The 71,054-nt window shown below is 45.5% G+C and overlaps 4 protein-coding genes across 7 annotated transcripts; 1 reads left to right on the top strand and 3 right to left on the bottom strand.

The window, feature by feature from the left end:
* Positions 1–1,204: 1,204 nt before the first annotated feature.
* LOC106612665 (smoothelin-like protein 2) lies at positions 1,205–24,244 on the bottom strand. Of its 3 annotated transcripts, none has more exons than XM_014214060.2 (10): positions 23,970–24,244; positions 22,505–23,231; positions 5,764–5,845; positions 5,411–5,653; positions 5,234–5,296; positions 5,056–5,122; positions 4,769–4,912; positions 4,291–4,414; positions 3,109–3,260; positions 1,205–2,190 (listed from the first exon to the last, which is right to left on the bottom strand). In XM_014214060.2, the coding sequence occupies exons 2-10, from the start codon at positions 23,195–23,197 to the stop codon at positions 2,064–2,066; spliced, it is 1,695 nt and encodes a 564-aa protein (XP_014069535.1). In that variant the 5' UTR covers positions 23,198–23,231; positions 23,970–24,244; the 3' UTR covers positions 1,205–2,063. The 3 variants fall into 3 exon arrangements, with proteins under 3 accessions (XP_014069535.1, XP_014069537.1, XP_014069536.1); XM_014214062.2 differs by having other exon boundaries at positions 4,291–4,411; XM_014214061.2 differs by having other exon boundaries at positions 22,505–23,226; positions 23,970–24,217.
* A 25,242-nt stretch (positions 24,245–49,486) lies between these two features.
* LOC106612666 (tapasin-related protein) lies at positions 49,487–58,295 on the bottom strand. 2 transcript variants are annotated; one of them, XM_014214065.2, is made up of 8 exons: positions 58,009–58,295; positions 57,652–57,837; positions 57,272–57,547; positions 53,672–54,001; positions 53,071–53,400; positions 52,228–52,329; positions 52,063–52,079; positions 49,487–49,856 (listed from the first exon to the last, which is right to left on the bottom strand). In XM_014214065.2, the coding sequence occupies exons 1-8, from the start codon at positions 58,052–58,054 to the stop codon at positions 49,842–49,844; spliced, it is 1,302 nt and encodes a 433-aa protein (XP_014069540.1). In that variant the 5' UTR covers positions 58,055–58,295; the 3' UTR covers positions 49,487–49,841. The 2 variants fall into 2 exon arrangements, with proteins under 2 accessions (XP_014069540.1, XP_045580369.1); XM_045724413.1 differs by having other exon boundaries at positions 53,672–53,953.
* On the top strand, positions 58,241–66,758 carry LOC106612668 (gem-associated protein 4). Its single transcript, XM_014214068.2, has 3 exons — positions 58,241–58,484; positions 58,579–58,666; positions 63,420–66,758. The coding sequence occupies exons 2-3, from the start codon at positions 58,657–58,659 to the stop codon at positions 66,650–66,652; spliced, it is 3,243 nt and encodes a 1,080-aa protein (XP_014069543.2). The 5' UTR covers positions 58,241–58,484; positions 58,579–58,656; the 3' UTR covers positions 66,653–66,758.
* On the bottom strand, positions 66,755–70,219 carry LOC106612669 (TLC domain-containing protein 3A). Its single transcript, XM_014214069.2, has 5 exons — positions 69,952–70,219; positions 69,275–69,358; positions 67,920–68,136; positions 67,644–67,742; positions 66,755–67,524 (listed from the first exon to the last, which is right to left on the bottom strand). Exons 1-5 carry the CDS (start codon positions 70,068–70,070, stop codon positions 67,225–67,227), a joined length of 819 nt encoding a protein of 272 aa, XP_014069544.1. The 5' UTR covers positions 70,071–70,219; the 3' UTR covers positions 66,755–67,224.
* Between the last annotated feature and the right edge of the window lie 835 nt (positions 70,220–71,054).

Here is a 71,054-nt window from a genome sequence, read left to right as displayed (position 1 = left end):
AGGGTTTAGAGGAATACACATGGTACAAAAACCAACTCCATATCTTCTTTTTTAATGAGCCAATTAGTAATGATTTCAATTGACTTGCCCACCCCATTCCTTTTTTTCCTTTTATGTGAAGGGATCATGCAAAATAATCAAATCATATGTTGGTCCTCAAATGTGTACATTTATTGCTAAAGTATTACTAAAGACCTTTAAATATATATATATTAAATAGGGCTGTCAAACAACAAAAACGTTTAATCAAGTTAATTGCAGGATTTGTCGATTAATCAGATGAATCACAAATGCCTAATTTGCTTAATTGGAGCTCTAATTTAAGATTTTCTTTCATACAAAAAGCATTACAACCTACTGGGCAAAAAGTGGTTGAACCAACATTGTTACCAAGTAATTTCAAACCAAAAAATCTGTGATGATGTTGTGCAAAACTGACTGGATTTGCAAAAAGTCATCAATGTAAGGGCATTTCTGTCACGTCCTGGCCAGTATAAGGGTTAATTAGTATTGTAGTTTGGTCAGGACGTGGCAGAGGGTATTCGTTTTATCTGGTTCGGGGTGGTGTGTTTGTTAAAAGGGTGTTTGATTTAGTATTTCCGGGTTTTGGTTTATGTTTAGGTATTTCTATGTTTAGTCTAGTGTGTCTGGTTCTATGTTGAGTTAATTGGGGTTGGACTTCCAATTGAAGGCAGCTGTTTGGTGTTGCCTTTGATTGGAAGTCCTATATTAGTTGGGTGTGTTTGTCTTGTATTTTGTGGGTGGTTGTTCTGTGTTGAGCCTATGCTTTGCCAGACTGTTGGTTGTTCGTTTATTCTCGTGAGTTCGTTTTGATGTTCATTTAGTCTGTAAATAAATACACACAATGAGCATACACATACCTGCTGCGTTTTGGTCCTCATTCACCGACGACAACCGTGACAATTTCATATATTTTGTTCACCTAACTTTGAACCTAAATCCAACGAATGGTGAAATATTTTGAGTTCACGTTGAATTCACATTAGTTGATGTAATGGTATTCAAAATCTGGTAAACTGATAAAGCACACTTTCTTTAACCTGTATAGATGAGGTATTTTGGATGTTTTCAGACGATTAATCACGATACATTTTTTTTTTGTGCACTAAAATTACAAAACCTTAACTCAAGTTAATTAACTGACAGCCCTACTATAAAATTATGACATAAAAAAACAAAGGTGTGTGTGAAACAAGTAACAGTTTATTTAGGATTTCTTAGTCTTTTTTTTTGTCTATGAAAATAAAATCACAACCATAGAAATAACACTATGAACATAGGCCGTTTTACATTTGCATCTAGTGGGTACATATGTGCAGTTAATCTTTTCCGTTCTAGCTCGTTAAACAGCATACCCTTCAACTTTATAGTGAGAGTACTTTTGTTCCTCTGATGTAAAGGCACACTTTGGTATAGCTTTTCTATTGTGCTGCAATGCAAGGCCTTTTGTAGACACCTTCGGGTCTGAGAAACCACAGTAGGACAATAAAGTAATTGATGCCTGAACAAATACAACTCTAGAAGGAACCAAATGATGAGAACGTCGTATGTAGACTGATCCACAGTGTCAATCCTCTGGATCCTCAGTCCTTTGTCCTTGGTCCAGTGTTATAGGCCTACTGTTCAAGTCCTCTTGCAGCTTCTTCAAAGGGACTAGGTTTTCTCCCCAGCAAAGAGTAGATTCCGCAACCTGTCCCTTTCTCTCAAACAGCAACTGTGCCAATATAAGCCTTAAACGTGGTCGGTCACCAAAAAAAAGGGAGAAAGATCCTTCCCCATCTCTCTGAAACATAACACAGAACTTTCAGGGAATAATCCCCCAGCCACTCATACATGAACAGGGATAACATAGCCTTTTATACTCAACATGGCAGAGTGAAAAAATCCCTCAAAACTGGAGAAATACATGTAATACTCTGTCTATTACAGCAGGGGGAAGTGTCGTCTCTCAGTGTTCATTGCCGCTGTCCCTGAAGGCAAGAGAGTGGTGGTAGTGGTGGTGGGGCGGTGATGTCGTCGAGTAGCTGCCAGGTCATCGTTCATCACTCAAACTTGCGCAGGTGGTTGTACATGGACTGGACGTAGGTAAAGACACACATGGGGTCCGGCTTGCGCCCCATCACCATCATATCGTCCACCTCGATGAGCCGGTCACAGCCCGCCTTCTCCCTGAATCAGACAGAGGGCACAGTACAAGTCAGGAGGAGGCTAGGACTATCAATGTCATTCCTGATCGTTCATTAGCCTGATCCCAGATCTGTTTGAACTGTTTTCCCCAACTCATATCTATGATAATTCGGTGTTGTTGGCAAGACAAGACAAACAGACCCGGGACCAGGCAAAAAGATCACATGGAAGAATGTTGACTAATTTGTGGTATTGTACAGAAGCTCATGTGTTAGAACTCTCTCTGTATGTGGCTAGAGGCACACATGGTTCTGATCTATGTTTTGTCTGTGTTCTGCATGTGTCCATGTGTCAGCAGGACTCCGAGACGCTGTGCTGCAGCAGCGGTGTTCTCAGTAGTGAGGTCAGGCTGGAGGAATGTGAGAGGAGCGGATGGAAGCAGAGCAAAGGGAAGAGGAGGTTACTGCGGGGACCGGGGAGAGGAGAGGGTATTCTCTGGCAGCGGCTGCCTCGCTGGCTTAACGTGTGGGCTGGAGACACTCTTTACCAAGATGCAACAGAAACATTGTGAGGTCATCTCAGTGCCACAATGTTCTATGTGTAAACGCTATTAATGGAATCTGAAGGTGATTCCATTAAATGTTATTTCTACTTGTATGGTGGCCAGGGACACTGTGACTCTAAATGTATCTACACAGGTAACTTGTGATCGCCTTCATATCAAGCACAGCATTGTAGTGTCCATAGCTTCACCAAACCAAGAGGAGAGCGACATTGGAAATGCACATGAATAACATAAAACGTTGTCCCACTGAGATGATCTTACAATGTTCCTACATAATGAATGGATGAATCGTTCCAACATGATTCAAGACAGAAGTGCACGGGTGTGTGTATAATGCTCAGAAATACTATACGGGACGTACACATAGCGCGTATTACAATGTAAAAGTCACTTACTCCGCTGTCCCGAAGGCCAGCTCAAAGTTGTGTTTGCGGTCGGCTGGCGTCAGCACGTTGTAGTCAAACTCAGTGGGGAAGAAGGAATGGACCAGGGCACAGAAGGCCATGCCGTCACTCCAACTGGACGAGAAGTTCTGGATGTCTATGTTCTGGGGACGGCGAGACAGAGTTAGAAGTGTGTGGTGTATTTGCACATGTGTTTAGTGGGGAAATACGGAGACACTGTAAAAGAGATGTAAGAATAAACCAGACATACAAAAAAAACTCTAAAAATGATTGGCTTCCTATTCTAACTTTATGACATGACCTCTCCCAGGTTTCTCTGTCGGTCCCGCTGTCATAACGTGGAAAACAGAAGAGGAATCCTGAATGGTTCTTTATCCTCAATTCCTCTACCTGCGTCTCTCTCTCTTTCTCTCCAATTGGACATGATTTCAGAACTGTGTAATTTCACGGGTTTTTGTGTCCTTAGCCTAGCCTATAAAACCCTCAGCGTGTCAGTGGGAAAATTCAACTTGTCATGTTTGTTGAGCGCCAGTCAGGTCTCTAATTTGAGTGTGAGTAGGCGCTGCCTGCGGGAATCGTCCGGTGCTGTTTGCTCTGCGGGGCCGGGCCTTGGCCCGTGACAGCTCTCTGTTTAACCAGAGCCACATGGACAGACTGGCACAGCTGCTGCTGCAGAGTGCATGGCAGAGTGAAGCCAACAGCCCTAGCAATGAGCCGTAACTCAAACACTCACACATGCAGACACGGATATGCATGTTCACACACACACACACACACACACACACACACACACAATACACACACACACACACGATATACTACAATAATACGCTTAGTTCAGTATGCAGCATAACCATGGCAAGTTACTTGTCATTAACACATCACCGCTCCGCTATGTGCTAATGGTTTAACCCATGGAGAAACCAGGAGAGTTATTTTAATGCCCTCTTCAGGAGCTAGCAAAAATGACAAAAGACTGCTCCTGTGTAGTGGATCCATTTCAGGTGACCAGATGACAGTTCCATATTCATCATCTTTGTTACTGGCTGCTATAGGGCTGTATTCATAAGGGCTGGACCTGATCCTAGATCAGCCTCTACTCTGAGGTGCTTTGTGAATACGGGCCAGGTCTCTGTTCCGGTGTGTAGCTGTGTTCTGTCATCACAGTCTCACCTGGTATCCTATGGTTTTGGAGCGGCACCACTCCAGGAGAATCTGCTTGATGCTGCTGGCACTGGACACACCAAAGCTCTGAGAACGCTTCAGCTTGGGCTTGGAGTCCATGGGCTTGGACCTACTGAGAGGAGAGGGGACATGGGTCAACAAGATGAGCCAGAAAACATGACAGAGGTCGTGTACCTATTCTCTCCCGAAGTGTACACTTGCACACTCCCCGTGGTTGAGTGGTGTTTTTCCACCATTGTTAAATTCGAGAGAGAGAGAGAGAGAGAGAGAGAGAGAGAGAGAGAGAGAGAGAGAGAGAGAGAGAGAGAGAGAGAGAGCGAGCAAGTGTAGAGAATTGGGACGCAACCGATGAGTTCAGAATTACACAGAAGAAAGGAGGGATAATATAAGGGAAAATGAGAGTACATTAGTTTAGGGACGGATGGCATAGAAAGAGAGATGATGGTGGGAGGAGAGGCGGTGGTACCTGCTGGCTTCAGAATCCAGCTTTTCAAAGATGGACCGGCGGGCCTGAGCGCCAAGGTTGCGCGGCAACGTCTGTGACCTCACCAGCTCCCGCCTCCGCTCAACTCCCCTCCCAAAGGGCATGTCCCCGCTCACATCTTCCACCCTGCGGGTCGGAGAACAGAGAAGTGTCACACATCAACTTGGGCCACAATGAGGCCATTCGAAATGGCAAGTGGGTTATGGCATGTTGGTTAAAGCAGGGACTATCTCAATTCTCTAGGACTGAGTAAAGAATAGTTCACTCACCGGTCTGTGTTGTGTTGGATGAGGCCAGAGTAAGTCACTGACTTCGGGGGAGCGGAGAAGGACTTTTCTGCAAATGACAAATCAAAGAACAGATAAGGAAACGGTGGGAATAAAACATTGTGTGAGCCTGGTTAGTTCCAGTTCTAGAAACAAGCCTGACTTGATAGATCCCTCTTACCTGACAGTCGAGGAGAGCCCAGACCTCGGCTGAGACTGGGGGTCCATGTCTTCATAGAAGACACTAAACAGCAAAAAGACAAAGAGTGTTTCAAAGGATATTATGGCTTACGGAGCAGAAGAACCAGAGAAAGACATGGAAGTCAAGAGCTTTTAGCTAATGCCCGGTGCCTCTTACCTGGTTGAATGGGGGATTCTGGGATGGCTTGAGGCTGGTTGTTGTCAGTAGGCTCTGATACAGGCGAGGGCTGAGAGCGTACGGGACTGGTGGGAGATTCGCTCTTCATAACTGAGGGGTCAGCCGTTTTGGTTGTGGCGGTGATGGGTAGGTGGGGCATCCGCATGGCAACAGGGGCCGTGCTTTCATACGGGATGTTGTTATTGGCTGGCAAGCTTTTTCCATGTGACACTGTCGAGTTTTCTGAATGGACAAGCATTGAGAAAATACATCTCCTCATACAGTACATGGGATGGTAAGTATGGCTGTATTTCTACTGTAGCTGAGATGGTAGAGAAAAGACTAGTCATTACCTGGGTCAGTAGAGTGTCCATTCTCCAGTCCAGGGGATACAGGGTCTGAATCCACCTCTATTGGCTCCTCACGTTCAATACTCTACAGGAGACAGAGAGAGAATCACATGAACACCCCACCCCAGAGTACTCAGGTGTCACAGTACCTTCTATTTTGATGACAGGCCCTTTAAAACATGTGAACAACTTTTGGATGACAGAATATGCATGTTATCCGAGACATGATCAGATCAAGTCATTTCAGAGTGCTGACATGTTTCAAGTTCCCATTCATGGCCTCCATGGCCAAGGAACATTCTCGTTCCATTTTTATCTTGATAAATCCCCCCACAACGTTACTACCGCACCACATCTACTACTTTCATTAGTATGTGACTGGCGCTCAGTACACGGTGTGCCTGACTAACCAGCCAATCCACAGAGGAGCCTTTCAGGAAGACAACCAGGAAGTGACTGAGGGCTGTGTGATTTGTCTGTGGAGGATGTGTAATGTTTCTGACTTGCTCTTTCTTGCCCTTTCTCGCTCTCACACATACTCGCACATGCATGTATGCACGTAAGCACGCACGCACACACACACTAACACATGCACACACACACATACAATACAAGTTATTATATACAGTTATTATCAAAGAAAGGGTACATTCCTCCCAGTGAAAATAAAGTCAGTAATTGAGCTGTAGGGGAGAGAGGAGCCAGGTGACCTCAGCACAGAGGAATGCTGTTGCTGCTGGGTTGTGTGTGTGTGTGTGTGTGTGTGTGTGTGTGTGTGTGTGTGTGTGTGTGTGTGTGTGTGTGTGTGTGTGTGTGTGTGTGTGTGTGTGTGTGTGTGTGTGTGTGTGTGTGTGTGTGTGTGTGTGTGTGTGTGTGTGTGTGTGTGTGTGTGTGTGTGTGTGTGTGACTGCATTAGGAGGGCCGAAGGGAGCTGGGAACAGCTGGCTGTCCCACTGGGAGAAGGTGATGGGGGCGACAAATTTCCCCAACTCAACCATGGAAGCCCCTGAGCCCTGATCAACCCTGATACTCTGGCTGAAACCCAAGCTCCTCCTGGCTTGGTGTGTCCCAGCCATGGAAACTTTCTGTACTAAGCCACGCTTCTCCTCCTGTCTGAATGGGCCGCCAGACATGTGTGTGAGACTGTGGTGCTCTGGGCCTGAAGATAAAAGTAGGCAAATCTTTTAGGATAACAACGATCGAACGTAGAGGGTACCCTCGGTTTAACCTGATCTCGGCCCAAAGTTAATGTCAAATAGTTCTGCAGCTGAGTTTTATGAGCAACAAAAGGAAGGTACTTTACAAATGTATATTTAAGAGTATGACCAGGAATCAAGGCACACCCCACAGAGCAACACCCACGCGCGCGTACACACACCAATTCTCCACACAACACAGGCAGGAGCACACAACAGCCCCTCTCTCCGCCTCACTGGAACAACAAATCCCCCGGTCCCTGAGAATGCGTCATTAAATTATCAGTGGGGAGCTATAAAATATTTGGAGGAAATCGTGAAATTATGTAGGAAATGTGGAAAAGCCCTCAGTCTGCTACACACGAGAGAAATGGGCGGGGGGGGGGGGCTCAGTCTTAGCCTGCAGGGCTGGATCAAAGATGAAACCCCCTGTCGTGTGTGTTCAGTTTCTCAGTCTCTATGTCTTTATTGTCTTAGAAGCAGTGCTAGTGGGCACACTGGATCAACAATGTAACCATTCTAGGAGCCTTCACTCTCTCTTCTTCCTAGGGAGGCACAGCTACATTAGAATCTCTCCATTCAGCAGGACTGTAACCCCACTCCTTCTCCCTCCCTCCCTCCCTCCCTCTCCCTCTCTCTGACCTGGTTCAGCAAAGTACGGACAAAAAGCATCAGGGCCAACACAGCATTCAAGGGTATGAGACTGAATACAGATGGTAACTGGTGGTGGTAGTAGAGTGGGACAGTGGGTTCTCCCAGGCACATGGCACTTTCATGTGGGTGTAAATATCACAGCTGTCCCATGTCCCTCCTGGCAACATGCCATAGAAATGTTGATGTGCAAACACAAGATAATCTAAGTGGATTGTTATATTGCGAGTCTTGCAGTTTCGATGACATTTCAATGAAGGGGTGCGGCATATTGAGTGGTTGCGGAATGGAACATGAAGACAATGGGGGCATGTTGTGAGAGAACTGGGTTGGGGGGTTGAGTGGGGTGGGGGTATGACAGTATGTGTCACTCAGGATGTTGGCCACAGTGTTGGACACAGTGTTGGACACAGTAACATAGATAGCCAGCTCTTATGGACGACATCACCCTGCCATACAATAAGCCTCACTAATAGGAATATTGACATTTTCCATTGATCACATACCAATCCTTTCCAATACAGGACGTTGCTCTATGAACGCTTCACAACATAGCTGTGTCAGTTTCCAAACCCAATAGGAGGAAATATCTATGTATAAACAATTCTAGGGTCGACTACGGTAAACAGCATGCAAACACATGCTTTCAATGTACCATCATGATCATTTAATAAGACAGTTAGAGGGATAGAAATATATTGGGACTAAAAGGTACATTACTCATCCAGGCGGGTACAGTACATTATCACATATTAACTAACTCTGCACCCTCTTCTAAAGTCAAATTAACACCACACACGCACGGGCGTGCAAACACACACACAGGCCCTTGTATTAAACTAACTGGGCACACACACACGCGCGAACCATCAGAGCTGTGCAGACAGTACAGTTATAGTGGGCCTCTCATCGCAGGTCTATAAAAGGGGTCTTTGCTCTGTAATTTCCTTGTAGAACAGGGAAGTCCTCATGGAGGGAGAGACACAAAACCACCTGTTCTTCAAAGACCCACAAAGCCTGCAAATTAGCAGGGAGAATCAGGCCGGCGCCTAGGTCCTACAGAAACGAGGGGGGCCCCTTTGAACACTTTCTTTACATCACCTGACTACAGGGGCCCCTGCCTTATCTGATGGGTGTTTGTGGGAGCGAGGCTGTTTGGCCGAGCACACACACACACACACACACACACACACACACACACACACACACACACACACACACACACACACACACACACACACACACACACACACACACACACACACACACACACACACACACACACAGGCCCTTGTATTAAACTAACTGGGCACGCATACCCTTCTCAATGGCTTCAGTGAGCCTCCCTCCTCTAATCCCCCTTTAAACCTGCTTCTGGATCTCTCCTCTGTTCCTGGGATTTTCCAGGGTTTCAGTAACAAGGCAGGGTCCATAAAACACTGTCAAAGGTTAAGAATAGATATACCCCAATGTCACTGGCGTCGAGATAAGATTACCTTGTGTTCCAGTCAGGGGCTGGATGTCACAGAAGACCATGTACCATTGAGAGTGTGACGCATACGGCAATGTTAGATTGTGCAGAAAGACATGTAGGATGTGTGTGTGTGTGATGCAGAAGACCATGTAAGATAGAGAGAGCGTAAGGGGAGGGAAGGGAGATACGACCGACTCCCCAGGACAGCACAGCAGTTGGCACCCAATAACTTCAAGATCCAAGAGGTTTAGTAGTCCGCTCTCGGGTTACAAGGCACCAGCTGTGCAAGACATCGGTGTCCCAGCCTCCCGACACCAAAACAAATCAATAAAACCTGGTGATATGACATGACTGTCTGATGATTCAATCAGCTAAGTTAGGAGGTGCTAGGACACGTGCTCCGATCTGACGCTCACCAAAAACAGCACACCCTCTCTAGTCCATACATTATGGCTGCATGAAAAACGTTGAGTCAAACCAATGCAAACAAGTCTAATACAAACACTAATTCATACTATACGTTTGCTGTTGTTGTCTGTCTGGTTGAAAATGTATAAATATAATATATATAATAAATAATAATAATAAAACAAACACTATTTCCCTCTCCTTCCCTCTCTCTCCCTCCCTCCCCCTCTCCGAGTCCTCCATCTCTCTCCCTCTCCCTCCCCCTCTCCCTCCCTCTCTCCCTCCCTCTCTCCGAGTCCTCCCTCTCTCTCCCTCCCTCCCTCTCTGAGTCCTCCCTCTCTCTCCCTCCCTCCCTCTCTGAGTCCTCCCTCTCTCTCCCTCCCTCCCTCTCTCCGAGTCCTCCATCTCTCTCCCTCTCCCTCCCCCTCTCCCTCCCTCTCTCCCTCCCTCTCTCCGAGTCCTCCCTCTCTCTCCCTCCCTCCCTCTCCAAGTCTTCCCTCTCTCTCCCTCCCTCCCTCCCTCCGAGTCCTCCCTCTCTCTCCCTCCCTCCCTCTCTCCGAGTCCTCCCTCTCTCTCCCTCCCTCCCTCTCCAAGTCTTCCCTCTCTCTCCCTCCCTCCCTCCCTCCGAGTCCTCCCTCTCTCTCCCTCCCTCCCTCTCTCCGAGTCCTCCCTCTCTCTCCCTCCCTCCCTCTCCAAGTCTTCCCTCTCTCTCCCTCCCTCCCTCCCTCCGAGTCCTCCCTCTCTCTCCCTCCCTCCCTCTCTCCGAGTCCTCCCCCTCTCTCCCTCCCTCCCTCTCTGAGTCCTCCATCTCTCTCCCTCTCCCTCCCTCTCTCCCTCCCTCCCTCCCCCTCTCCCTCCCTCTCTCCCTCCCTCTCTCCCTCCCTCCCTCTCTGAGTCCTCCCTCTCTCTCCCTCCCTCCCTCTCCCTCCCTCCCTCTCTCCGAGTCCTCCCTCTCTCTCCCTCCCTCCCTCTCTGAGTCCTCCCTCTCTCTCCCTCCCTCCCTCTCTGAGTCCTCCCTCTCTCTCCCTCCCTCCCTCTCTCCGAGTCCTCCTTCTCCCTCCCTCTCGCCGAGTCCTCCCTCTCTCTCCCTCCCTCCCTCCCTCCCTCTCTGAGTCCTCCCTCTCCCTCCCTCCCTCCCTCTCTGAGTCCTCCCTCTCTCTCCCTCCCTCCCTCTCTGAGTCCTCCCTCTCTCTCCCTCCCTCCCTCTCCGAGTCCTCCATCTCTCTCTCTCCCTCCCTCTCTCCGAGTCCTCCTTCTCCCTCCCTCTCGCCGAGTCCTCCCTCTCCCTCCCTTCCCCTCTCTCCGAGTCCTCCCTCTCTCTTCTCCCTCCCTCCCTCCCTCTCTCCGAGTCCTCCCTCCCTCCCTCCGAGTCCTCCCTCCCTCTCCCCGAGTACTCCCTCTCTCTCTCTCCCTCCCTCCCTCCCTCTCTCAGAGTCCTCCCTCCCTCTCCCCGAGTACTCCCTCTCTCTCTCTCTCTCTCTCGCTCTCTCTCTCCCCTCCCTCCCTCCCTCCCTCCCCTCCCTCCCTCCCTCCCTCCCTCCCTCCCTCCCTCCCTCCCTCCCTCCCTCCCTCCCTCTCTCAGAGTCCTCCCTCCCTCTCCCTCCCTCCCTCCCTCTCTCAGAGTCCTCCCTCTCCCTCCCTCCCTCTCTTCGAGTCCTCCCTCCCTATCCCTCCCTCCCTCTCTGAGTCCTCCCTCCCTCTCCCTCCCTCCCTCTCTTCGAGTCCTCCCTCCCTATCCCTCCCTCCCTCTCTGAGTCCACCCTCCCTCTCCCTCCCTCCGAGTCCTCCCTCCCTCTCTCCGAGTCCTCCCTTCCTCTCTTCGAGTCCTCCCTCCCTCTTCGAGTCCTCCCTCCCTCTCTTCGAGTCCTCCCTCCCTCTCTCCCTTCCTCCCTCTCTCCGAGTCCTCCCTCCCTCTCTTCGAGTCCTCCCTCCCTCTTCGAGTCCTCCCTCCCTCTTCGAGTCCTCCCTCCCTCTCCGAGTCCTCCCTCCCTCTGAGTCCTCACTCCCTCCGAGTCCTCCCTCCATCTCTCCGAGTCCTCCCTCCCTCTCTTCGAGTCCTCCCTCCCTCTCTCTGAGTCCTCCCTCCCCCTCTCCGAGTCCTCCATCCCTTTCCATCTGAGTCCTCCAACCCTCTCCCTCCCTCCCTCTCTCCGAGTCCTCCCTCCCTCTCCCTCCCTCCGAGTCCTACCTACCTCCCTCTCCCTCCGAGTCCTCCCTTTCTCTCCCTCTCTCTCTCCGAGTCCTACCTACCTCCCTCTCCCTCCCTCTGAGTCCTCCCTCTCTCTCCCTCTCTCTCTCCGAGTCCTACCTACCTCCCTCTCCCTCCCTCCGAGTCCTCCCTCTCTCTCCCCGAGTCCTACCTACCTCTCCCTCCCTCTGAGTCCTCCCTCTCTCTCCCTTTCTCCGAGTCCTCCCCCTCCCTCCCTCCCTCCCTCCCTCCGAGTCCTCCCTCTCCCTCCCTCCCCCCTCCCCCCTCCCTCCCTCCCTCCCTCCCTCCGAGTCCTCCCTCTCCCTCCCTCCCTCTCTCCGAGTCCTCCCTCCCTCTCCCTTCCTCCCTCTGAATCCTCCCTCCCCCTCCCTCCCTCCCTCTCTCTCTCAGTCCTCCCTCTCCATCCCTCCCTCTTTCCAAGTCCTCCCTCCCTCTCTCTGTGTCCTCCCTCTCCCTCCCTCTCTCCGAGTCCTCCCTCCCTCTCTCGAGTCCTCCCTCCCTGTCTCCGAGTCCTCCCTCCCTCCCTCTCCCTCCCTCTCTCTGAGTCCTCCCTCTCCCTCCCTCCCTCTCTCCAAGTCCTTCCTCCCTCTCTCTGTGTCATCCCTCTCCCTCCCTCTCTCCGAGTCCTCCCTCCCTCTCTCCGAGTCCTCCCTCCCTCCCTCCTCCTCCCTCCCTCCCTCCCTCCCTCCCTCCTCCCTCCCTCCCTCCCTCCCTCCTCCTCCTCCCTCCCTCCCTCCCTCCCTCTCTCCGAGTCCTCCCTCTCTTTCCCTCTCCCTCCCTCCTTCCCTCTCTCCGAGCCCTCACTCCCTCTCCCTCCCTCTCTCTGAGTCCTCCCTCTCCCTCCCTCCCTCCGAGTCCTCCCTCCCTCCCTCCCTCCCTCCCTCCCTCCCTCCCTCCCTCTCTCTCCCTACCTACGGGACCCATTGCCAACAATGAGGGCGGTGGAACCTGTAACCACGGTGATGGGAAATACAGGGCATTGTCTGGAAGTAATTAGAAGAGCCAGGGGCAGCCTGGGAGGGGAGCCAGCCCAGCCCTGCTCGCATGCCTCTCTCAAGCCCCCTTCACCCCTGACTCTGGCCTCTCTCGCTCTCTCTCTTTTGCTCTCTCTCTCGCTTGATAAACTCCCCAACATATATGGGAGTTGATAAAAATTTGGTTTGTTTTCGAATTCTTTGTGTATCTGTGTAATCGGAGGGAATATGTGTCTCTAATATGGTCATACATTTGGCAGGAGGTTAGGAAGTGCAGCTCAGTTTCCACCTCATTTTGTGGGCAGTGTGCACATAGCCTGTCTTCTCTTGAGAGCCAGGTCTGCCAACGGCGGCCTTTCTCAATAGCAAGGCTATGTTCACTGAGTCTGTACATAGTCAAAGCTTTCCTTAAGTTTGGGTCAGTCACAGTGGTCAGGTATTCTGTCACTATGTACTCTCTGTTTAGGGCCAAATAGCATTCTAGTTTGCTCAGTTTTTATTATTAATTATTTCCAATGTGTCAAGTAATTATCTTTTTGTTTTCTCATGATTTGGTTGGATCTAATGGTGTTGCTGTCCTGGGGCTCTGTTGGGTCTGTTTGTGAACAGAGCCCCAGGACCAGCCTGCTTAGGGGACTCTTCTCCAGGTTCATCTCTCTGTAGGTGATGGCTTTGTAATGAAAGGTTTGGGAATCGCTTCCTTTTAGGTGGTTGTATAATTTAACGGCTCTTTTCTGAATTTTAATAATTAGCGGATATCGGCCTAATTCTGCTCTGCATGCATTATTTGGTGTTGCATGTTGTACACAGGATATTTTTGCAGAATTCTGCATGCAAAGTCTCAATTTGGTGTTTGTCCAATTTTGTGAATTCTTGGTTGGTGAGTGGACCCCAGACCTCACAACCATAAAGGGCAATGGGTTCTATAACTGATTCAAGTATTTTTAGCCAGATCTAATTGGTATGTCGAATTTTATGTTCCTTTTGATGGCATAGAAGGCCCTTCTTGCCTTGTCTCTCAGCTCGTTCACAGCTTTGTGGAAGTTACCTGTGGTGCTGATGTTTAGGCCGAGGTATGTATAGTTTGTGTTCTCTAAGGCAATGTTGTCTAGATGGAATTTGTATTTGTGGTCTTAGCAACTGGACCTTTTCTTGGAACACCATTATTTTTGTCTTACTGAGATTTACTGTCAGGGCCCAGGTCTGACAGAATCTGTGCAGAAGATCTAGGTGCTGCTGTAGGCCCTAGTTGGTTGGGGACAGAAGCACCAGATCATCACCAAGCAGTAGACATTTGACTTCAGATTCTAGTAGGGTGAGGCCGGGTGCTGCAGACTGTTCTAGTGCCCTCGCCAATTTGTTGATATATATGTTGAAGAGGGTGGGGCTTAAGCTGCTTCCCTTCCTCACCCCACGGCCCTGTGGAAAGAAATGTGTGTTTTCTGCCAATTTTAACCGCACACTTGTTGTTTGTGTACATGGATTGTATAATTTACATTACATTTAAGTCATTTAGCAGACGCTCTTATCCAGAGCGACTTACAAAATGGTGCATTCACCTTATGATATCCAGTGGAACAACCACTTTACAATAGTGCATCTAAATCTTTTAAGGGGGGGGGGGTTAGAAGGATTACTTTATCCTATCCTAGGTATTCCTTAAAGAGGTGGGGTTTCAGGTGTCTCCGGAAGGTGGTGATTGACTCCGCTGTCCTGGCGTCGTGAGGGAGCTTGTTCCACCATTGGGGTGCCAGAGCAGCGAACAGTTTTGACTGGGCTGAGCGGGAACTGTGCTTCCTCAGAGGTAGGGGGGCCAGCAGGCCAGTGGTGGATGAACGCAGTGCCCTTGTTTGGGTGTAGGGCCTGATCAGAGCCTGAAGGTATGGAGGTGCCGTTCCCTTCACAGCTCCGTAGGCAAAAAAGGTATAATGTTGTATGTTTTCCCCAACCACTTTCCACCAATTTGTATAGCAGACCCTCATGCCAAATTGAGTCAAAAGCTTTTTGTAAATCAACAAAGCATAAGAAGACTTTGCCTTTGTTTTGGTTTGTTTGTTTGTCAATTAGGGTGTGCAGGGTGAATACGTGGTCTGTCGTACGGTAATTTGGTAAAAAGCCAATTTGACATTTGCTCAGTACATTGTTTTCACTGAGGAAATGTACGTCTCTCTCTCTCAGGCTGAGCTCCACTGTATTAATAACTATGCTGAGGGGTTTGTGCCAGGAATATGGAGCTCTGGGCTGGATGGCCTGGCCAAGGCAGGGGACACACAGAGAGGCAGAGAATAAAAGACCCTGCTCCATTGTGAGAGAGCTATGAATTTGGGAGGGGAGTCTCTGTGGCTGTGCTGGAAATGTCAAGCGTATTTATCATGGGGATACACACACACACACACACACACACACACACACACACACACACACACACACACACACACACACACACACACACACACACACACACACACACACACACACACACACACACACACACACACACACACACCCTCGCACAAAGATTTGAAGTGCTCTTGAAAGACTTGTGATGGAAACTTCCATCTCAGGCACGTAAAACAAAAAGGCATACACCATTCCAATTCAGTTCAAAAGACATTGTCTGAGAATGTGACCATTTTAATACTGAAAAAGAAGAGGAGGTGGAGCTGTTTGATGTTGCTGAGTTGCTCCCATCATGTGTCTCGCCTTTAACGGCCCGAGTGGAGAGATCTGGTACTTTTACCCCTTTTTCTCCCCAACTGGTAGTTGCAGTCTTGTCCCATCGCTGCAACTCCCGTACGGACATCGGGAGAGGCGAAGGTCGAGAGCCATGCGTCCTAAGAAAACACAACCTTGCCAAGGCGCACTGCTTCTTGACACACTGCTCGCTTAACCCGGAGGCCAGCCGCACCAATGTGTTGGAGGAAACACCATACAAGGCACCCGGCCCACCTCAAGGAGTCGCTAGAGCATGATGGGACAAGGACATCCCGGCCGACCAAACCCTCCCCTAACCCGGACGACGCTGGGCCAATTGTGCACCGACTCATGGGTCTCCCGGTCACGGCCAGCTGTAACACAGCCTGGGATCAAACCCAGGTCTGTAGTGACACCTCAAGCACTGACAAGGCAGTGCCTTAGACTGCTGTGCCACTCGGGAGGCCTTGAGAAACAGATGATTACACCATGTTGGCCACAGTGGAGGCTGCTGAGGGGAGGACAGCTCATAATGATGGCTGGAACGGAGCGAATGGAATGGAAACCATGTGTTTGATACCATTCCACTCCAGGCATTACCACGGGCCCGTCCTCCCCAATTAAGGTGCCACCAACCTCCTGTGGTTGTCCACAGATCTTCATCAGGAGAACAACAAGCACCAAATCGATGTGAGGAGTGTGAGACGTGAGATCAAAACGCCGTCGTCTGGGCACCACGGAAGAGAATAGCCTGTCTGGTGGGATAAATGACGTGATGGAGGACAGAGGACCAGCTGGAGCTGATCTGACTCCTGAGGTGTGCGTGCGACCATCCGCGAGAGTGACGAAAACAACGGAGAGCTCACATTTGCTCCGTGTGCGTGCGTGTGTGTGCGTGCGTGCTCACAGGAGGTTGGTGGGACCGTAATAGGGGAGGACGGGCTCGTGGCAACCGCTGGAGATGAATGGTATCAAAACACATTAAACATGTGGTTACCATGGTTACCATGTGTTTGATGCCATTGCATTCGCTCCATTCCAGACATTATTATGAGCTATCCTCCCCTCAGCAGCCTCCTCTGCACATCATGAGCCAACCATCACAAACAGTAATTTGGTTTGGAACAGGATTAATGCTTCCCCCCCCCCCCTTTCATACAATCTATCCATCAGACTATACTAGACTGTGACGAACACACGCACCTATGGCACTGCAAGGTAAGCTAAGCGGTCTGTTAGTAATTGCATGTTTGAGCAGCAGTGCAGAAGACGGAAGTTGAGTAATGTTAATAGCGGGGGTCCTGTATTGTAGTGAGCGGAGAGAGTATATGATGGTGGTGTATTGTGTGTGTGTGTGTGGGGGGGGGGCATTGACAGGGAGCGTTGGCTTTCAGCTGATTTTAGGGATTTTGATAATAAAACCTTAGAGTGCTCTGCTCCTCTTTAGAAGTCCTCTCCCTGTGTACCGTATAACAGTATGTGTGTGCTTAGTGTACGCAATGGGATCTTACCGTTGGAGGTGTGTTGAGGGCAGGACGCAGTGGGGGTTGTTTGTACAGTACGTACGCGGTGTGTGTCTGTGTGTTGCTCACGGTGATAGTGTGAGTGTGCTCTGACGGAGTTTCCACTGATAAAGTCTCACACACACGTCTGTCCCCCCGTCAGTTCACATGCCCTGAAGATGCCTCAGTCTGAGAGAAGACACACACACACACACACACACACACACACACACACACACACACACACACACACACACACACACACACACACACACACACACACACACACACACACACACACACACACACACGTCTGTCCCCCTGTCAGTTCACATGCCCTGAAGATGCCTCAGTCTGAGAGAAGACACACACACACACACACACACACACACACACACACACACACACACACACACACACACACACACACACACACACACACACACCATGTCTGTCCCCCTGTCAGTTCACATGCCCTGAAGATGCCTCAGTCTGAGAGAAGACACACACACACACACACACACACACACACACACACACACACACACACACACACACACACACGTCTGTCCCCCTGTCAGTTCACATGCCCTGAAGATGCCTCAGTCTGAGAGAAGACACACACACACACACACAGCCCCCATGAACGCAACCCAGCCCAGGGCAGGACAGTGAGGGACCTAAGGATTCACACTGTGGTCCTGTGTTATGTAGTTACGTTAACTGTCAAAGATAACATTGTGACCTGGGTAGAATCTATCCGGGTCATCTTCTATTAGGGAACAGGAGCTCTCCTCTCAACGGGAGTACACTGAGGAATGTAGCGAACGTGAGGTTGGAGGTGTGGTCTGTCTGTGAAAGCATGCCTGTGTGTGAGAGTATTCTGACGCATGCAACAAGTGGAGCACAGGTAAAGAGGAGGTCTGTGAGAGGAGGGGAGGAAGGGAGGAGGGAGTGGGGGAGTGGAGGAGGGGGGCCCTGACTCATTCCTGAAGCCCAGAGTGTGGAGTCCGGGGATGGCTGGGTCCTGGGTGACCCCCTCCTCTTAATCCCCTCCTCAGTCAATGTACTTCAAATGAGGCAGAATGTCGACACAATAGCCCTTTCAGACCGCAGCTATGGTGGAGTAATTGGCGACAGGCAGCATTGTGTGCCTCCTCGGCAGAGACCGGACAGACTGACTGATGTAGGTGGCCGTGGAGGATGAGAAGTAAGAGGGAGGAAGAGGATTCCTGTCTAGTATTGTCAGAGCAGCAGCCTTGACCAGCACAGTGGTGGAGGCTCATAGTTCCTCTCTGGAGAGGAGAATCAAACTATCCCAGTGAAACCCACTACCTGTCCTCCTCAGACTCTGGGGGAGCTGGTGTCGGCTCAAAGGGACTGAGGGGAACTTCTGATGAACTGTGCTCAGCCACGTAAGACTGCATAAAAACACGGCCCAGTCAGGACCAGAGGGCTCTATAGAGGCTCTGCTCAAGAGAGAGAGAGAGGGAGGGAGTAAAAAGAGAGAGTGAGGGAGCGAGTAAAAAGAGAGAGAAAAATAGGGAGGGAGCGAGAGGTGGGAGTTAGAGAAAAAAAAATGAAAGAGATTGAGAGGAGAGAGAAAAAAAGAGAGAAAAAATGAATGAGAGAGATTGAGAGAGAGAGCGAGAGACTCATATCTATCTGCATCAGAGTGTCATGTGTCCAAGGCACAGTCGAGCACAGGTGGGGATGTACTGTAACCAACCCTATAGTGAAAGTGCAGGCCCGCACACATCCCAATTGGCTGTGCTCTCTCAGTGGGGCGACGCTTAACTCCAGGGCTGCAAAACCATCTTCAGATGTGCCTGGAGGTCCCCAGCCCAATCGGCTCCCTCCCTCAGACCTGCTGAAACAGCCCCATCGGACTTTACGAAGTCAACATACTGTACAGTCTTTCTCTATCTCTCATTGGCTGTGTCTAGACTTGACAGTTCATGCAGCTTTTGTATTCTGATCATGGAGTTCTGGTCATGGAATTCCAAACACGTCTACACCTACATTTAAATGTGTCTACTGTGTCCACATTATGTCTGGATGCCCTTTTCCCACACTATATTCAAATGCAGTTTGCATTCTGCAAACGGTGGAACAGGCTAAATCTGATTACACAGCAACAACAACTTGACGGCAGTAGCCAACTACTGAAGCTAACTTGCCAGCTAACCTCAAACTAGCCAGCATGCTAACTAGCAAAGCTAAAGAGATGGCAAACATGTTAGCATAACTCTAGCAAACAAAAACATTGTTTTTTCTAAATAAGCTAGCTGGTTAGCATTTATGAGGCCAGCAAACACGTTCCTCACATGCTACGAATGTATTTCCTCCAACGTTTAATGAAAAAGTGTCCTCTTTTCTGGAGACTTGTGGGTGGAGAGCTGATGACGTCGCCCACTGTATGTGCTTTCAGTAGCCTGATTGCGTCCAGACCGAGGAAAAATCCTCACACAATGCTTCCCTGACCACCTCCTGAGGTGGTTAGGGAGATCTGAACACAACCCGACCTTAATGCGACTTTTCTGTGTCTAGACCTGTCTTTTCAATGCAATCTTCGTACTCTGATAGCAGAAGTCGCATGTAAGTGTCAAGTGTAGACATGGCAATTGAGGCTGAAAGGTGTTGATGGGGCTGTAGGGGAAATCTGAATAGGATAGTGTTTCCCTGTTGAGTTCCGGGTACATGTAAATATTCACTAGAATGAATGAATTGGATCAATAGATGAGGAACTCACATTAGTTTTCTACAGTGTTATGATCCAATCTCTGTCTGGTTGTTTGGAAATTTGAAGAAAAAAGTTTTGGCCACAAAAAGGGGATCTCCAACAGTCTGTTATGAGAAACAAAGAACCTCTGTTTCATACAAACGGACATATTTACATCAGATAAGAATCCTCAGATGCTTTACAACATACTTTGTTAAGATGAGGTGTATGACATTACTCATTTGCATACATGCTGTGTACGTGTGTGTGTTTGTTGCGTCATTGGCTGTGGGTGAGCAGTCACAGTTAACAGTCAACATCCGTGCCAGACCGTCAAGGGTTAGTTTGCAGAAAGCAGCTGTGAGTTTACAACCAAGACACAACAAAGAACCTCAGAGCCGAGAGGAAAGATTTGGAATCAAATAAAGAGAAAATCTGAATATTGACCTTATAAAAGGATGAACGTTACCGTTGTAGTTTCCAAAGCAGCATAGCTTTAGGGCCTTGTGTTGGGATACAGTCAAGAGAAACCTCTGACTTTTCAAACAGACACTACTGTGGTTTACAATACACCAAGGACTAAGACGGTAACTTTCCCAGAATTATCACTGAGTTCCCACCCAAACCTCATCAACAAGTGTCAAACTGTACTGTACCTTAGAACTGACCAACTATGACAGCGTTAGCTTTTCATCAACTGTAAGAAAGTACACCAGTTTGTCTTTCAGTCCCTCATATTAGTCAAATGTCCCAATGAATGTCTGGATAGGGGTAAGTGAGAAACAATGTACTGTGTTTATTGTTGCTCGTAAAACTGAAGGTCACGATTGAATCCTTTCAAAAAAGGTTGCGCAAGCTGTGGTGCCACTCAACAAAGAGAATAGTGGGAGAAGATTCTCGAGCAACATGTCAGCAGCATGATAGCAGTATATGAGCGCAAAAGAACCATTCATCACAGAGAGAGAGAGAGAGAGAGAGAGAGATTCTTCCGATGATCTATCAGTCTCAGGAAAGAGAAGATCTAAAGCTACAAGAACAGCTTCTTTCTCAGATTGCAGAGGCTGGACGGACATTAAAATAAGCAATTACTTCGACCAAAAATGTTCAGCGATGGGAAATGATCCTGATTGCTTTCATCTGGTATCTACTCTGCTCGCGTGTCTAAATATTAAGTTGAATATGACCCGAGTTTCCCCACCGCTGTCAAAGCTCTGACATCATCTCAGTGAAGTGGCCAAGAAAGTCTATTCAACCCCCCAATATCATGATTTAGTATAAACACACTCTGGAGTCTGGATGAATCATTGCACAATCTTGACAGTCTCTCAGAACCACATACTGTCACCACCACAGAATTAAATACAACCCTTTCATTTATCCCTGCCAAGATGGCTGCCAGTATCAGCCCATTCTAGATTTCTGGAGGTTCACAACATAGTCTACTGCTCTAATGTATCTCTATGTTCGCCATAACCCCAACCCAGTCTCCCCAGTGTATAAAGCTGAATGACCACTTCTCAGATAGAGTTCAGTGTGTCAAATCGGAGGGCCTGTTGTCCGGACCACTGGCAGTCTCTATGGGTGTGCCACAGGGTTCAATTCTCGGGCCGACTCTCTTCTCTGTATACATCAATGATGTCGCTCTTGCTGCGGGTGATTATTTGATCCACCTCTACACAGACGACACCATTCTGTATACATCTGGCCCTTTTTTGGACACTGTGTTAGCAAACCTCCAAATGAGCTTCAACAACATACAACACTCCTTACGTTGCCTCCGACTGCTCTTAAATGATAGTAAAACTAAATGCATGCTCTTCAACCGATCGCTGCCCGCACCCGCCCGCCCGACTAGCATCACTACTCTGGACGGTTCTGACTTAGAATATGTGGACAACTATAAGTACCTAGGTGTCTGGCTAGACTGTAAACTCTCCTTCCAGACTCATATTAAATATCTCCAATCCAAAGTTAAATCTAGAATCGGCTTCCTATTTCGCAACAAAGCCTCCTTCACTCATGCTGCCAAACATACCCTCGTAAAACTGACTATCCTACCGATCCTTGACTTCGGTGATGTCATTTACAAAATAGCCTCCAACACTCTACTCTGCAAATTGGATACAGTCTATCACAGTGCCATCCGTTTTGTCACCAAAGCCCCATATACTACCCAACACTGCGACCTGTATGCTCTCGTTGGCTCGTCCTCACTACATATTCGTCGCCAAACTCACTGGCTCCAGGTCATCTATAAGCCTTTGTTAGGTAAAGCTCTGCCTTATCTCAGCTCACCGGTCACCATAGCAACACCCACCCGTAGCAAGCGCTCCAGCAGGTATATTTCACTGGTCATCCCCAAAGCCAACACTTCTTTGGCCGCCTTTCCTTCCAGGTCTCTGCTGCCAATGACTGGAACAAATTGCAAAAATCACTGAAGTTGGAGACTTATATCTCCCTCACTAACTTTAAGCGTCAGCTGTCAGAGCAGCTTACCGATCGCTGCAGCTGTACACAGCCCATCTGTAAATATCCCATCCAACCAACTACCTACCTCATCCCCATATTTGTTTTTGTTTTTCTGCTCTTTTGCACACCAGTATTTCTACCTGCACATCCTCATCTGCACATATATCACTCCAGTGTAAATTGCGAAATTGTAATTACTTCACCACTATTGGCCTATTTATTGCCTTACCTCCTTACTTCATTTGCCCACACTGTACACAGATTTTCTATTGTGTTATTGACTGTACGTTTGTTTAGCCCATGTGTAACTCTGTTGTTTTTGTCACACTGCTTTGCTTTATCTTGGCCAGGTCGCAGTTGTAAATGGAACTTGTTCTCAACTGGCCTACCTGGTTAAATAAAGGTGAAATAAAAAATTTATAAAAAATAATTTTAAAAAACTCACGTTAATCTTGCTGGACACAGCAAAGGTAGCTCGGCTGGAGAAGCGGGTTGCAGTGGGGCTGGAGGCCGAGCCCAAGGCTGACCCGGTCAGGGCTCCCATACTGGGGCCACCAGCAGGGCAGGTGGGGGATGTGGAGGGGGACTGGGGGCTCGCCCTCCCCTGGCTGCTGCTGTGTGTCTGGGCCTGGATGGACTCTGGCTGGTGCTGGTTGTTGTTGGTCATCAGGGTGCCTCTGTCGCACACTATCCCAGTGAGGAGATCCACCTGATGTTTAAGGGCCTCCAGCTGGCTCCGAAGCTGCCGGTTCTCCTGCTGTAGCTGGCCCACAGCCAGGCCTAGGGGGCCCTCGCTGGCGTGGGCCGTCGCCTCCACCAGACGGCGCTCCACGCCCTGCTTGAAGGCACTTACGTCCACGTGGATCTCACGCACGGCATCCCTCAGTGTGACCTCGTATCGGGCGAGCGCGGAGCACACCGTCTCGCCCTCCGGAGAGGAGCCCTCTCCCTCAGCTGTCAGAGGACCTGCGTCCATCTCTGCTCCACTGCCTCCAGTCGCTGTGTTCCTTATTGGATCTTCGCTGCTCTCTCTGGGGCTGCTCCCTCCTCCTGTCTGAGTGTCCCAGACACACACACTTTGAATGGAGATTGGGGAGGAGTCAGTCTTGTCAGCTGCAGTTGAACCGTCAGGTCCCATGCACTCCAGGAGGTCCCTCAGGGTGTCCTCTATCCTGCCGAGTCAAAGATGACATTTATCAGCCTGCTCCGACACACTGAATGACCATACTGAGGTATCTTGAAAAGCAAACACTATTCAAACATGACAGACTCTGAAAGACGTGAAGTGAATCAGTAGAAAAGTAAAAAGACACAATCTGTGTTGAAGCCAGGCATGTGACAAGGCTGTTGAGAATTAAACCAGTGAGGTAATTGTAACTTAGTTTCCGTGAGTGTACAGTGTGTGTGTGTGTGTGTGTGTGTGTGTGTGTGTGTGTGTGTGTGTGTGTGTGTGTGTGTGTGTGTGTGTGTGTGTGTGTGTGTGTGTGTGTGTGTGTGTGTGTGTGTGTGTGTGTGTGTGTGTCTGAGAGAGAGAGACAGAGAGAGAGAGAGAGAGAGAGAGAGACAGAGACAGAGAGAGAGAGAGAGAGACAGACAGAGAAACAGAGACAGAGAGAGAGACAGAGACAGAGAGAGACACAGAGACAGAGACAGAGAGAGACACAGAGACAGAGAGAGAGACAGAGACAGAGAGAGACACAGAGACAGAGACAGAGAGAGACACAGAGACAGAGAGAGAGACAGAGACAGAGAGAGACACAGAGACAGAGACAGAGAGAGAGAGAGAAAGAGAGACAGACAGAGAAACAGAGACAGAGAGAGAGAGACAGAGAGAGACAGAGACAGAGAGAGAGACAGAGACAGAGAGAAACAGAGAGAGAGAGATAATAGTAACCCATACGTAAGCTCACCTCTCGAGTTCCAATATAGTATTCCCCCTCAGCGCTGGCCAGCTATCAGTGTCTGCTCTGCTCTGCCCGGCTTTAAACACTCCTCTCTCTCACACACTCACTCAGGTTAATCTCCCTCTTCTCCACTGGTCAGGGGGAGGGAGCAGGCATACAGAGGAGAGAGGAGGGAGGGAAAGTGAGAGAGAGGGAGGGAGGGAGAGAGACGGAGGCGGGCTAGATTTCCTCTTTATCCCTCCCAGCACTCGGTGAACTGTTGGAAGGAATCATCTGTGTTGATGTTGCCTTTCCCACCTCTCCTCCTCCTCCTCTTCCTCCTCCTCCTCCTCCTCTTAGTGTATTTGTGTCATTCTCTCACCGAGTGAACTTTTAACAGCAGGACGTTCAAGCAGCATTCTCTCTCTCTCCGTCTTTCTCTCTCTGATCTAATTTCTTTCGGTTCCAAGTCTTGTCAATCACGCTGGCTGTCTCCCTCTTTTAGCAGTGCTGTCATCCATCAGGGGGGAAACTGACGCTTTCTTCCTCCCCCCATGCCTCTGTCTTTTCCCTCCCTCTCTCTTTCTCTCTAATTGTATTATTATAGGTGGGTGGACAAGATAAGAGAGATAAGACAGGACAAATAAACTTGTGAGATTACATTTAATGAGAGAGAGATTGACGGGCAAGATAATGATTGACTTCAGGTAATCTGTGAAAAAGAACATCCAAGTGGTGGAAAATGCCTGTCTCTGTCAGTATTCCATTGTACAGTTGTATTGTGATGTGAACAATTATTGCTAAAATTGTATTGTCAAAGTGGGTAGCTGGGTTTGAGCCTGGTGAGTGAAGGGTAGGGCTGCACCCCTCTTCTCTTCCCCTCCCCCACGTAACAGGACCTTAGCAGAGCAAACATTCCATATCAGATTGGAGAGTGAGTGAGTGAGTGGGGGTCTGGCTGGGATGGTTGGATGGGACTAACACTGCCCTGCACCACCAACACAACGAGTAGCAGACGGACAGACACAAATAACTTTACATTCCACCCCACTGTTTACTGTAAACACAGCGGGGTTGGAGAGGTGGCTTGGGAGGGGGGTGATTTACGATGGCAGACTGACTGTCCACCCTGGACATCCCTCCATCCCTAATTCCCTCCCTCCCTCATACCCAAGGTCTTATGTAAGTCTGCTTGGCAGAGACACTACAGCCAGCCACCACAGGAACCACAGTCTACTGTAGCCTGGTTAAACCAGGCTGAATGCGGTGCTCCCCGTTGTTTCATTTGAGTGCAGCATTCAGGGTGCTTTAACCAGGCTCGATCTGCAGGGGTGAGAAAGAAGAGAGCTCCCAACAACTCCTGTTCTGTCAACATGTGTTAATTGAATATCTGGATAAATCATGGCAAAAACATTTACTTCACCGATCCTTTCAAATCAATTAGTGGGCTGCTTTGCACAGCAAGCGTTACCGGAGCGCCAAGTCGAGGTCCAAAAGGCTTCTTTACAGCTTCTACCCCCCAAACCATAAGACTCCTGAACACCTAATCAAAGGCCTCTTTTACGCTGCTGCTACTCTCTGTTTATAATTTATGCATAGTCACTTTAACTCTACCTACATGTACATATTACCTCAATTACCTCGACCAACCAGTGTCCCCGCACATTGACTCTATACCGGTACTTCCTGTATATAGCCTCACTTATTATTTTACTGCTGCTGTTTAATTATTTGTTAGTTTTATTTTCTATTTTCTTCTTATCTATTTTTTACTTAACACTTATTATTTTTTTTCTTAACTTCTTAAAGCATTGTTGGTTAAGGGCTTGTAAGTAAGCATTTCACTTTAAGGTCTACACCTGTTGTATTCGGCGCATGTGACAAATAACATTTGATTTGAATAGATTTAATGAGCAAAATCCACTTGCCATTCTCCAAACAATGTCTCTCATTCCCTGAGTCACTGGGCCAAGAGCAGCTGTTTCTTACGGTGTTTTCATAATTACTCAATATGACTGAGCTCCTGGGGTGACGTCAGCCCTGTTGCAGCGCCGCTCGGCTCTGCTCAGGTCGTAAATATCGGGCGTGTTTAGTGGGACGAACCAGGGGAGTTCAAACTTTGTTGTGCTCTGCTTGTCCACAACAACTGTTTGTTATCGTACCTGAATCCCCCTAACCCTCTAGTCTGCTGTGCTTCTGCTTGCTTTCAGCCATATCAGTGTAGTATGGAGAGAGAGGGGCCCAATGAAGTCATTGCGAGTGGTGCATGGCACTTGACGAAATGAACTCACGGATGTTTGTGGTTCAGCTCTGGACCTCACCGGGTTGCTGAAGAAAGGGCTCTTTGATGTAAAACCGAGATCCCCGATAGCGATAACCAGCTTAGGTTAGGTATTGCGCAATCCAGTAGTAGTGAGACAAAAGCAGGAAGTCAGAGAGACAAACAAAAAAAACGTGACGCATTTATAGTCACACGCCTGTTCCTACAGTCTGCGCTGGCTTCATTTCAGGGAATCGTGTTGGGCCCCATATGACATGATGACACTTGCTGTATAATGTGTGTCATTCATGACCAACTCCTGGTGATGCTATCCAGACAGTGGGATCCAGAGATACTGTCTGTGCTGCACCCTGTCTTTACACAGAGTTTCAGTTAGCCTTGGAATCCTAACCGAGTCCACACTATTAGTGAAACAATAGTGAAACGTAACATGGATTGAGTAGCATGAGCGGAAATAGTCAAGATTTCGATTCCATGTCAGTCTGGGGATCAGTGAGAGACGACAGAGGAAAGAGGTTGTGTGTTTTGAGGGGTAAAGTATGATGACCTCTGACCTCAGTTTCTACAGTACCTTTGCTTATTCTATTCTCGTCATCGCCACGTCAATGTATCAGTCAACATATTATCAAAACAGTCGATTCATTAAGTTACTAATAACCTCTGGTTAACCCATAACTAAAGTCTCACGTAATTCAGCAGCTGCTCAATTCAGTTCTGGATCCATTCGTGTTAAAAGAAGAGATTAAGAGATGCTAGAACGGGGAGCGGAACCGGAATGAGGAGCTCCACCCTCTCTCTTTGCGGGAAAGTCTATGGGCCGACTGTCGCCTCCCCTTCTGAAATTCGAAAGATGCTAACACCAGCGAACTCAAATAACCAGCGACAGAAAAACCCAAGCACCGGACCTATAGCTGCCCGTCAGCTATCAGTGGTCATAGTATAAAGACAGATCTACAGTACCATTTATGTTTACGTAGTCTGCCCATTAAGATGAAGTTAGTAAGTATAGTAATTGGCGTGTAGTGTCAACATTATTAATCTCTTCAGAGGGTGCCAGGCTAAACCCCATTCCTATGTTCCCTGTAATTTCTCCTCCCTTCTCCTCCCCCCACCCCTCTAACTGATGGTTTTGAGCTGTAAACATTAACAAGGAGCGCTGAAGCTTGCCCACAGAGCAGGGCTGCGTCACTACACTATTAAAACCGTACACAAACATGTCTGTCCACCCTCTCTCTTTCTCGCATCCACTCAACCTCCCGTTAAAACTCCCAGTGCCCACATGGAGGCTAGCACTAGTCTCTGAACTAGACAAGCCCTCCTCAGCCAGAGAAAATGCCATGCAAGCACCTCTTTGTCTTCATGTACAGTGAGGGAAAAATGTATTTGATCCCCTGCTGATTTTGTACGTTTGCCCACTGACAAAGAAATGATCAGTCTATAATTTTAATGGTAGGTTTATTTGAACAGTGAGAGACAGAACAACAACAAAAAATACAGAAAAACGCATGTCAAAAATTTTATAAAATGATTTGCATTTTAATGAGGGAAATAAGTATTTGACCCCTCTGCAAAACATGACTTAGTACTTGGTGGCAAACCCTTGTTGGCAATCACAGAGGTCAGACGTTTCTTGTAGTTGGCCACCAGGTTTGCACACATCTCAGGAGGGATTTTGTCCCACTCCTCTTTGCAGATCTTCTCCAAGTCATTAAGGTTTTGAGGCTGCCGTTTGGCAACCATGTTTGTGGGTTCGATTCCCACGGGGGGCCAGTACAAAAAAAAAAAATGCATGAAATGAAATGTATGCATTCACTACTGTAAGTCGCTCTGGATAAGAGCGTCTGCTAAATGATTAAAATGTAAATGTAAATGTAAACTCGAACCTTCAGCTCCCTCCACAGATTTTCTATGGGATTAAGGTCTGGAGACTGGCTAGGCCACTCCAGGACCTTAATGTGCTTCTTCTTGAGCCACTCTTTTGTTGCCTTGGCCGTGTGTTTTGGGTCATTGTCATGCTGGAATACCCATCCACGACCCATTTTCAATGCCCTGGCTGAGGGAAGGTTCTCACCCAAGATTTGACAGTACATGGCCCCGTCCATCGTCCCTTTGATGCGGTGAAGTTGTCCTGTCCCCTTAGCAGAAAAACACCCCCAAAGCATAATGTTTCCTCCTCCATGTTTGACGGTGGGGATGGTGTTCTTGGGGTCATAGGCAGCATTCCTCCTCCTCCAAACACGGCGAGTTGAGTTGATGCCAAAGAGCTCCATTTTGGTCTCATCTGACCACAACACTTTCACCCAGTTGTCCTCTGAATCATTCAGATGTTCATTGGCAAACTTCAGACGGACATGTATATGTGCTTTCTTGAGCAGGGGGACCTTGCGGGCGCTGCAGGATTTCAGTCCTTCACGGCGTAGTGTGTTACCAATTGTTTTCTTGGTGACTATGGTCCCAGCTGCCTTGAGATCATTGACAAGATCCTCCCGTGTAGTTCTGGGCTGATTCCTCACCGTTCTCATGATCTTTGCAACTCCACGAGGTGAGATCTTGCATGGAGCCCCAGGCCGAGGGAGATTGACAGTTCTTTTGTGTTTCTTCCATTTGCGAATAATCGCACCAACTGTTGTCACCTTCTCACCAAGCTGCTTGGCGATGGTCTTGTAGCCCATTCCAGCCTTGTGTAGGTCTACAATCTTGTCCCTGACATCCTTGGAGAGCTCTTTGGTCTTGGCCATGGTGGAGAGTTTGGAATCTGATTGATTGATTGTTTCTGTGGACAGGTGTCTTTTATACAGGTTACAAACTGAGATTAGGAGCACTCCCTTTAAGAGTGTGCTCCTAATCTCAGCTCGTTACCTGTATAAAAGACACCTGGGAGCCAGAAATCTTTCTGATTGAGAGGGGGTCAAATACTTATTTCCCTCATTAAAATGCAAATCAATTTATAACATTTTTGACATGCGTTTTTCTGGATTTTTTTGTTGTTATTCTGTCTCTCACTGTTTAAATAAGCCTACCATTAAAATGATAGACTGATCATTTCTTTTTCAGTGGGCAAACGTACAAAATCAGCAGGGGATCAAATACTTTTTACAAAGCGTCTCAGAGTAGGAGTGCTGATCTAGGATCAGGTCCCCCCTCTTATTTAAAAAAAAATAATGTAACCTTTATTTAACTGTGCAAGTGAGTTAAGAACAAATTCTTAATTACAATGACGGCCTACACCGGCCAAACCTGAGCCAATTGTGCGCCTCCCTATGGGACTCCCAATCACAGCCGGTTGTGATACAGCCTGGATTCAAAGCAGGGTGTCTGTAGTGACGCCTCTATTACTGAGATGCAGTGCCTTAGACCGCTGAGCCACTCAAGAGCCCTTATTCATTATGATTTACAAAGCAAAACAGATCCTAGATCAGCATTCCTACTCTGAGATGCTTTGTGAATACAGGCCCAGAGCTGCATGCACTCAGCACGGAGCTGCATGCACTCAGACCGAAATACTGTATATTCATGATATTTCTAACGGCAATGTTCCATAACGTTTTCCTACTGAACGTGCCCCAGACGTCTGACAGAGGGATGGACAGAGAACTCTCACTAGGGAGGGAGGGAGGGAGGAAGAGACTGAAGGAATGTCCCGGCTGCCCCTCCTGTCTCCTGGGAAAAGATAAAATACCTGCTGGCGTTTTGACCACAGAGACAGCCCGTTGATCCTGCTGATCCTTCCAAAACAAAAGCCCTCTCTCTTTACCATGTCGGCTGTGCTGTGGTTTCCCCGAAAACAAGCCTGCATGGATGTGATGACATCAGAGTTTCCATGGGAACCCTACAGCCCAAAAAGAATAACAGGCAGCTGATGATGTCATCGTCACATCAAAGTAAATGTAATTAAGTGCACATGGAGCCAAGACAGAGAGAGAGAAAGAGAGAGAGAGAGAGAGAGAGCGCTAGAGAGAAAGATGCACTCAGAAAAAAAGGTGCTATGGGTTATTTGGCTGTTCCCATTGGATAACCCTTTGAATAACCCTTTTTGGTTCCAGGTAGAACACTTTTGGGTACCATGTAGTTCTACCTGGAACCAAAAAGGGTTCTCCTATGAGGACAACCCCAAAAAAAACATTTGGAACCCTTTTTTCTAAGAGTGTAGAGAAGAGAGAAAGAGAGAGAGAGAGAGAGAGAGAGAGAGAGAGAGAGAGAGAAGTATGCTAATAAAATGTATTTAATGTTACTAGCGTTTAATGTTTATTGCACGGTTTCTGAGGTACGTGCAGAGACATCCCGTGATGAGGTGGATTGAGAGGTTGGCCGATTACCATTATACGGCAGGGGATGCATAACTCCAACCTTGTAAAACACTCTCTACACTGAACATCCCCATATGCAATGCATGAGAAGGTGACAAATAGAATCAGATCCCTATAGGAGAGGTTCATCTAAATTAGAAAATATTGTCACATATTCGCCATACATAGCCTAAAGATAAGTGGGCTAGTACTGTCTTATATGCTAGCAGAGAGATACCGGTTGTCTGGGAGACCTTGAGCAGAGAGAAATGCAATGAGAAGTGATGGAAGAGTGGAGGAGAGGAGGAGGAGAGAAAGAAGTGTGGGGGGGGGGGGCACAAACCCCAGCCAACCTCCTGAGATCACTGACTCCGGATAATTACTACTATCAACACACAGTGTACTGTCTCCAAGAGGCTGGATGCAATTGTGAGTGCATGTGAAAGAGTGCATGTGAAAGAGTGCAAGTGAAGTGCATGTGAAAGACCATGACACACACGAAAGGAACACACGCACAGGAACACACATGCTGAAATGCTATCAGTCTGTGTGCAGCTTCAACAAAAACTGATACTTCAGTGATGATGGATTCTCAAGGAAGTGAGCAGTGCTGATGTCATACTCCCAGGCCAAGCCAAAACACATCTCTGTCATATCCATCAATTGTTCCCCACAATCTCCTCTCCTATATCGAAACCTCACAACCTTCTCCCAGGCCTCTCTCTGGCAGCCAGACAGGCCCTGATTCAGCATGACATCACCCTCTCCTTTCTGTGCCCCCAGGGCCCTTAAGAACACACATATACACACACGGACATAGAGAGAAAATGAGCAGGACAATTAAGGTTGTCCGTCTGTCAAAGACTAACGTTTTTCACTTAAAGACCCTGAAGTGAGGTTTGGAAACAACATCACTATTTGTCCTGGCAATGAAGGTCTGTCCTCTGGAGCACTCACGAAAAAAAAAGAGAATTTGTTTTTCGTTGAAGTTGTCCACTTTAAAAACCCTTCGGCTTCTCCCTCTCTCGGAGTTGCTTGAGGACACAGTAGCGCTGTGGCAAGGATGCACAAGATAGGTCCTTAAAATAACGTATCTAAGGCTACTTAACCCTGTAGAAACTCTGGAATCACACCTTGTTGGCATAAAGACACCCACAATCTCTCCTTTTATCTCGGTACATTTCTGAAGTGCACCAATGTGCGTTCAGTCCTTGCACACCATACAATGGATGGTGTCATTCCAAAACACCCCTTCACTGTAGTGAACCTGCTTGTTACCGAGGCAGTTGAACGTTAAAATTATTGAGCGTGACTTTCACCACTAAATAAACTTCCACAATTTGACAAAGCTACATCAGGGGGAAACAGCTACTCAAATTAAAAACCTTTCATTATGGCGTTAGCTATTTGCTGCAGTGACTGAGAGCCCATTGAGGCTCAGTATTCTCAGTGCTTCTGGGGCCTGTGCAGTGCAGGTGAATGGTGTGTGTGTGTGTGTGTGTGTGTGTGTGTGTGTGTGGGAAATGTAGGATTGTCTGAGCACAAACATAGCTACTTTTGGCAATGCATGAAGCAGAGATAGCAAACAGCTTGAGTGATGAATGACAGGCTGCTAGGAGAGGCAAAGAACCCAAAGATCCCTCCTCACTCACACCCCCAGAAAAGGCTTTTGATTTGCTGTGGATCCAGCAGTTTGTGTGTGTGTGTGTGTGTGTTCGCACATGAAGCAGACTGCCTCTGCCAACTCCTAATGAAAGTGTTGCTGAGGAGGAGAGTGATTACTGTAAGACAGATGTGCCTCAGCTCACCTGTGTGCTTGTGTGTGTGTGGTGGGGGAGGGGGTATGGTGAACATATGACATATGTCTGTGGCACAGGTGAGAGCTCCAGCTGAAATGTTACAATAAACTACAGTTTGTAATGAAATACAGGAATGTGTTTTTACCGGTTACTGCCACATCACTGAGCTTTCTACATAGCTGTGTTTGTTCGAATGCCCATACTAACATACTGTATACTACATACTTAATGAGTATATACCACAATCTACATACTATTTGTTCATTTTAGTATACTGTAAACGAACGGTATCGTTTCAGTTGAGCGTACTAGCGGTTCACCTGTCTACAGGAAGTTGATGCTGTTGCTATATGCAACCTTTCACTAGTTTGTTAGCATAACAAACGACTAGCTAGACATTTTACGATTTTGGGTGTGTTCATAATTTCAATCTGGAGTGCCAGAGTCCGCAACAACTTAATTACGCGTTTTTTTTGTTGGTGTTGAGTGTAAATGTATCAGTTATTCTGCGCTCCAGCACACAGACGAGACAAGAGTGATTTCTCTGAAATCGGAGTAGAAAACCAGAATTAACAATGCCCATTGAGAACGCACAACAACTATACCACTTAGCTAAGAATGACGGGAATAATCAAGTCAATAAACGTTGGGGGGTTAGTTAGATAGCATATAGTTAATATACTGGCAAGTTTGATGTATTAGTAGCCAACCAATAAACAACGCAAAAAGTTAAAATACTCCTCCGAAACACGACCATGCCAAGCCGCACTGCTTCTTGACACACTGTTTGCTTAACCCACCAATGTGTCTGAGCAAACACCGTACAACTGGCGCCCGAAGTCAGCATGCATGTGCCCGCCCCGCCACAAGGAGTCACTAGAGAATGATGGGACAAGGACATCCCGGCCGGCCAAACCCTCCCCTAACCCGGATGACGCTGGGCCAATTGGGCCCCGCCTTACGGGTCTCCCGGTTGCGGCACAGCCTGGGATCGAACCCGGGTCTGTAGTGACGCCTCAAGCACCGCGATGCAGTGCCTTAGACCGCTGCGCTGCTCAGGGGGCCCATCGTACATTTTTAAAGTGCCGTTTAAATACAGTAGACAAAAAATGGACAATACAAAATTCATAATGTTACATACAGTATATACCAATGAAAGAGACTAGCCTGCTGGCTTTACTGGTGGATAGGAACATTAGACCGAGCTGTTTCGGAGGGATATCACACCTGGCAGAAATGATTGTCTAGTTCTGTTTTACCTACCGGGGAGTGTTCTATACCTGCACCCAGAGGGAAGTAGTTCAAAGTTCAAGGTACAGGGGGTGGCTTTGGTCTAAAATTATTTTGTGAGCCTTGCTGAGGGCTCTGACTTTAAAGATCTCATCACCTTGTTTGCTGTGGTGATAATCCTTCTCAGCATATTTTTCTGGCTGACAGTGGCATTGCCAAACCAATAAACAACGCAAAAAGTTAAAATACTCTCAATGAAAGATTTGTAAAACAGAGTCAGTATAGTACAGTCAACATCAAAAGATCGCAGCTTTTTGAGAAAGTACAGTCTCTGCTGACTCTTTTTGCAGATCAGGTCTGTACATACAAGAGGACACTCAGATATTTGTATTCCTCTACAATGTTCTGACCTCTGATAGCTGTTGCAGAGGTGGGTGTTGTTCACTTCCTGAAGTCTGTCTATGCACATCTCTTTGGTCTTGTTGGTATTGAGGACCAAGTGTGATTCATCACACCACTCTACAAAGTAATTTAGGACTGGGCCATGACAGTGGGAGGCCGTTCCTTCTCTTGCTAGAACAAAAATGGTACCTGCTTCGTGCCAACCCAGTAGCGACGAGCCTACTGATTCTACTTGTAGAATAGCAATGCCCGTCAGTGGCCAACAACTTGACAGCAGAACCCCCATGTGGGAGAGCTAACAATTAATTTTGTATTTTTTAAGAGGGCATTTTCTGCGTACATCCATGGATGAGCCAGTCACACTTCATATCCAATGTAGGCTAAGGGATGGCAGCTAGCTAAGTGCACAGATGCAATGCACACAACACTAAATACTTCCTTCAAGCTAACTAACCACTGTAGTTAGTATTGACATTATAATTAAATCACAATGGATTAGCTAGTTTCCATGAAACAGCTGCCTGTGTTAGCTGCCGAGTTAGTGCAGTGTCCATAGCTAGCTAGCTATGTTGTGCTAACATTAACTATTTAAGATGAATTCATATTGAAGGATGATTTAAACAACAAGGGATAGAAGTTGGAAAACCTAATGATGTCATCACATCAGACATCATCCTTAAACTCGCTGGAACTGTAATTGAGACTGAGAGTTGTGGTTCAGTTTTATAACTGGTATATAGATAGATGGAATGGAAAACATTATTAAAACCCCTCCAAATTGATTTAATTTGTTCGAGGGCCAATGTGGAACTGTAAGCTTTTAGAGGAGGGGAGACACCCTTCTGTGCGTCTGCCACAGCTGAAGACCAACACAGAGGTGAAGCTAACATGCTAACATTAACTAGCTAGCTAAACATTTGGCTATGGGCTGGCACTGGCAATATGGGATTATGGAGAGTGAATTATATTGTTTCTTCGTCATCTTACTTGGTAGTCATCTAGATGTGGCCATCTGGCTACTATCAACAAGGGCTTTCTACAAAATAGCAACATTAAGCGCAGATAGCTTGGAATCTAGACCATAAGCAATACGTACATATATGCATTGCCAAACAACGCTACTGCCACCTTCTGGTTTGGAGTGTTTTAACAAGGCTGAGTGGCTGACGACTTCCGAGGTCTTTGCTGTGTGAACACATAAGAGATTGACTGCCTACATTCTGTTCAGAGGTGCTAAGTACTGTCGGCAGGCAAACGTTTGGCAATCCTACCGGTGTGTCTGAGCTTTTAGAGGAGGGGAGACACCCTTCTGTGCGTCTGCCACAGGTGACCAACACAGAGGTGAAGGGCTGTTGGTCTGAGAGGAGGAGTGAAAAGCAAGGCAGGGGGAGAGATCAGGGCCTAATGTGCTTCAACAGTCCAGAGAGGAGTGTGAGAAAGCCATCAAGGAGACCACACCTCTGTTCAAATGAAGAAGCACCAGTAACCACAACGACCTCTGCTTACTCCCCTCCATGTCCACCTCTGGCCCCTCTCTACTATCCCCTCCCCCAGACCCTCACTACCACTGGTGGTCCTGGAGGTAGAGCTCAGTGTTGCCAGATTGGGTTGTTTTTACACCCCCCCCTTCAAAAAAATGGGATGCAAGGAAATATACAAACCCCACCCACCCAGCTAACAGACCAAGCTGTTAAAATGTGGCTACTTTTTAGTGGATTGAGCAGGATTTTTGTTCTGATTGTGCTAGGAAGTGTCAATAGAAACTGGCAACAATAGTAGAGCTATACCGGCTTTGGGATGGGGAAGAAACCCAACCAGCCTCCGAGCAGCCTCCGAGTAGGCTGGTTCAGCCTCTGTTTAACCCAAGAGATGGTCCTATATGTTCCTATAAGAGTGGAAACATCAGATTTGTTCATGTTTAGCCTCTAGAAGACTATAGATAGACTGAAAACTGCTGAACAACTAGCAGTGAGTAATGATAGGCTGTTTAAACAGAACACAGAGGGGAGAGCGCAACTGGACATGCCTAGCTCTGGAACGCAGGCCTAGTGGTGCTAGGATTCTACACGGATTTATTTAGCTCTTAATGAAAGAAGAGAGAAGACAACGGAGGGAAAGACAAACACAGAGGAAAGAGAAAAGGAAGGTGCTGGTACTTTAGGCGACAATGATAAGTTGTGTCGTTTGCTGAGGTGCCAAGATAATTCACTTTTGAACAGTAGAGGACTCCCATATACTACTGCATAACTGATTGATCTCTGCTGCTAAGAGAGGCCCCCACTCTCACACACAGAGTACTTACATAGAGCTTAATGTACCCTTTGGGGTCATGCACCGCATGCCCTGACTAGACATGTGCAAGCCCGCGCGTGCGCACACACACACACACACACACACACACACACACACACACACACACACACACACACACACACACACACACACACACACACACACACACACACACACACACACACACACACAACTGATTTACTGGCTCCCTGAAGGCCTGATAAAACCCTGTCTGCATGACCTCACTTCCTGTCGCTCCAGCCAGAGGGAGGATGGATAGACAGTAACCCACTGAGGGGTAGAGGAGAGGAGGACACACACACGCACACACATTTCCACTTGGGGTGTTTTACTGGCTGGGAATCTGCCCCCCTGACCTTTCCCATTTCATGCTGTAGGGGAGGTGGTCTGATCCTGACCTGTGACCCCCACATTGGCCCTCGAACAAATGAAATCAATTTGGAGGGGTTTTAATAACGTTTTCCATTCCATCTATCTATATACCAGTTATAAAACTGAACCTCAACTCTCAGTCTCAATTACAGTTCCAGCGAGTTTAAGGATGATGTCTGATGTGATGACATCATTAGGTTTTCCAACTTCTATCCCTTGTTGCTTAAATCATCCTTCAATATGAATTCATCTTAAATAGTCATTTGCCTGCTGATGTCTGCCTTTAAATTATAGTATGGCTATGTAGGGAAATGCCTTTTTGAAACTAAACCCCATCACTCAAGCTTGTGGGGGTGAAGCTAGTTTTAGAAGACACATTTTCAGCGGACAACTTACTCCTTTAAAAATTGGTGCAATGTGCCGAGGAGTGAGGGAAAAACCTGGCCACATCTCCTGGCAAGCCCTGGGAGAATCTACTCTTCCTATTGGGACCATGACTTCACATCAGTCCTCAGCAAAGCTGCACTGATGAAAATGGTCAGACGGTAATTACTACGAATGGCTTCTTCAAACAGGTAAGATGACTGAGGTACCCGGGAGGCCAAGGCCAGACTCAGCAAGATGACTGAGGTACCCGGGAGGCCAAGGCCAGACTCAGCAAGATGACTGAGGTACCCGGGAGACCAAGGCCAGACTCAGCAAGATGACTGAGGTACCCGGGAGGCCAAGGCCAGACTCAGCAAGATGACTGAGGTACCCGGGAGGCCAAGGCCAGACTCAGCAAGATGACTGAGGTACCCGGGAGGCCAAGGCCAGACTCAGCAAGATGACTGAGGTACCCGGGAGGCCAAGGCCAGACTCAGCAAGATGACTGAGGTACCCGGGAGGCCAAGGCCAGACTCAGCAAGATGACTGAGGTACCCGGGAGGCCAAGGCCAGACTCAGCAAGATGACTGAGGTACCCGGGAGACCAAGGCCAGACTCAGCAAGATGACTGAGGTACCCGGGAGGCCAAGGCCAGACTCAGCAAGATGACTGAGGTACCCGGGAGGCCAAGGCCAGACTCAGCGAGATACGTAGGGTGCATCCCAAATGGCACCCTATTCACAGTGAACTACTTTTGACCAGTGCATTATATAGGGAATAGGGGGCTGTAGGAGCTATTTATCGTGTTTGTGTTAGATTTATTTCATCCCTATACTTACCTGTTTAGCGACTGTTTTAACCCTCAGAACAGCCTCAGATTGGCAGGGTATGAACTCTACAAGGTGTCAAAAGCGTTCCACAGGGATGCTGGCCCATGTTGACTCCAATGCTTCCCACAGTTGTCAAGTTGGCTGGCTGTCCTTTGGGTGGTGGACCATTCTTGATACACTTGGGAAACTGTTGAGCGTTAAAAACCTAGCACCGTTGCAGTTCTTGACACATTCAAACCGGCACCAACTACCATACCACGTTCAAAGGCACTTCAATCTTTTGTCTTTCCCATTCACCCTCTGAATGGCACACATACACAATCCATGTCTCAATTGTGTCAAGGCTTAAAAATCATTCTTTAACCGGTCTCCTCCCCTTCAGCTACACTGTGTGAAGTGGATTTAACAGGTGACATCAATAAGGGATCATAGCTTTCACCTGGATTCACCTGGTCAGTCTATGTCATGGAAATAGGTGTTCCTAATATTTTGTACACTCAGAGCATAGGGAATAGGGGGGTATTTCAGACATAAACCAAGCCAACAACATGCACCAAATATCTGGTTACCAGGATAATGTTTATAATGTGACCCCTCTGCTTGCCCCTCTTCCCCCCTGGTGTCTGTCTGGACGCCGCTCCTTTATCACTGGATCCTGGATGAATATAGCCCACTAATGAGCACTCAGACATCTACGCCCCACAGGAGTTATATTACCACTCAATCTCGGGGGACTGTCCCATAAGACACATACTGTGTATCCCTTTCAGTTTCCATGTAAACAGTTATATTGTTACTCAACATGAAATGTGCATCTCAAGTCTCAGGAGTCAAAACAACTTGGAACTTTCAAAACGCTTGTCATCACCATCTCCACTTCCTATCAATCATGGTGTACTTAACAGTTTAACTCCTCAGCCTGGCCTCAGAGTCGTACAAAACACATGTCTAGGTAAAATCTCGTTAGAAACTGAAGCCTCGTATGGTCTAACTTGCTGCTAAGTGTTCATACTCTTACTCACATTGGCCCACAGAGCATAACTATGCTCTGACGCTTGTTTTTACGATCAAACTTCATGTTTAGCTGTTGAAAGCCATATGAATCATACTATAGCCACTTACACAATGTTTCAACATGAAGGAAAAAAAAACTCTCATGCATGTGTCTTTCACATGACATCATCTCTTCCAAGCTGCTGCTTGCATTTATACCTTTTATTACACACTTGGTGAGGTCAGACTTGGGTTCAAATAGAATTTGATATATTTTAAATTACTTTAGCTGCCGTTGATTGAGCTTGCATGGCGCAAAGGAACCAATAGAACAGTCACAAAACTGTGAAACCCGCCCCATCTGGTACTCCAGGCCGTAAAGGACTCCCACTGAAGACTATACGTATACGTATACAGAAAACTCAGAGTGGATCCTGCTGAACAACTAGCAGTGAGTAATGATAGGATGTTTAAACAGAACACAGAGGGGTAGAGCGCAACTGGACATGCCTAGCTCTGGAACGCAGGCCTAGTGGTGCTAGGATTCTACACGGATTTATTTAGCTCTTAATGAAAGAAGAGAGAAGACAACGGAAGGAAAGACAAACACAGAGGAAAGAGAAGGGGGAAGGTGCTTGTAGTTTGGGAGACGATAAGTTGTGTCTTGTTTGCGGAGGTGCCAAGATACATGTGTCTTTCGCATGATGTCATCTCTTCCAAGCTACTGCTTGTATTTATACCTTTTATTACACGCTTGGCTAGACCTGGGTTCAATTATTATTTGATATATTTTCAATTAATTTAGCTGCCTTTGATTGAGCTTGCCTGGCGCAATGAAACAAATAGAACAGTTGCAAAACTGTGAAACCCGCCCATCTGGCACTCCAGGCAGGCTAAAGCAAACACTCTAAGTATTGGAAAGACTTCAAATAGTATTTTAACCCAGGTCTAGGTGAGGCCAGTTCAGGCAACATGACCCAGCCCAGAGATGGGTGGATAAGCAGCACTGGGAGAGGAGGATCCTTTGGCTGGGACTGTATTCAATCTCTATGTGTTACACAATATCTGGTCAACAATGCTATTCTGAAACTTCACAACAGGTACGAAAACTGAATTAGGCCGGGGCATTGAGGGTAGCCAGGTTCACTCCATCTTCTATAGACTGCATAATAAGAGCACATGGTATTTTGTATATAGAACATAGAGTAAAGAATAGAAAATGGTCCCAGCAGACACAGGCTGGAAGTTGAGTTGAGAATAGGAAACCGCTGGATTACTCATGAGGAGAGAGGGCAATGAGTGTTGGGTTATAAGAGAACAGCCACAGACAGATGAACGCAGGCAGACAGAGACGACGGACGCGCACACACACACACATCTTTCCACTTGCTCTGCATGGATGGTGATTAAGTTAACGCCAGTTAAAGTGTGTGGACTGTGATTTCGTCACAAGGCCTGGTAAGCTCCTCCTGGAGTCTCGGAGTTCTGACATTTAATGGACTTTCCCTGGTCTTCACCTCGACATTACACCCTTCTAGCTTTCCATAGGTCTGCAGGGAGACATTATGGCGCCAGGGTCACTACCTGTTACATAGAGGGCAGACTCGCACCTTGTGTGTGACAATGTTCAAACATACACAAACACAAGTTGATGAAATGAGACAAGGCAATGGAAGGGTAGGGAGAGGAGGGTCAGTCTGTCAGACACATAGAAACATAGAGTCTGAGGCACAAGGGGACAAAAATGAGACAAAGGCTATGGCCAGGCTAGACATATGAAAACGGTTAAGGATACTAGAAGCAAGTTCATTTTATAAGGGGAGGTAAAATGCTGTGGCTTTTTGTACACATGTCTGCAGCCTCTTATAAAACACTAAGGTCTTATCCTGAGCAAATTGTTTATTTAGTGTAACAACATCTGTGGCATTCGAAGGGATTGCACAAGCAGCATAATTGAGCTCAAGCGAAACCGCTACTGTACCTGTAGACTTAAACTAGACCTAACTTGCCCTTATCTAAAAAATTGGCCAAGTGATGTTTAATGAAGTCAGTTTAATCCTAGCCAACTGGCACAACTCCCACTGTTTATGTTCCCTTCCAATTGTCCTATCTGTTTGCTGTTGTTGAACCTTGATTTCACCCTCCGGTAATGCTACTCTACCAGCACATTTACCATCATTTACCGTAGTGTTTTTCTCCCAGAACAAGCTTTACACTCCACCAGCAGGTTCACAGGTGGCTGCTTTGGAGGAAAGCCAAGTCTGGCACTGCACTGGAAAACAAAAGCACCGTTTCTTCAGCCATCGCTTTCATTTTCAAGGCTCCATCTACCTTCTTCCACCTCCCAGTGAGATCTTGTGCTGTTTGTTTTCCATTGACATATGTGATCAAGCCAGGGGCCACACCACACGCACTTTCAGCAGCAGCAGAGAGGCCCCATGACAGACTGTTTGTAGACAGGGGACCAGGGATGAGGGCAACTCAACAGCCCTTCCATCTGGTCCCACCTAAACTCTGTTTATCCTTCTGGCAAATGTTCATCCCTGACAGACTGACTCCTCCGGTCGAGTTGTTTTCTGTATACTTATTTGTTTATTTGGAGCCCCATTAGCTTTTGCAGAAGCAGCAGCTACTCTTCCTGGGGTCCACAAAAAAACACAGAACATGACAAGTAACAAAACACTGATAGACAAGGAAAGTCACACACATTTAAAATACAATGATATACAAACAATGCAACAACAAAAAATTGTACAAACAATAAAACAATGTGTGTTAGAGTGTGTGTTTGCATGTGTCCTCCCTCACAGTCCCCACCGGTCCATTAGTTGTTTTTAATAAAAAAATTTAAAGGTCAATTTGCTGTTTGCTTGAGTAATTGGAGATGGAAGGGAGTTCTATGCGATCATGGCTCTTTGTAAAACTGTGCGTTGCTGTGAATTCATTTTGGACTTGGGGACTGTGAAGAGACCCCTGGTGGCATGTCTTGTGGGGTATGTATGGGTGTCTGAGCTGAATGTTATTTGATTATGCAGACAATCTGGAATTTTCATCACAGTAATATTTCTGATAAAAACTAGGAGAGAAGCAGTTGATCTCTCGTCAACCCTCAACCAGGAAAGACAGAGACATGGTGTTGATGTTAATTCTGTATGAGCAAGGCATGCTGCTCTGTTTTGAGCCAGCTGCAGCTTTGCTTTGAGCCAGCTGCAGCTTTGCTTTGAGCCAGTAATCAAGATGGGACAAGACCAGAGCTTGAACAACTAGCAAAGTTGATTTGTGTCAAAAACACAGAACATATTTTTAAAAACAGACATACCCCTCCCCATCTTCACAACAACTTTGTCAATATGACTTAACCATGATAATTGACTATCCAATGTTGTTCCTAGGAGTTTAGCTTCCTCAACGGTCACACCATTTATGTAAAACTCCAGTTGAGGTTTAGGTCTTAGAGAATGTTATGAACCAAATACAATGCTTTTAGTTTTAGATGTATTTAAGACCAGTTTATTATTAATTCACCCATTCTGATACTGACAATTCTTTTTTAGAATTTCAGTGAGCTCACTGGCTTTGGGTGCTGACATGTAGAGTGTGGAATCATACACAAAGCTAGAATGACTATGTATGTGGAAGACCTGTGGCAAATATTTTGTAAAAATAGAGAAGAGTAACGGCCCAATGCAACTGCCCTGAGGGACACCACACTGTACATATGTTAGAGAAGCTTCCATTGACGAACACTGTCTGGGTTCTATTGGATAAATAACTCTCCAAACATGTGATGGCAGGTGATGTAAAGCCATAGCAAGTTAGTTTTTGATCAAAACAATTTATGATCAATAACAAAAAGGCTGCACTAAAATATAACAATACTGTCATCTTATTATCCATCTCTTTTAACCAATCATCAGTCATCTGAGTTTGAGAAGGGCACTCAACTTGTACTGCACTATATGCATGCTGAAAGTCGTGTTTTCTGAAAGATAGTATTGTATTTGGTCAAACAATCCTCTTCATCAGTTAGTAAGAACAGGCAGCAAACTGATTGGACAGCTGATAGAGCCACCAAAGGGTGCTTTACTATTTTTAGGCAGTGGAATTACTTTAGCGTCCTTCCATGCCTGTGAACACACACACACTCCTTTAGGCTTTGGTTAAAGATATAGCAAATAGGGGTGGCAATACAGTCTGCTAGCATTCTCAATAGTTTCCCATTAAGGTTGTCTATACCTGGTGGCTTATCATTATTGATGGATAACCATCGTTTTTCCACTCCTCTCACACTAACTTCACCAAATTCAAAACAACAATCCTTCTATTTCATTATTAGATATTTTATACAAAAATATAATGGTTTGCTGTTCTATGTTGTCATTTCACTTCTGACTTTCCACTTTACTAGTGAAAGAGTAATTGAAATGATCGGCAATATCGAAAGATTTTGTTAAACCCTTCAACCTCAATGAACGATGGAGATGAATTGGGTTTTCTGCCCATGATAACATTTAAGGTACTCCAAAGTATTTTTCCATTGTGGTTTATGCCATTTATCTTTGTGTCGTACTATAATTTCTTATTTTTGTTAAGTTTAGTTACAACATCTCAATTTACAATATGTCAACCAATCAACCCGACTTGTTTGCCACATTTCTTTGAACCATACACTTTTTCAGTTCATTAATCCAGGGGGCTCAAACAGTTCTCACAGTTAGTTGAACAGCAGTGGTATAAAGTACTTCAGTAAAAATACTTTAAAGTACTACTTAAGCAGTTTTTTTGGGCATCTGTACTTTATTTATATTTGACAACTTTTACTTCACTACATTCACAAAGAAAATAATGTACTTTTTACTCCATACATTTCCCCTGACACCCAAAAGTACTCGATACACTGAATGCTTAGCAGGACAAGAAAATGGTCAAATTCAAGCACTTATCAAGAGAACACCTGGTCATTCCTACTGCCTCTGGCGGACTCACTAAACACAAATGCATCTTTTGTAAATAATGTCTGAGTGTTGGAGTGTGCCCCTGGCTATCCATACATTTTTAAAAAACAGTGCCATCTGCTTTGCTTACAGTTTTCCTCCATTGGTTTGGTTCATTTCTTGAAACAGAAATTACATTCTCAAAACGACATGGACAAACCTCCAAACCACTTGGCAGTTGTTCACAACAGAATTGAATTTCTCATTCATTTCATCAAATTGCAAATGTCTAAGTACATGTCTCAATGTCTCAGTACATCTTTGCAAATGATTAAGTACATGTAGCCTACATTTAGCACAATTTCCAAGTGAATAGATCTTATCGATCTAAACTGATTGTTGATTCTCAGTCTAATGGTTGTTCGCTCCAAAACGTGTCAGCGTCATTTCATTGTATAAGTCATCACATGCACAATAGTCTGTTCAATTGTCAAAATTAGTCAAGAACATAATACCATGAATACCATATATGAATCCCTTGGAACATTTGATACATTTATTACAGCAATTGACAGTCAGGTGAAACTAGAACTTGACTAACGAAGGAGGAGTTTCACACATCTCAGATGACCAATCAAACAGTATGATTAGTTACCTGACAGGTGCTGTCCATGACTGTGAATGCTGCAAAACATGTATGTAAAGAGCTTGACCATGCAGGACCAGTACAATTTCTGAACATGGAGGCACCTGGCCAAGTAAATGAACAAGAGCAACTGCCTGCTCGAGGAAGAGGAAGAAGAAGAGGAGGAGGAGTAAGGGTGCGTGGTGGTGGAATAGGGGGAAGAGGCCGAGGAGCACGAAGACACCATCCTGTCCCGGATTAAATTCAGGCCACAATTATAGACCATGTCATCAACCATGGCCTCACAATGGCGGAGGCAGGTCGCCGAGTGCAGCCTAATGTGCCTCGCTCAACAGTCTCCTCCATCATCCAAACCTTTCGCAGGGAAAACAGGTATGTAGTCAGTCAATGATGGAATGATATGTTGTATAGGACAGGACACTGTGCATAGAGCAAGAAATATATTTATTTACACATTTACCTATTCATTTAGTGTGTGTGTGTGTGATAGGCCTACAGTAATATCTTACCTCAATGGGATGTTATGATACTAAAAATGACAAGAAAAACATTGGAGAAAATAATCTATGTATAGTTTATTTTTATTTTAGTTTATTTTCTACAGTATTGATGATACAGTTTACAGTAGTATTCCAGTCACTGTGCAGTGATGCATTATAATTGTGGTAAAGTTACTGTAAGTAAAACAACAATACAATTACATAGGTAACTCATTCTGTAAGGAATACATAAGGTATACATTACGAATGGAGTGTTGTCCTTTGACTTCTATATCTAGGATTGGACGACAACCTTGCACGGGTGGCAGAGGAAAACTTCTCAATGAACAACAAGAACAAGAGATCTGTAACATGGTGATGGCAAATAATGCCATCACATTGAGACAGATCCGCGCTGCAATCCTACAAGACAATGCCATATTCCAAAATGTCAACTCTATAAGCAACTCCACAATAGACCGGATATTGAAGAAGCATCAGATGACAATGAAGCTAATTGACAGGGTACCATTTGAGAGGAACTCTGATAGAGTGAAAGAGCTGCGGTACCAGTATGTACATGTAAGTCAGTTACTGGTTGTCCATCATTATAACCTTTTTACAATTAAGCAGTGGTTCCCAAACTTTTTTGGCTTCAGTACCCACTTTACCTGATTTGTGTATCCAGGTAATACAGGTATGGAAGTATTTGATTTATGTGACTTCAACATTTCGCCTAAAAACTGCAGCTTACTGTATGATGCAATTATCATTATAATCCTTATTTTGAAGAATATAACATACAATAAGAAAAGGGGTCAAAGAGCTGCAATTAGTGCCTCCCATGTAAATCTATCTAATACTGTGGGTTTTACTGTAACATTTCAGTAAGTCTAGTCATTGATGATTTCCCCCCTCCCCTTTCTGTCAAATACCCCCTGTAGTACCTCTGCATAGGGGTACATGTACCCCAGGTTTGGAACCACTGGAGTAGTGGCCAGTAGTATATTGAACTTGTGGAGAACATAGAACATTCCTATGTAATTGTCTGTAACTGTAGTGTATGGCTCTTCTGTATGACTGATTTGATGTTTTCTTTTTTTACGCTATTGTAGAGAATAATGGCATTGGAAGGAAACGAGACCCATCACATCCTCGTGTTTGTGGATGAAGCTGGCTTCAACCTGGCCAAGGGCCGAAGACGTGGCCGTAATATTATTGGCCACCGGGCCACGGCGGATGTCCCAGGCCTGCGAGGGGGCAATATAACTATGTGTGCTGCCATATCTAAGAATGGTGTAGCCACTCACATCCCCAGTCTTGGCCCATACAATACACAGAAGCTCCTCATCTTCTTGGACCGCCTTCATTTTGATTTGATCCCTGAAAATGATAGAGGTCTCGTAGGGCCTCACCTACCACAATATGTCATTGTATGGGACAATGTGAATTTCCACCGTGGCCCGCTCATCAGGGCCTGGTTCACTACTCATCCAAGGATGGTCATGGTGTTCCTACCACCTTACTCTCCTTTCCTCAATCCTATTGAGGAGTATTTATCCGCTTGGAGGTGGAGAGTGTATGAGCATCGGGCTCAAGATCAGAGGTCCCTGCTCCATGCAATGGACGCTGCATGTGAGGATATTACAGGAGATCAGTGTAGGGGATGGTTGCGACATGCACGCCGTTTCTTCCCTCGTTGCATCGCAAGGGAGAATATACGCTGTGATGTGGACGAGAATCTGTGGCCAGACAGACAGCAGCGTGTGGATGGCCAGGAGGGTGAGGATGGTGGCCAGGAGAGGGAGGGTGAGGACAGCGACCAGTGAAGAACTGTTAGTTGTGAAACTCCAGCTTTATTTACAGCACTGTAGGCTGCATATAATGTATTGTTTTTTGTTTGTGTGTTTATATTACAGTATATTATGCTGTATACATTTTCTTTTTACTCTGATGTATGGAAGTTACTTTATGTGTGTGAATGATAATGGTTACAATTTCCTTGGCAGTATGAGTGCAATGTGTGATGTCAAACCTTGGAGGCTACTCTTACCCTAAAATCCTATTTCTTTTTTTCAGTTTTATACACAATTGTATTCTGTTAGCTGGACAAAAAACAGTACAGTAACCATTGTCAATGAAGGACTGGGCTAAGACTGAAAGGTGGACATGAGGGATATTTGAACGGTCCTCTGCCATAGTGACAAAACATCTAAACATTTTGACTTGCAGTGCTTTCACAATGCCAAAGGGACGAAGCATTTTGGGGGCACTGACCGTTTAAATGAGAAGGAAATGTAGTTTTTGTTAAAGCACCAAGAGTGTTGAGAACGTCCGGTCTGTTTCAAGAAATGAGCCAACGCAATTGAGAAGGATCTTTGCCATTTTCGTGGCACTGACTCTTTATATGGGAAAGGAATTTAGTTTTGAAGCATGAGTGAACAGTTTTAAGAGAGATATGAGCTTTTGCAAGTGAGCTATAGTGTTGTGCTGAACTGTAAGACTGTTTTGCCAAATGATCTTAGAGTTTTGAGAATGTAATTTCTGTTTCAAGAAATGAGCCAAACCAATGGAGAAAAACTGTAATATAAGGAACTTCAAATTATTCATACATTTTACTTTTGATACTTACGTATATTTAAAACCAGATACTTCTATACTCAAGTAGTATTTCACTGGCTGACTTTCACTTTTATTTGAGTAACTTTCTATTAAAAAAGGTATCTATACTTTTACTCTAGTATGACAATTTGGTACTTTTTGCACCACTGCTTAACAGGAGCATGCTTGTCAACAATTGGCATGAATCGTTTTTGCAAATACACTAGCTACACCTACATTTATTTTTTTTACAATCCCTTTGATGAAGTATCTCCGAAACATATCCGGGAACATTTACTGAAGGGAAGTTACCCTCCAGATCTGTCTCTTTACTTTCCAAGTTTATATTCGATGGAGCCCTTCCAAGGGACTAAATATGTAACCCACAACAATAGTTGACTATAATAGACCTAGACCACAACCAATCCTGACTGCAGTATGACCCCAGATTGTGCATCATCATAGTTTACAGGAAGCAGATGCTCAGTTAGAACTACCCGTGGGTCTACTCGGTGTATCCTAGAGCCCCCAGATCCCATTACAGCCACTGGTGGAGCTCTGAGCTGGGCTGTGTGGCGGAGCGGAGCCCTGGCCCTCAGCTGACTCCTGACCCACCAGGCACGAAGCTTTACACTGGCTCTGCTCTGTGATGATAGCCTCTCCAGAGTCACACTTCTCCACACATGCCAACATTAGTGCTCAAAGGTGTGGCTTGGGGGGACTGTACCAAGTGCCCTTTGGGAACAGTTGCCATTCCAGAGTGAAGTGTTTATGGTAAAGTTAACTATGTAGAAACTGAGATAGGGCTTTGGCACAGTATTTCACCATATGTAGGGTACTAAAGACTTTAACTAAGATTACTCCAAAGCCTTTGGAAAGATTTGTCTGTCTGCTGCTGAAAGCCATAGTGTGTCAAACGCATCGGACTACATCTTCTCAAAGTGTGGGGGGGTGGCCTCTATTTTTATTAATGCTCTCAGCTGTAAGGACATTTAGTTTGGGTCTTTTGAGCATGATGCTATACTGTTTAAATGGCAGACACCAGTGCTGGCAATAACCCTGTATAGGCCACCAAAGCACTGCCACACTTTTTTACTGATTTCTCTGAACAATTGTCGAGTGTTCTTGAGAACTATGATCAATTCATTGTGTTGGGTAACTTTAATAGTCATGTTGACAAAGAATTTATGAATCTTTTGAGCTCTATGGACTTCATCCAACATGTTACTGGGCCCACCCATATCTGCAGCCATACTCTGAACCTGGTTATTACGAAGGGGCTTTCTATTGAACTCTCTCAAAACCTAGGACCAAGACACATGGTGTCACGTCATTTGTCGGAAGGAGCGGACCAAAGTTCAGCGTGTGCATCGTTCCACATATTTTATTGAACTGTGAAACTATGCAAGAGACACAAATAAACTAAAGAACAAAAACAATCTCCCACAAACCCAGGTGGGAAAAACTACTTAAGTATGATCTCCAATTAGAGCCCACGATGACCAGCTGCCTCTAATTGGAGATCATCCCAAAAAAAAGCCCAACATAGAAATACAAAAACTAGAACAGACAATCTAAACTAGAAAAACCCTGTCACGCCCTGACCTACTCTACCATAGAAAATAACAGCTTTCTATGGTCAGGACGTGACACATGGAGAGGTAGTGTTTAGTTATGCCACCAGCCTCTAGAATAGCCTGCCAGAGAACCTGAGGGGGGCCAAAACTGTGGACATATTTAAAAAAGATCGTAAAATACACCTTTTTAGCTATGCTTTTCCTTAGGGTGCTTTAGTCATTCAGCTTTGTTATTCTTTCGGTTTTTATCCTCTTACGCTTGTTGTGTAGTAAATATTTCAGTTTTAATTTTTTTTCCTGTGAAGCACATTGCGTTGCATTCCATGTCTGAAATGTGCTGTATAAATAAAGCTCAATTGGATTTGACATCACTCTCTGACCTGCTTAACTTAGTAGAAATCTCTAGAGCGAAAACAGTAAACAGCAATTGTTAAATACAAATGAAAAAACAAAATTATATTCACAATCTCATCAGGGTCCTTGCTTTTCAATTTAAACTACTTCAAACAAATCAATTTCCTAGTGCATATTTTTCATATCAAACATTATCATGCATTTTTATAAAATAAAATAATTCCATGTCAAGTATTTTTATAGCAAAATTAAGCTACCTTAGACAATCTTAAAGTGGTATTATCATAGAACAGTACTATGACCTTGTGGGACAGTCTCTATATTTGTATTACGTGTACTTTTATAATAGGGGAATCAGGGGAAAAAAAACAACAAAAAAAACACACTTGATAGAGAAGTCCAGAGATGAAGAGAAGGACCACTCTGGATTGTTCTCTCAGTAGGGCTTGCGCTGAACAGGAGAGATACAGTACACACACGCAATGAGCAGGGAAGTCTCTCACAAACTCATGCACACCCACACATATACAGTCATGTAGGGTTGTCAAGATACCAGTATACTACGATACCTGATTTTCAAAAAGGAAAACAAAGCAGACTAAACACTTTGGTCCTTTAATAAAAACATACAGTATGTCAAATATTGTGTCCTATAGCTTGGAAAACAATCGTGATTCTGGGTGACAACATAAGGCTGCTTGTTTCCAACATTAGGACTGCTTTCCCTCAGGAAATGTAGGCCCCTTCATGTTTTGTTTCCTTGGCATGATACCTCAGTATCGCAATGCTGGTATCGTGATAACCCTACATTCTTGCTGCCACACACACACACAACTGCTGCCACCAAACTCTTAATACACTGCCCCCATCCCACCTTCTCCAGTATATGTGTAAATATTGGACTATACAGTGCCTTGGGAAAGTATACACCCCTTGACTTTAACCACATTTTTACATTTATTTATTTATTTATTTTTTTTTTAAATAAGGCTGTAACGTATAAAATAAAAACAAATTCCTCAGCAATCTACACACAATAACACCAAAGCAAAAACAGGTTTTACATTGATCAATTTTTCTTAACCCCAGAAATGTACATAAGTATTCTGACCCTTTGCCAAGAGACTCAAAATTGAGCTCAGGTGCATCCAGTTTCATTGATCATCCTTGAGATGTTTCTACAACTTGGAGTCCTCCTGTGGTAAATTCAAATGATTGGACACGATTTGGAAAGGCACACACCTGTCTATATAAGGTCCCACAGTTGACTGTGCATGTCAGAGTAAAAAACAAGCCATGAGATCGAAGGAATTGTCCGTAGAGCTCCGAGACAGGACTGTGTCGAGACACAGATCTGGGAAAAGGGTACCAAAAAAAGATTCAGCATTGAAGGTCCAAGAACACAGTGGCCTCCATCATTCTTAAATGGAAGAAGTTTGGAACTACCAAGACCCTTCCTAGAGCTGGCTGCCCAGCCAAACTCAGCAATCAGGGGAGAAGGGCCTTGGTCAGGGAGGTGACAAAGATCCCGATGGTCTCTGACAGAGCTCCAGAGTTCCTCTGGAGATGGGAAAACCATCTCTGCAGCACTCCACCAATCAGGCCTTTATGGTAGAATGGCCAGAAGGAAGCCACTCCTCAGTAAAAAGGCACATGACAGCCCGCTTGGAGATTGCCAAAAGGCACCTAAGGACTGACCATGAGAAACAAGATTCTCTGGTCTGATGAATCCAAGATTGAACTCTTTGGCCTGAATGTCAAGTGTCTCGTCTGGAGGAAACCTGGCACCATCCCTACGGTGAGGCATGGTGGTGGCAGCATCATGCTGTGTGGATGGTTTTCAGCAGCAGTGACTGGGAGACAAGTCAGGATCGAGGCAAAGATAGTGCAAAGTACAGAGAGATCCTTGATGAAAAGCGCTCTTGAGCAGGTTAGGACCTCAAACTAGGGCAAAGGTTCACCTTCCAACGGGACAACGACCCTAAGCACACAGACAAGACAACGCAGGAGTGGCTTTGGGACAAGTCTCTGAATGTCCCCCGAACAAACATCTCTGGAGAGACCTGAAAATAGCTGTGCAGCAACGCTCCCCATCCTACATGACAGAGCTTGAGACAATCTGCAGAGAAGAACGGGAGAAACTCTCCAAATACAGGTGTGCCAAGCTTGTAGTGTCATACCCAAGAAGACTCGAGGCTGTAATCATTGCTAAAGGTGCTTCAAAGTACTAAGTAAATTGTCTGAATACTTATGTAAATATGATATTTCCGTAATTGTTTTATTTTTATGAATTTGCAAAAATTTCTAAACCTGTTTTTGATTTGTCATTAAGAGGTATTGTGTGTAGATTGAGGGGCAAAAAACTACTTAAGTTTAGAATAAGGCTTTAATGTAACAATGTGAAAAAAGTAAAGGGGTCTGAATACTTTCCGAATGCACTGTATATTTTGCCTTCCTGTATTATACTTAAGGTAAAATGTTTATTCTATTCTAATGCCATTTACTTTGTTCGTATGCTTATCTTTTCTTATTGTTGTTGCATTGTAGAGAAGGAATCTGCAAGTAAGCATTTAGTTGGATGATGTATACCATGCGTATCCCGTATATACTACTAATAAAACTTGAAACACACGCCTTAGGTATGAAGATGTACCCACCTGATTTGCTTTTCTTGCTGTAAAAGAAAAACATTCAAAGTTCAAAGGTTGTCCTAGAAAGCAAACTATAATTAGCAATATCTCAATTGGGTGACATCATTAACAAGCTCAACCTGGCAGTGACTAAAGGTAAAGGACAGATTCTGTGGTGAACTAGACACTCACCTGAGCTCAGGCGGGGTAGCATCACAAACAAAGTGGCCACCATGACCAAGATGAATCCAAAGCCAGAGAAGAACCACAGTGCAGCGTTCCAACTGTCATACTCTGATAAAACATGACACCCAAAGTGTCAGTCAATGCAGTTTCTGTAGCATGTTCTCCTCTCATAGCATACTACAGTACATACTGTATGTACTGGGGCTGCCATCTAGTGGCCATGAATTGGTACTGCATACAATGAAATACATTTGGAATAATATCCTGTAAAGACTATATACATTGAGTTTACGAAACATTAAGAACACCTGCTCTTTCCATGACATTGACTGACCAGGTGAAAGCTATGATCCCTTATTGATGTCACTTGTTAAATCCACTTCAAAATCAGTGTAAATGAAGGGGAGGAGACAGGCTAAAGAAGGATTTTTAAGCCCTGAGACAATTGACACATGGCTTGTGTATGTTTACCATTCAGAGGGTGAATGGGAAAGACAAAATATTTAAGTGCCTTTGAACATGGTATGGTAGTAGGTGCACCGGTTTGTGTCAAGAATTGCAACGCTGCTGGGTTTTTCACGCTCAACAGTTTCCCGTATATAAAATGGTCCACCACCCAAAGGACATCCAGGCAACTTGACAACTGTGGGAAAGGGGGGAGGGGAGGGGGTCGCCCATTAGGAAGGTGTTCTTAATGTTTGGTATACTCAGTGGTAAATAAAATGTATAAAACATGCTTCTGGAAATCTGCAGAAATGTGTATGAACGCATACTGCATGTAATCAGAATGGTTTTCAGTCAAGGGTTATAAGGTTTAAAACTCCATGATAAGTTCCTAAACCACCTAACCTGTGACGTTGAGGGTGAAGCTCTTGCGGATGGGCATGCGCTGGGAGCTGTGAGACACCCTGCAGAAGTACTTGGAGCCCGAGTCGTGCAGGGAAGCGTGGAGCAGGAAGAAGGCCGACAGAGAGTAGGTCCCATCCTGGTGGTGGCGGTGGCTGGAGTACAGGACAGTGTCCAGCTTCTCTGGTAGGAGGCCTCCACCACTGGGCTCCCTGAACCACTCCATCTCCACGTCCAGGGGGTAGTAGCCCTCTGCCTCACACACCACCTTCTGCTCCCCCCTGTCCACCAGGGAGATGGTAGAGTCCACGTTCAAGGACACGCGAGGCGACTCTGAGGGACGATGTCAGAAATAACTGGCATTACAATGAGGATGTTGGCGGTATATACAAGGTGATAAAAATGGCAGTCCATGACACCTTTGATTGGTTATATTAGTATGGCTATCATGTCAGAGATGTACAAATTCATAAGTGTATACCATATCAGGTAGTGATAATAAAAGTAATTTGCTTATTCTTTCAATGAGCAAATGATGAAGCAAAGCGTCAACAATGAAATGTGTCTGCATCAAGTCCCGTGACCCATAACCCCTCCACCTTACCCATGATCTGCAGAGTGATGTCATGGCTACCAAACAGCGGAGGCACTGAGACATGGCAGACATACGTCCCCTCGCTGCTCTGCTTGGTGAGGGGGAGCGTCAGGGATGCGTCGCCCCTACCAATGGCATTAAGCGGCACCCCGCTCCCCTCTGTCTGGCCCGAGCGGCTGGAGTGGCTGAAGAGCGTGGTGCGTTCGCCGCGTCGCTGGAAACGCCATTCCACTGTCAGGTCAGCTGCCTTGTGGTCCACATCAAACTGACAATGCAGGCTCTGTTGCTTCACTAGACCCACCCGCACAGAGGGAGAGCGGGTGAGGACTAGCATCACAGCTACACACAGGTCACAGCCAAGGCAAGACAGGAAGGGGGTGCAGAGGAAGGAATTTAGAATGAGATTATAGCTAGGGTCTTACTCTGATGCGTGTGACATAGACATACGGTACAGTATGTGACTCAGACTTTCAGGAGAGAGAAGTATTGGACAATTTACATAAAAACTGTACTCATACATACAAATGCCTAAATGAAATAAACAAGCGTATAAAAGGAATAACTGACATACAGTACCAGTCAAATGTTCAGATATCCTTCAATTAGTAGGTGTCTTTATTTTTACTGTTTCCTACATTGTAGAATAACAGTAAAGACATCAAAACTATGAAATAACATATGGAACCACGTAGTAACCAAAAAAGTGTATATTTTATATTGGAGAGTCTTCAAAGTAGCCACCCTTTGCCTTGATGACAGTTTTGCACACTTGACATTTCCTCAACCAGCCTCATGAGGTAGTCACCTGGAAAGCATTTCACTTAACAGGTGTGCCTTGTTAAGAGTTAAATGTGGAATTTCTTTCCTTCTTCATGCGTTCGAGCCAATTAGTTGTGTTGTGACAAGGTAGGGGTGGTATACAGGAGCTAGCCTGGTTAAGTTTTGTATGAAAAGATATCTATAAACCACAACAGACAGCAACTGCTATATCAACAAAGTTCATTATATAGACCGGTGTCTGGTCTCCCTAGAACCATCCCTCCCTGGTACGGTATTGAACAGAACCCATTCGCTCATGTCCTCTGGAATGCTTTTTAGGCGTTCTTATCAAAATACATAATTAATCTCCTCTGTCAGTGCTATCTCATAGTGGCCCATCCTCAGTAAGACACATCTTGTTCCCACTCCTGGACAAGCTCACTGAGGGGAGTGACCTGCGCACAGACATTGTGGAGACAAATTATTGGTTCCCTATTAATCACGCCATCCCTTCACATGGTTTAAGAATAGGTAAAGAGACATTCACATATGAAGACAATATTTCATTCTGTCCTCTCTTGCTGATATTCTGCACAGCAACAGAGACATGTAAAAAACAAGTCTGACCTCTCCCCTCTCTGGGCCCCAAGTGTCTGAACCCCAGCTAAGGGAAACATGCAACTGAAAGACACCAGAATCCAAAGGACACTTTCTAATGACAAGTATCTCACATAAGCATATTATACTAATAAAACATCTTAATTATCTATGTTACCCAACTAATTCATCCACCACAGGAGAAGGTGTGATGGTGCTCTGCTGGTGACAGTGTCAGTGATTTATTTTGAATTCAAGTCATGCTGGTTAAGTGTGCCTATCACAGCATTCTGCAGTGAGACACCATCCCATCTGGTTTGGGCTTAGCGGGACTATCATTTGTTATTGAACAGGACAAATGACCCAAAACACACCTCCAGGCTGTGTAAGAGCTATTTGACCAAGGAGAGTGATGGAGTGCTGCATCAGATGACCTGGCCTCCACAATCACCCGACCTCAATCCAATTCAGTTGGTTTGGGATGAGTTAGACCGCAGAGTGAAGGAAAAGCCTCCAACAAGTGCTCAGCGTGTGGGAACTCCTTCAAGACTGTTGGAAAAGCATTCCAGGTAACTACCTCATGAAGCTGGATGAGAGAATGCCAAGAGTGTGCAAAGCTGTCAAGGCAAAGGGTGGCTACCGTTAGGTTCTGATTATTAGAGTAAGAACTCGACGGACACTGAGAGCGATTATACAAATCAATTTAAGCATTCAATAATCGAGCCTATTACGAGGCGGCACATATTGCACGAAAACTGGATTCTGTTGCTGGAGACACCACTCCGTCAATAAGTAGAATAATCATGATGCTGCCACCACAAACCAAGCTTATTCTTCCCAAAGGATCGAACAGCTGAATCGACAAAAACATTCACACCAGCACTAGTATTTAACCCTTTCTCCTATGCCGAGTCTCCACCTACACATCTAAACAGCCAATGCATCTCTGTTGCTAGACAAAACCTTCAGTTATATCTGTTCTTCCTCACTTCATCTGACATGACCTCTGCCCCAAAGTGCTCACTCCTCCAACTCATGGCTGTCATGTTGACTGGTACCAGACTGTGTCTCTTCTCCTCCCAGAGGATCCCTGATGGCTAACAATAACATATCCTGACATAATGTAAACGTTATACATTACCTGCTCTCCCTCAGTGACATGAATACGTATATCCTATTCTCAGAAGCCAACACTACATTGAAGAATCTAAAATATTTGTTTAACACTTTTTTTTGTTTAACACCGGATTCCATATGCGTTTTGATGTCGTCACTATTATTCTATAATGGAGAAAATAGTCAAAAGAAAAACCCTTGAATGAGTAGGTGTCCAAACTTTTGACTGGTACTGTATGTTACAGAATAGAGCAGTGCTTCCCAAGGTGTGTAGATATTTGCCCTAGCACTAACACAGTTAAATCAACTAGAATCCGGTGTCTTTAGGCTAGGACCAGAAATCAAATCTGCACCAGGATTGGGAAGCACTGGACTAGAGTACAGCCTACATCTACTGCAGGGGTGTCAAACTCATCCACGGATGGCCGAGTATCTGCAGGTTTTTGTTTTTTCCTTTCAATTAAGATCTAGACAACTCGGGGAGGGGAGTTCCTTACTAATTAGCAGTGGTGGAAAAGTACCCAACTGTCATTCTTGAGTAAAAGTAATGATACCTTAATATAAAATGACTCAAGTAAAAGTCACCCAGTAAATTCTACTTGGGTAAAGTCTAAAAATATTTGGTTTAAAATATACTTAAGTATCAAAAGTATAAATCATTTCGAATTCCTTATATTAAGCAAACCAGATGGCACCATTTTTTATTTTATTTACGGAAAGCCACAGGCAGACTCCAACATTCAGACATAATTTACAAACGAGGCATGTGTGTTTAGTGAGTCCGCCAGATCAGAGGCAGTAGGGATGTTCTGTTGATAAGTGCGTGAATTTGACTATTTTCCTGTCCTGATAAGCATTCAGTACTTTTGGGTGTCAAGGAAAATGTATGGCGTAAAAAGTACAATATTTTCATAAGAAATGTAGTGAAGTAAAAGTAGTCAAAAATATAAACAGTAAAGTAGATACTTGAAAGTACTACTTAAGACATTTTTTGTGGTATTTTTACACCACTGCTAATTGGTGACCTTAATCAATCAAGTACAAGGGTGGAGATAAAACCCAGACTCGGCCCTCCGTAGAATGAGTTTGACATGTATAACTGCATAACAAATAGACAGAATGAAATGTCTGCATTACTTGAAGTGGTTAGCGCCGCTCTGTCTGCGATGGCGGCCCAGTTGAGGTAGTGTGCCTGGCCAGGTGTGGGCGTTGCAGGGGTGTGTCTGAGGAAGCTGGTGATGATGAATACGCCGTCGGTGTGCCGTATGGTGCAGGTGAACCAGATGTCATGCTCCTGGGCTCCTAAACCTGGCCAACGCATCTGGGGGCTCTCTGTGCTGTACCTGCGGATCTCACACTGCAGCTGGTGCTCCACTACTCCTTCAATGTACTTCCTCATGTCCACCTTAGAGCCTGAACACACGGTTTGAAGAGCACCTCAGTGTTGAAAACAAACATTAACCAATAAAGAACACATAACCAAATCTGACATTTGTTTAGCTGTTTCTCTCATTCACCTGTAACAAGGAAGGTGATAGTATTAGGGTTCAAAGCACTGTCCCCTGGATGGCCAAACTGCAGCCCAGCGTCTCTGTGTTGGTACTCGGTTTCAGCATGTCCCTCATCATTGAACGTTACACTTTCATCCACCAGCTGACAGGGCAGCCAAGGCACCTGTTCGAAAGACTGGATTCCTGGTACCTCTGTCAAATCGCGGAATAAGTAGAATAATCACCATGAGAGTTTAAATGTAACTTCACTTTTAAAAATCTATAATTATAGGCTAACAAACATAACTCTGAACGAGCACAACATGCCTGAAACCATCAGATTAAACAAATATGACAGCAAAAAGAGGTCATAAAATAGACTACCTCCACAGAGAAATAAACAGAGAAGAATATTGACGTTTAAACTCATGTTACAAAACGGTCTCCTGGAACTATCGTTCCCTGTGCCATTCAACTCGAAGAACTTTCACTTTCATTTCACACAACTCGATGCACGTGAATAAAACAGAACCTGCTCGTGCAGCTGTCGGTAAGACGCGTTAACATTTGATTTTTACAATGGCTTGTAATAGTAAACTAATAAATCAGATATGTGAATGAGGAAGAAAGTGTTAAAAATTACTAGGCAAAACAATATTAAAACCAAAACATGCTACTGCAACTCAACAACCCCCCTATACATCCATACCATGAGTGGCGCTGTAAAATTAAACTACATTTTCCAGCTCTTCAACAAAATAAAATCCCGCCCACGTGACCGTGATGCGGACGTAAGAGTTGTTTTGAGTGATCAGAAAACACGTTTCTTTCATTGGTTTCTTGTAATATCGCCTTGGAAAGTAAGTATCTAGTTAAAGTATTAACTTGTTTAATTGTATTACAATTAGTAGAATAATGCATTGAACAAAAATGTACACGTACTCTTCGTTGTAGTTGGCTCGGCGTGGAATGGGGCCAGCGTGGATGAAAGGATGCACGTTTGAAGACTGAACTGCGCCTCACCCAAACACAATGAATCAAGGTAGCAATGCATTTGCTTATAGCTATAACATGTTTGCATTATTTGCTGAACTAGCTAGCTGACAATACACATTATTTACGGTCAGGTGTGAACTATGTAGAGCTGTGCGTTGGGGTACATCTATTTCAAGTCTAACTTTGACAGCACCCCTTTTGATTTGAACAAAACATGTCATTTTCCCATTGTAGAAGTGCTCAGTGACTTGATCTGAATGGCAACATTTTAGAAATGTGCTCAAAGTTGACTTACTTTGCATACCATACAGTGCATTCATATCACTTGACTTTATCCACATTGTTACGTTACAGGCAGTAATAAAATTGATTACATTGTTCAATCTACACACAATACCCCATAATGAAGCAAAAACATGTTTAGACACTTTTGCAAATTATAATAGAAAACTGAAATCACTTACATAACTATTCAGACCCTTACTCAGTACTTTGAAGCACCTTTGGCAGCAAGTCTTCTGGGGTATGACGCTGTAAGCTTGGCATGCGTGTATTTGGGGAGTTACTCACATTCTTTTTTGCAGATCCTCTCAAGCTCTGTCAGGTTGGATGGGGAGCGTCACTGCACAGCTATTTTCAGGTCTCTCCAGAGATGTTCGATCGGGTTCACTCCCGCATTGTCTTGGCTGTGTGCTTAGGGTCGTTGTCCTATGGAAGGTGAACTGTCGCCCCAGTCTGAGGTTTTGTGCGCTCTAGCAGGTTATCATCAAGGCTCCCTCTATACTTTGCAATGTTCATCTTTCCCTCGATACTAACTAGTCTCCCAGTCCCTGCTGCTGAAAAACATCACCACAGCATGATGCTGCCACCACCATGCTTCAGACGCTTGGCTTTCAGGCCAAAGAGTTCAATCTTGGTTTCTTCAGACCAGAGAATCTTTTTTCTCATGGTCTGAGAGTGCTTTAGGTGCCTTTTGACAAACTCCAAGCGGGCTGTCATGTGCCTTTTACTGAGTGACTCCGTCTGGCCACTCTAACATAAAGGCCTGATTGGTGGAGTGCTGCAGAGATGGTTGTCCTTCTGGAAGGTTCTCTAATCTCCAGAGAAACTCTAGAGCTTGTTCAGAGTGACCATCAGGTTCTTGGTCACCTCCCTTCTCACCCAATTGCTCAGTTTAGCCAGGCGGCCAGCTCTAGGAAGAGTCTTTGTGGTTCCATTTAAGAATGGAGGCCACGGTGTTCTTAGGAACCTTCAATGTTGCAGAAACGTTTTTGTACCCTTCCACCAGATCTGTGCCTCGACACAATCCTGTCTCGGCGCTCTACAGACCATTCCTTCGACCTCATGGCTTGGTTGTTGCTCTGATATGCTCTGTTTACTGTGGGACCTTATATAGACAGGTGTGTGCCTTTTCCAAATCATGTCCAATCAATTGAATTTACCACAGGTGGACTCCAAGTTGTAGAAACATCTCAAGGATGATCAATGGAAACAGGATGCACCTGAGCTCAATTTCTAGTCTCATAGTAAAGGGTCTGAATACTTATGTAAATAAGGTATTTCTGTTTAATTTTAACATAGTTACAAAAATGTCTAAACCTGTTCTTCGCTTTGGCATTATGGGGTATTGTGTGTAGAGTGATGATTATTATTATTTTTTTTAAATCAATTTTACAATAAGGCTGTAACTTAACAAAATGTGTAAAGTCAAGGGGTCTGAATACTTTCTGAATGCACTGTATATCTTCATCACTGGGGGTGGGGTGGGGGGGGACTGTTGATATTGATATCACTTAAAAGTTTACAAACAGGGTTGTCAAACTATTGTGTAATTACTTAAATATTTCTTTAATAACTGCCATTTTAACCTTAAACATCAACTATCAAAAAACGTGTTAACCTGTCTGGGAACCTGGAACGTTTGCGTCCCACCCTAGTCAACAGCCAGTGGAATCGCGTCGCGCGAAATACAAATACCTCATAAATGCTATAACTTCAATTTCTCAAACATATGACTATTTTACACCATTTTATAGATACACCTCTCCTGAATCGAACCACGTTGTCCGATTTCAAAAAGGCTTTACAGCAAAAGCAAAACATTAGATTATGTTAGGAGAGTACCCTGCCAAAAATAATCACACTGCCATTTTCAAAGCAACTAGCATGCATCACAAATACCCAAAACACAGCTAAATGCAGCACTAACCTTTGACAATCTTCATCAGATGACACTCCTAGGACATCATGTTACACAATACATGCATTTGTTCGATAAAGTTCATATTTATATATAAAAACAGCATTTTACATCGGCGTGTGACGTTCAGAAAATATTTTCCCTCAAATGCTTCCGGTGGATCAGCGCTACAATTTACAAAATTACTATTCGAAAACATTGTTAAAATGTAATATTGTCATTTGAAGAATTATAGATTAGCATCTCGTGAATGCAACCGCATTGCCAGATTTAAAAATAACTTTACTGGGAAATCACACTTTGCAATAAACGAGGTGCTATGCTCAGAAAAATAGGCTAGGCGATACAGGTTAGCGCCATCTTGGAACCATCTAAAATCAAATATACCATTGGAAATATTCCCTTACCTTTGATTATCTTCATCAGAAGGCACTTCCAGGAATCCCAGGTCCACAACAAATGTAGTTTTGTTCGAAAAGTTAATAATTTATGTCCCAATAGCTCCTTCTTGTTAGCGCGTTCCGAAGGCTACTCATAATGTACGAGGCGCGCATTGTCTTACTAAACGTTTCGGAACGAGAGGGTACCCACGGGCGCCCACGTCATAGTAGTAATGGCCCTTCCCCTATGACCAACTTTCCAGGCCTCTCGTTCGGTCAGTTTTTACCGGAGAAGACTCAAACCACTTTGTAAAGACTGTTGACATCTAGTTGAAGCCTTAGGAAGTGCTAAATGAACCCTAACTCACGGTGTGTTTCATAGGCAAAGTGTTGAAGGTGATTCCACAAATCAGATTTCCACTTCCTGCATGGAATCTTCTCAGGTTTTGGCCTGCCATATGAGTTCTGTTATACTCACAGACACCATTCAAACAGTTTTAGAAACTTTAGGGTGTTTTCTATCCAAATCTACTAATTATATGCATATTCTAGTTACTGGGCAGGAGTAGTAACCAGATGAAATCGGGTACGTTTTTTATCCGGCCGTGCAAATACTGCCCCCTAGCCCCAACAGGTTTTAACTTTCATTTGTCATATTCACATGTTGTAGCTTACACCCTATTTTACATCATCTGAGGTTGTCTTGTGACTGCCATCGGTTAAGACACAACATGCTCTTGAATACAGGGTGTGTGTCATGTTTTGGCTGATAAATGTACTAATAAGTTGACATTTCAACTTACAAATTGTACCACAAAGAAGGTTGGAAGTCCACACATAGAATGTTGATTTAGAATGGGAATATCTGTTTTAAATTCTACTCATCTTCCAAAGGAAACCTATCGAAATCATAGAAATATAGATAATAGAATAGACATGATCATTTCAAGGTTGTACACAGGATTTTTATTAAGAATGTATGTGTTGTAATTTCAGGAAATGTCCAAAATATATCTGCAGTAATAGTGGAATGGTGTGTTTCACAGTATTACTTACCCTCCAGTGTTGGGATTGGCTATGATATTTGCTTATTGGTTTCTCCTGCCTGAATGGCATCTGATTTCAAAATGGGAAAGCTATTTTGACTTTAGCTGTGTTAAGTGGTCAATGTAGAAATCACTGTCATTTCATGATTTCTAAAATTCTACACTGTTTAGCTCAGTTTCAGAAAACAAGCACTGAATAGTGTAGGGAATCAGTGTACCATCTAAATCGCTGTGTATTATTTTTAATAGCAAAAAAATGTCTTTACAGCTGTTTGAAGCTGGTGGACCAAAACTGAAAGTAAAAGGCTCAAATGCAATTCTCCGCCATATTACGGGGAAATGGGATGCGGTGGAGGAAATTTGTTTTGAATGCAACCAAGTGCTGTTGCAAATCACCTAGCATCCACAAAGGTGCTACACCTGTAATTTCACCCCTATCAGTTGACATTTGAATGTGGGTGGATCGGCAGGTAACCTAGTGGTTAGAGCGTTTGGCCAGTAACGGAAAGGTTGCGGGATCAAATCCCCGAGCTGACAAGATAAATGTTGTTCTGCCCCTAAGCAAGGCTGTTCCCCGGGCGCAGAAGACATGGATGTCGATTATGGCAGCCCCCCGCACCTCTGATTCAGAGGGGTTGGGTTAAATGCAGAAGGCATTCACTTGTACAACTGACTAGGCATCTCTCTTCGTGATAGTAATTACAAGTTCAAATTTCAATGGCGTAGCAGCTAAATTGCAGTGGTCTGAAGGATAGGTCCGTTCTATGAATTATATTTGTGAGATTGAAATGACACCCACCCTGTATTCAAAAGCATGTCTCAACTGAAGCTTGCAACCCTATTTAAGCTTTTTAAATGATATCAAACTCAACCGTTTATCGTTTCCAGTGATGAAGACATGGATGTCTCATGGTACGGTATGCAAAATGGGTAACTTTGAACACCTTTTATCTCTGGAATATTTTGGAATTCAGTTACAAAAAGTAACTTTCTGACAACTTCTTCCATGGGGACACATGTATGCAAAGTAAAAAAATTATCAAAGAGGATCTGTCAAAAAGTGCCTGAACTCAAATGGATTTGGCCCTGGGAACCTGGTTTTTGTACTGAACTAACAACTCTCTAGTCTACTCCGGTGTTCATACGTTCTAACTGTTCTGCTTGTGCTTTCAGATTCCTGGCTGAGCTGTGAGAAGACTGCCGTTCTCCAGGGAGGCTTTCTGTTGGCCAACAGATTGTGCCAGCCAGCTTCACTCAGTGCCCTACAGAAGGAGGACTGGAGTAAGGTTGGCCACCCAATTCTACAGGCTGTCAGAGAAATCTGTGGGCAGGAGCGAGGTAGCTGTCTGAGCAGTGTCCGCTGGAAGAAGAAAATCATCTGCGTCTTATGGAGCAAATTACTGGGGCGGGAGAGCGAAGAGGACATGGAAATCGGCTGGAGGGAGAATCCATTCTTCTCCCTGCAGAACAGTCTACCTGACATTAGCCGAACAGTGATGTTTGAGCTGGTCAAGTTGAAAGGCTTCTCTCAGATCTATGCCCAGCTGCTTTTGTGTCTGCCGTCGTCCCACCTGAGTTCTGAGCTAGAGAAGCTAGTTCAACACATCACCCGTAACAGCACTGAGGAGGACGTCTGCGTCCTGCTGGAGGTGTGGTGGGAGCTGTGGAAGGGCAGGGGGGGAAGACAAGAGGACGACCTAGATAAGGTCTTTACTAGCCAGTGGACCCGCCTCACCAACACCACTGGCCTCTCACCTCATGCTGCCAAAAGATTCAAGTCAAACCCAGATACCCCAACATCACCACCATCCACCACTGATGTGCTGTCCATTCTTTTTCATGCTCTGGAGGAGATGAAAGAGCATCTGAGCACCTCTGACCTTTGCTACCATGCCCTATCCAACTGCTTCAACTCCCTGTACACCTCACATCTGATAGACCAAGCTATCATCCTCCCAGCTGAGGTGCAACTTCAGAGCCTGACCAGTACGGTGACTGTCAGAAAGAGGCATGCTGGGATAGAGAAGTTTGACCTGGTCCAGGTGATAAGCGAGGCCCACAGTGACCTGAAGGTAGCCCACACACCCTCCCAGTTTAAACCCTGTGGAATGACACTAATGCAAGCCCTGCAGACTGTCTCACAGCTCACTCAAGCCTGGGAGAAGAGAGGGCTGCTGGAGATGACCGACAGCGGTGACCCCAGTGTCTTGGCACTCTGTCTGAAAAGCTGTCTGGCCAGAGTGCTCGAGTCCCTAGAGGAACTTTCCATGTCTGAGACCATGGATGAGGGTGAGCGCCAGACACTGAACAATGTGCAAAGAACTTTTAGAGGCTTGTTCGGCACACTGTCCTTCCCCGACACAGAGAGCAACGCTGGGGAAATGGCCCACATTGTCGTAGCCATCATTAACCACCGCTTGGAAGGCTTCCAAGATTTCACTATGCTATTTGCCACTGAACTGAGCTGGTCCCTGAGTGTGGAGGAGTGGATCAGCTGTCTGGAGAGAAACAAAAACGCATTCCAGCAAAAGGACATTGTCATGAAATTAGTCTCCACTCTCATTGCAAAGTGCCAAATAGATACTTTAGAAGTAGAGCACTTCAGAAAGCTGAAGGACATTATTGTGAACATTTTCGCAGAGCTCCCCTTAGCTGAGAAAAACACAACATTAGCGGAAATGCTAACCTGCTCCATGAAGGGTCTCCAGGGCTCTCTGCCCCAGGCTGTGACGGAGGGTTTTAGTGAGGAGCTCAACATGGCGTTCAACTGCATCATCCAGGGTGGAGTGGCGCAGAACAACCTCAACTTGGCCGTGGCCGCCATAGCCCGCGTGGCCTTTCAGAACCCAGAGGCCACCTTGCGTCGGTGCTGCCATCTAGCGGTGGTGAACCATGGGGCCCACAGCCTCCTCTCCAAGATACTCCAGCAGCTCTCAGGGCTGAGGGGCGGTGCCCCCGGTTGCACAGAGGGGACAGGCAGCTCTGCGGGGAGCTTACTGTGCAGCTGTCTTCAAGATACTGCCATGACTAAACTGTCCTCGGCTAAGGAGGAGGACCAGTTCCTGCATTTCCTGGTTGCACTGATGCAGCCGAGCATTTCCGAGAGCGGACAGAGTTTCCTGCACCCTGAAGAGGTTGTGTGTGCCTTCGTCCTGCCTCACCTCTCCCCCTCTGGCTCTAGCACCTGCAGCCTGGAGCTGTGCCTGCGTTTGCTCCACTCTGCATTTTCTCTGGATTTCCAGGATGCATCTCCACACTGGGTCATGAACTGCTCCCCGTTCCCCCTCCTCTGCGTCCTCTGCCAGCTTCTGAACGAGAGCTGCAGGTGCTGGGAGCTTCCTGCAGAGGGCGCACCGCGTCACTTATCAATGGAGTCAAAGGTGCTGCTCGTCACTGTGCTGACTGCATTGGGCAAGGTGGTGGGACGGGAGGTGGCCTCAGCCCCTAACACCTGGTCCAGAGCCCTCTTCTGGCTCTACAATAAAGTGGAGGCCCTGGACTGGACTGTTCGCTTCCACCTGAAGGTAGTGTGGGGTGATCACTTCAAAAACGAGGTGCCATCCTCACTGTTGGCTGTGTGCGAGCTGCCGGAGCAGGAGTGGTCTGGCCTAAAGTTGTCCCAGTATGGGCAGGGCACAGGGCTGCTGGCGTGGATGGAGTGCTGCGCCGTCTCTGACGAGGTTCAGGACACCATGCTGACCTCTCTGGCTCTGGACCAGCACCGGCCTGACGACGTCAACATGTTCAGCAAAGGCTTGCTGGTGGCCGTGACGCAGACCCTACCCTGGTGCACCATCGCCGAGTGGGGCAGGCTGCTGAGAGCCATGCGAGAGCTGCTCCGCTCAGGCCGGCTCCACGTGCCTTACTCTCTGGAGTACGTGGACTTTCTCCCCCTGCTGGACCTGCGGGCCTTCTCCTGCGAGCTGCGTCTGTCCGTGCTACTGCTGCGTGTCCTCCAGCTGCTCTGTGGCTCCAGCTGCAAAGACTGGCTGCCTGGCCAGGGCTGGGCCCACGTGGGGCGGCTGTACGCCAGCGCCATGAGAGAGGTCATAGACTCCCTGAGGGGAAAGCTGTCACAGTCTTCCTCCAACAAAGACCCAAAAGAAGAGAGGGCAGCTACCACCACCGCCAGCCAGGAGGTGCTATTTGTACTGAGCCAGCTCTTCTGCCATGTGCAGCACGTTCAGGTGATGATGCCTGGCGGTCAGTGCGAGTCCCTGTTCCTGTGTGCACTGGAGATCCTGACCCACTACGAGGCAGTGTTGGCCGCACACCCCAGCAGCAGCTCCCACCTGGAGACCGAGAACACTCGCCACTTCTTCACCACCATCACAGACAACCTGGACAGCGCCGAGATGAAGACTGTGTTGCATCAGAAAATTGCTCAGCTGTCGTCAACAGGTTGATGCACATTTAAGACAGCGCTTGAATGAGGGTTTATTGTTCCCAGCCTCAAATAAAATGTTCTGACCCAAAAATCTACTTTTGAATAAAACTGACAAATTGCATGTATTTTGAATGGTTTATTAATCAAAACAAACTTTGATCATCCACACTAGGACACAACAGGGTTACAACTTGACCAAAAAGCTTGGCCTGTCAGTGCTTCACCTATTTCATTTGTGTGTCAAATCTATTGTCTAGTGCAACATTTCACATAATTATTTTTGTTAACTATAAAAAAATAATTTTGGGATTAGATGTTATCCTGATTAGTCATGATGTCACTCTTTCAGGTAGAAAACAATTATTCAAAAATCACTAAATATTTCTTGCACAAGCTATATAGTATAACAGTATGTCTGACCCCTGAGAATTTTAATAAATACCAGTCATTTTGTATTCATAGGCAGTTGCATGTCCTAAATTCCACAGACCATTCCTTCAGGCAAGGATTGAAATAACTCATGGCATTGAAGACGAGAGGGCAAAGGAAGCATAATTGACATGTTGCTAACCACAGAATTAGATGGCACCTCTAATCTGTCTTTGAGCCATCTTTGTGAGCAGGTTGACCCATTGACCCAGTCTGACGCAGGTAGAGGCGATAGGCCTTGCGACACAGCAGCACAAACCAGTAGATCTGAGGTGCCAGTATGGATAGGTTGGCTAAGTTGCAGTGGAGCTGTAGATGGAAAGGCACTTTGTGGAAGGGAATGGTGTACTGCTGACCATACACCCAGTACATGTAGGGGAAGAGCAGGATACGGCAGGTGAAGAAACTCAGCAGAACCATCACACCGTTGACTCTGTGAAGCCATGAGTCCTCTATTCCCAACTACAGAGAAATATATGGATTGTTTAATGATTGTACACCGAGTTATAGTACAATTCATACTATGCTCAGTCTTCCTACAGCGCAACTCAAAAACGGTGTTTATCTGGGAGTGGCCTTACCTGGATCAGAACCTTTCCTAATGAGACAAACGGAGTGCTGAATTCTGCCATGAAGAAACAGCCAATGAAGAAGTCTCCACCTAGACCGGTCCTGAGGAACTGGGGGAGAAAAATAAACGGCATGATATGAATATTAAAAACGAACTCATTGAGCACAGCCAGCTTTTGAGGATGACACGGCCGATTCTCAACAAACTGGACTAGTCACAAATTTCAACTGCCGATGTAACACATCAGACCTAAAGTTACTGTACAGTAATTGTGCTCCTTCCTCACCAGAGTGATGGGCATAAAGACCATGAGGAGGACCATGTGATGAACCACCAGCAGGGGATGCCGGAGGAGGAACAGCTTGATGGTAAGGAGGGAGTGCGCCCTGTACGCCTCGTGCCCTTTGACCTTTTGACTGTGGTAGTTACTCAGATACATGGCGTAGAGATCAAAGGCCATGTAAGGAGCGCCAAACCACACAAATTCATTGGTCAGTCTGTGCCTACAGAAGATGGTGACATACCGGTACATTAGGATCATGATGAAAGTAAGCACTTACACTGGATTGTGTTTTAAAACTGACTATTTAACCAGTGAAACAAATAGAAATGTGGCCTTATCCTTTATCACTGAATCCTCCTCCTACACCCAAAGAAACTGGAGGGTCGAGTAAAATCTAAATAGGCCATGTTTTGGTTAATCATGTCACATGACCTGGAATTAAACATTTAAAAAAAGGTCCCAAACAGTCATTCTGATTCCCATGTAAACCAACATTTTGAGTGACTAAAATAAAAATCACCCATAATTTGTTTTGGATAGAAATGCTAAAAATGAGAAGGGGGGGGGAAGTCTCCTCTCATGGCTAACTACCAGGAAGTTTGAAAAGACAGGCTGAGTGGGCGAGAAGCTTATATTCATGAGCCCGACGTTGAGTGACAGTTCTTTGAAACGCCCATGTCAAGCAACTTGAATGCAGTTGCAGTAAAATCGTCAAGCAAATTTGGTGATACACAAAGCAACTCAAACACTGACATTGTACCAATTCGTTTTTTTATTTTGCTATACATCTTCCATTTCTCTTGTGAGGCGGTTCACAGCAGCACTGACAGCTGTGTTGACTTGACAACTGCTTCTGAGTTTTGAACGACCTTCCCCGCTCCCTTTTGGTTCCATGCTGGCTGAAGACCTAGCTAGCTAGACAGTAACGAACTACAGACGATAGGGGAAACACATATCTTTGCCATAGATGAATAGCATAAACGTTTAATTTATATTTGCGGAGACCTTAAGCTCTTTCAAAACCTGTTTTACTATGAATAATTGAGGAACAGTTTCAGTTACGAAGGAAATAAAACACAGCCAAACCCTGCAGATAATGAGACCACAGTGTTAAATTGGGGTGGGTGGGGGGGGGGGGGGAAGTTGTGCTCAATTTAGTCTCGAGAGAGGACTCTGGCGACGGGCTCTTGTACATGCCAGTCTTTTATCTATCAGTGTACTACGGCCTCTGCCCCCAAAACTCTTGTTGTAACAAAGATTTCACTGGTTAAATTCCCACTCAGAGGAGATGAGATTACGCAATCCCTACACATGAGGATTGCTGTTTAAAATGAAATAATTTAAACATGAATTCTTACCTGTCAGACATCACATCATTGGAGGCAGTAGCAATTATGAACCCAACAATAGTAGCCAGAGTGGCATGGATAGAGGACATCAACCTTGGGAAGAGATGGAATAGATGAGATGAGGCTATGAAAGTGCGCACAATTGTTTTTTCATTGGTTCTAATATTACATTTAAAATAGCAAACACATTTTTTATATTAATTTATTGGTGTGCCAGTTAAAGGGTTATGTAGACAATATAGGGTACGTTAGTGATTGTATATTTCTAGATAGGCTTCATTTAGTGTATTTTAATTCCATTACTAATACGGCAATAAATTATTTTCAGATAAAGCATTTTTTTCAGTTGCATGTACGTTTTTATTTAGACCCTTTTTGGAAGTCCATCTGTCGCTCAGTGAAACTCCATTCTTTGTTAAGTACCGATCGTATTTTGACATTATTAATGTTGAAAAACGGGTTAATGGCAAGTTAAAATGCTCTTGGTTTTAAAGGGGAATCGGCATATTCAATGTCTCCTGTAAATACAGGTTGCGATTCAGTTCTGATAGATTTTTCTCCGGAGTTGTTTCGATAGATCTAGAAATCTGCTCACTGAAATACCTAGTGTCAGTTACTAGTTAAGTCATTCAATGACAAGAACTGGTAGGTTATGTATACAGAAATTGTCACACAATAAAGCCTACCTTTCGCTGACCACAAACACATCTGCATCATTCCAATTTTTGAAAACTGATTCAAGCACTTTCCTGGATATGAAGAACAGTCCCGGGAAAAATACAACGCCACAAGCTAACATATACATGATCCGGCCGAAATACGAGGAAGCAGGAAGCGAACCGTACTTGCAGGCGTTCACGGTGCAGATGCAAATGAATAGTAGCTGAGCCTTTTAAGCTCAGGTACTATTCAAATAATTTTGCATCTGACTTAGAAGTGTGCGGAGACTTCCCTGTTTTTTCTGAGGAAACCTTCAAAATAAAAGCTCACATTTCAAAACATTGCAATGTCGATTTCAAAATATATTACAATTAATCAATGACCATTTATTTGTATTGTGCTTATAAGCAAAGCCAACAAGAAATGTATGAAAACAATGAGAAATATTTATGAAAACAATTAAAAATATGGTATAAAAAATATTTTTAAGACTGGTTTACAATAAAGAAAAATAACTGTGATGGGCATAAAGACCATGAGGAGGACCATGTGATGAACCACCAGCAGGGGATGCCGGAGGAGGAACAGCTTGATGGTAAGGAGGGAGTGCGCCCTGTGCACCCTGATAAAAGTGAGGTTGGAAGTACTTATAAGTAGGGTCTTTACTAGCCATATCTTTTTAGGATGAATGTCATCTAAACATCCAGCAGCACTTCATACTCTGCCTATTCCATTGCCCCCAATGCAATACACCAGGGGTGTCAAACTCATTGCAAGTGTGGCTTGTTTGGTGTCTGCTGTGAAGGAATACCACAACAAGTCAACTACTTGATTGATCAAGGCATGTCATCCAGCAAAGGCAGCAGCGCAGTCATCAACTACATGCACCAGTTCTTCACCAACTACGGAGTTGGGGAAACATGTGTGGACCTGAATTGTGATAACTGCAGTGGCCAAAAAAAGAACAAGTTTGTGCTCTGGTATTGTGCCTGGCGGAGCATGCACAAGCTCCACCACAGCCTGGACCTTCACTTCCTGATCACAGGCCACACCGAGTTTGCCCCCGACTGGTGCTTCGGCCTCATCAAGCAGCGCTTCAGAAAGACAAGAGTGAATACTTTGTCTGAGA

This window comes from Salmo salar, chromosome ssa09, assembly GCF_905237065.1.
Source record: "Salmo salar chromosome ssa09, Ssal_v3.1, whole genome shotgun sequence".
Classification (NCBI taxonomy): domain Eukaryota; kingdom Metazoa; phylum Chordata; class Actinopteri; order Salmoniformes; family Salmonidae; genus Salmo; species Salmo salar.
Note: the sequence above shows the minus strand (reverse complement) of the source record. Positions and strands in the feature narration are given on the sequence as shown.

Excerpts from the sequence above, each read along its gene's own strand:
- LOC106612665 (XM_014214060.2), bottom strand. The coding sequence starts at position 23,197 with ATGGGACCTGACGGTTCAACTGCAGCTGACAAGACTGACTCCTCCCCA. Across the intron at positions 5,654-5,763 it reads TGGACACTCTACTGACCCAG|AAAACTCGACAGTGTCACAT; the intron begins GTAATGACTAGT and ends TTGTCCATTCAG. Across the intron at positions 2,191-3,108 it reads CTGGCCTTCGGGACAGCGGA|GGAGAAGGCGGGCTGTGACC; the intron begins GTAAGTGACTTT and ends TGTCTGATTCAG.
- LOC106612666 (XM_014214065.2), bottom strand. The coding sequence starts at position 58,054 with ATGAGTTTAAACGTCAATATTCTTCTCTGTTTATTTCTCTGTGGAG. Across the intron at positions 54,002-57,271 it reads AGCGGCGCTAACCACTTCAA|CTGTGATGCTAGTCCTCACC; the intron begins GTAATGCAGACA and ends ACCTGTGTGTAG. Across the intron at positions 53,401-53,671 it reads CATCACTCTGCAGATCATGG|AGTCGCCTCGCGTGTCCTTG; the intron begins GTAAGGTGGAGG and ends ATCGTCCCTCAG.
- LOC106612669 (XM_014214069.2), bottom strand. The coding sequence starts at position 70,070 with ATGTATATGTTAGCTTGTGGCGTTGTATTTTTCCCGGGACTGTTCTTC. Across the intron at positions 67,743-67,919 it reads TCTTTATGCCCATCACTCTG|TTCCTCAGGACCGGTCTAGG; the intron begins GTGAGGAAGGAG and ends TTTCTCCCCCAG. Across the intron at positions 67,525-67,643 it reads TAGGAAAGGTTCTGATCCAG|TTGGGAATAGAGGACTCATG; the intron begins GTAAGGCCACTC and ends ATTTCTCTGTAG.